General features: G+C 46.9%; 1 protein-coding gene across 4 annotated transcripts; it reads left to right on the forward strand.

Moving 5' to 3' along the window:
- Positions 1–18,063: 18,063 nt before the first annotated feature.
- Positions 18,064–37,219, forward strand: LOC135366481 (lysozyme-like). Of its 4 annotated transcripts, none has more exons than XM_064599193.1 (6): positions 18,064–18,091; positions 26,250–26,391; positions 33,049–33,140; positions 35,792–35,855; positions 35,956–36,031; positions 36,900–37,219. In XM_064599193.1, exons 2-6 carry the CDS (start codon positions 26,253–26,255, stop codon positions 36,964–36,966), a joined length of 438 nt encoding a protein of 145 aa, XP_064455263.1. In that variant the 5' UTR covers positions 18,064–18,091; positions 26,250–26,252; the 3' UTR covers positions 36,967–37,219. The 4 variants fall into 4 exon arrangements, with proteins under 4 accessions (XP_064455263.1, XP_064455262.1, XP_064455260.1 ...); XM_064599192.1 differs by lacking the exon at positions 18,064–18,091 and adding an exon at positions 19,034–19,121; XM_064599190.1 differs by lacking the exon at positions 18,064–18,091 and adding an exon at positions 19,198–19,330 and having other exon boundaries at positions 26,253–26,391.
- The last annotated feature ends 34,870 nt before the right edge of the window (positions 37,220–72,089 follow it).

Below are 72,089 nucleotides of genomic sequence, written 5' to 3' on the forward strand. Positions count from 1 at the left end.
CAGGGGTCTATGTTGTAGTTTCTCAACCTATCTTTACTACTTTCGCACTCTTCTAAGCAGTACGTCACTCGCTTCAAATCTTGCTGTTGCCATCTTGGAATATCTTCTTTTTTATTCGCTTTCAGGGTCGTGTACCACACGCTACTCAAGACGGCCAAGTCGTACATTCGATGCGTCAGTCGAATGAAGGAGTCCTGGGTTCCGAAGAGCATATACGAGATCAAAATACGCATCATGAAACAACATGAGGATGATGTTTCATCCCTAGAGGCCTTTATCAACAGTCGGGCAGGCTTGAGGACACAGGCAAGCACATGAATGTAAGGGAAGCTTTACACAATGCAAAGTTTTGTATTTTTAATACGTTTTAATAAAAGTACAAGATAAAATGCGAGACAAATATGATGCACCTTAGACACATGTGCGAATATTTCTTTTTTCGAAGGCGAAGGATCGGAAACGCATGCAGTGTTCGGATATAAAGATGTGTACACCATGTGATACGGTTCAGAATATGAAGTAGCACTCACTTTGTTTTATGTCCTCTCTTGTGCCGTTTTCGGTCCCAACTGGGCAGCATCGGAATTGTTCCAAGAGATTTTGTTTGGAACAAGCATCGATTGGATTTTAAATTCATATATAGGATCCGGTCCCGAATCGAATTGAGCTGTCGTCTGTGTTTCGTTTTTCTTCGTTACATAAGCTCTGCTCGTCCGTCAGTGTCGTTCTGTACAGAGGTGCCCATATGTCCGCCGAGCCTCCGCCTCGTAGTAGCAGGCCAGCCCTAGCTTGGCTAACATCTCTATAACCCATAAAGAAGAAGAAGAAGAAGTGACATAAGAGTTGAGGCTCCGTCCCGTGATGACGTCCATGTGATCAAGTGCCCTCCACACGCAGCACCTCTGTACAGAACGACCCAATTGGTCGCTTGAGTGTTTGAAAAATTCTTGATATATACGCATGTGTAACGCGCATACATTCCGTTCCTGCTATTTATTGTTGTATACACTTATGTCCCTTGCACTGGAGGGGGCTGAAGCTCCGCTGAGGCAGCGCTAGGCATGTTACGATGCACAGGGTTATCATATGCGTTAGCATTAGGAGTGTCAAAGTGTAAAAAGCTGTACATATGTGTGTGTGTGTGTGAAATGGTGAAGCCTCAACGAGACAGAGGTATAAGTGGAGATGTAATGGGGAGATAGGAGGGGAAATGTTAAGGGAAGGACCCGAACAGCATAATAAAGGTTAGCAGAGCGTTGTAATGGCAGACCGCAAAAAAAAAAGAAAAAAAAAGTAAAAATAAAAAGGGACTAATAAGTAGGAAAACAAAACAAGCAACTGCTGATTCAAAACTGAAGTGCTTGCTCGTACAACAAATTATTTTGGACGTCGTAACTGGGGTCTGACGTGTCTTTGCCAGGAACGCAGTTTCTTCTTACGGTCGCACTCACCCATTCTCCGTAACTGCCCTGTATGTTAACATGGACCACCTCTCACGCGAAACGTAAACTGCGAACGCTCTTGCGTATAACAATCATAAACGCATGGTGACTGGCCCAACGCACAAGGTGCTGCTGCCAATCTTATATGTACGATGTACGGCACATAGCGCGCGAGATTCACAGCTTTATATATCACCTTACGCTTCAGAGCACAGCCCATTTCTGAGTTTTCCTTTAGTCTCCTAAGTCTTAGCTCTACATGTACAGAGAACCTGCGACAATACAGAAAGATGTACGTGCCAAGAATCAGCAACAAGGACCACTCATATTGCACACAGCTGATCTACAAGAGGCGCTGTTCTGGGTACGGCAAGTGGCGCCCCTGGGGGCGCTCCGCGTGTAAATACTCCGCTTCCGCTCCTCGAGCTGCGGACGGAAGTCCAATAGGGGAACGGGCAAGTGTTACGGTTGTGTATTTTAGAGATGGTCGTGGTATCAAGCATCGGAAAGAGCTGCTATGTCAAAGACGTCTAAGACATCAAAGGAGAAGTACGTAGTTTTGACTCGTCACGTTGTGCGAGTTTTTGACGACTGTCATATTTGCATCTTCTATCTTCTCAAGCACCTGAGGGTTTTGTTGTGTTCGTCCCGCTATGTGTTCCAGCCTCAGGACAGTTTGGAAACGACGAAACATAGTTGTGTTTTGGGGCTTGAACACAAGCGGACAGACACAACACAAGTCTAACGATGCCCGGTATACAAGAACATGAAAGATTGAGTATTTCCATCTCTCAGAAGAGTTACTTTCTAAAGTTTCTATGATGAAGGATACGACCTCCAGTGTAGGCATCGTATCTGGTGATTGGCCCTTGCGAGTGCCTGGTTATCTTTCATGTGCCCAGGTATGACATGCCCTGGGGAGACTGTTCATAGAGGAGCACGGAAGGACTCGAGAACCAAACAAAAGAAAATGATGTCAGGAGCAGTGGAAATTGGGACTACAAACCGTGGGATATAGACAAGGGTCGTTCGAGGTCCACCCAGACTTTTGCTCAAGAAAAATTAGTGAGAGGTACTAGAATAATACTTTCGGAAGACGCAGTGCAATCCTTCTCAGGTCAGCGGCACGTGCGGCAGCTATCAATCATAGCGCCGAGCAGCATGTCTCTCGCTGCGGAACAGCGATGAATAATCAAGTTCCTTGTGAGGCGGAACGTCAAATCAGCTGAGATATTGCAAAGGTTATAGACACAGGATGGAGCACGAACGTTATCAAGGGAAGAGTGTACAAATGGTACAGACTGTTTGGCGAATGTCGGGTATGATATATGAATGAACTGTAAAGGTTGTTCTTTTCTCCTCTCTCTTGAATCCCTGTGTCTGGCCAGTTGTCGGTGATGATGACGGTTGAGTTGCAGGTACTCGACAGCAGACAATCTTCAATGATTGGTAACCGGTTTATTTACAGCAATGGATTTTGTTGCAAAATTTACATGTTACGGCAAAGTCACTCCGAGCCTCCGAGCAAGTCCGTTTGCTACGGAGTCCGCAGGCCATTTCGTCCCCCAGATGTCCTTCTTTCGCGCTATCCAAACGAACACTCAGCAAAAATATAATAAAACCAACATCCCTCGCCAAACCGTTAGCTCGATTGACCAAACCTCTTCAAACTCAAAATGTATGACCTGCTGTCGTCGGGTACGGACACAACAACAACTTTATTTTTGACCTTGGAGAGTGGGGAGTTTCATCGCCACAGGCGATACTCAACCCATTGCTGGTGGGAATGGGGGAATAAAATAACGAGCCCCTTTACAATAACGATCGAAGTCCGATGGTGTCCAGAAATGTCACAAGAGCTTTGAGCGTAGAGCGTTGCTGGGCTGGATTGGGCCAGGGACCAAGCAATTTCGATAGGGAGAAAGGGCGAGAGTCCAGGTGACGAAGAGACTCGGAGAGTGTGGTTCGGGAAGGTTGGTAGTGAGGGCAATGAAGAAGAATATGCTCCAGATCCTCAGAGCACCACAGTGGCAGCAGGCGGGAGAGTCAACTTGTCTCAAGCGGTAACGCCACTGAGCTGTAAAGGCCATATCGAGGCGCATTCGGTGGATTAATGCAGCATCTTGACGAGAGGTGTTTCGTGGCATGCGGAAAGCGAGCGTTGGATCAACTCTGCTCAACATAGAGGGGGAAGAATGTCGGTTGTCCGTTGGCGGGAAGCCAGGGGTGTCACTAGGCGTCGCAGAATTGAACGGCGGTCTCCTCTCAGAAGAACAATACGGGTCCGTTTCCGATACGAGAGTGCTGCTTCTGCGGCGCTGTCGGCCTGCTCTTTCCCCACGACACCACAATGGACTGGAACCCACTGGAGAACTAGCCTGTGGCCTGCTGCGTAGATAGTGTGGTAAGCCATTAACACATCTGTGACTAGGGGTGCGGATGGGCCTCGTATGCCGGAATTTTCAATTGCTTGAAGTGCAGATTTGGAGTCTGTAAAGGCTGCCCATTTCCGGGGTGTAAAGTCAGCGATGTGTTGTAGAAAGACAAGGATGGCATAGAGTTCCGCAGCTGTGGAGGAGGTTGGATGTGAAAGGCGTCTTCCGTGCACTACGCCTTCGGATGGTATCACGAATGCTGAGGCGGACTTGTTGTTTCGGGATGCGCCATCGGTATATGCTGCCGTAAACGTAGAAAACTTCTCGTCTACCAGAGAATGAAAATGGGCTCGGAGGACTTGAGGGGGGACCTGATCTCTTCTTTCCAGAAGGTTTGGGAGGCGTACAAAAGTGGGTGGTACCGGTAGAGGCCAGGGGGCTTCCGGCGGTATAGTGTCCTTAGTTATGAAGCCAGTGAGAGTCTAGCGTGTCCTCTGCGCTACACTGTAAACGCTTTCACACCTTTAAAGGTGCAATAATGTGCGTGGCGCACGCCCTTTTTGGTGTAATTTTGGTAACATCATAATGGAGTACGGTTTAGCACTAATTTTCTTTACTCGCATGCTGTCTGTCCTCCAAAAATTCAGTCTTTCAAGTCTCAACATTGTTGGACAGTATTGTAGACACTTGCACGTGCTCGATTGTCGCTAGCGATGCATATATGCATTAGCACGTATCTACTATATCCAAGACATAATGAGAGCAAGATTTGGACTGACACCTGATCTTTTGTAATGCTTTTTAAATTTAGTAAAATATCAACCTAGAGGTACAATGTTAGGCAACCAGGTTTAATGTGCGTGGCGCACACCTTTAAAGGTGTGAAAAAGTTTACAGTGTACTCGATAGAAGTCGCTTTCATGGCGGTATCGAATTTTCCTGAGGAGCGGGTGGCGGGGAATGTGAGCACGCGAACTGAGGTAGTGCCGAGCCGTTTCCCGTTCACGGAGAACCTCAATCGGGAGCTCACCAGCTTCAGCCAGTACTTGCCGTGTTTCAGCCATTCTTGGAACTCCGAGGCATCGACGAAGGCTTCGAGCAAACAAGGACCGAAGTGTATTTAATGAAGTTGTTGATATCCTGTGCAGAATAGGAAGGCTGTAAAGCACAGTCGCCCTCAACAATGAGGCGTGAACCTTGAGCAGGGAACGCTGATCACAGCCCCATCCTGAGCCAGAAAGATGGTGAATTGCGCGGAGCCATCGCTGCACTTTAGTTTCAAGGTGTTTAATGTGCCGAGCCCAGCGCAAGTCCGAGTCGATTACCACGGAACCGGTGAAAGCGTACCGGTTCGAGCTTTACCAAGCCAAAGAGGGAAATTGGCCATAGCTTTACGCGTGAAAGGGAGCTCGACACACTTTTCGGGTGAAAGGTCCATCCCAAGGTGCGTGAGGTACGTATGGATATTGTTTAAAGCGAGCTGCAGGCGGCGTTGGAGAGCTGGGCGTGATTTTCCTACTGTCCAAAGGGCGACGTCATCTGCATACACGGAAAACGACACTTTGCGAGGAATTACTGATTGTAGGCCGGCCATCACGACGTTAAAGAGTGTCGGACTGAGAATGCTTCATTGGGGGACTCCTTGAGGAACAGGATGCTGAGGGCTTTCGCCTTGGGACGTACGGACAGCGACAGTTCGGTCCGTAAGGAAGTCTTCGAGCCAGATGAAGAGCCGACCGGATACTCCAAACGAGCGCAAAGCGTGCAGCACACAAATGTGCGAGACGGTATCATATGCGCGCTTGATGTCGAGGAAAACCGATCGGACGACCCGTCGATGGGCACGAGCATGTTGAACTGTAGAGACTAGGTCGAGAACTGGATCCATGGAGCTTCGGTGGCGACGAAATCCAGCCATTTCGTGAGGGAACGCACGTTGTTTTTCGAGCCACCAGTCGAGGCGATGCAAAACCATTCTCTCCATCAGTTTCCCCATACAGCTTGTCAGGCTCACCAGGCGAAAGGAGGATAGGGCATTTGGGGGCTTGCCTGGTTTCAGGATGGGAACAACCAATGCCTCCTTCCATGTATGTGGTAAAAATCCTTGTTGCCAAGACGTATTATACACATGAAGGAGAGCTTGGAGTGACCGCCCGTCAAGGTTTCGTTGGGCGGCATAGGTGATTTTATCGGGTCCAGGGGACGAGCCCGCGTTCACAAGCTTCAACGCTGCCTTTAGCTCGATTAGTGTGAAGTCGCGGTCCATAACTTCCGGGGAACGGGGCCAGTCTTGGTGAAGTTCAGCCGTCAAACTGTGGACAAAACTGCGGTGTAGTGGCGTGGTCGAGGCAGCCGCCGGAGTCGTTAGTACCACACAGAGGTCCGTCGCTAGCGTGTTTTCGTCTACACCCTTAACGATAGCCAAGGCCGCGAGAGGATTCTTTTGAGGGGGGCGCCTCCTTCAGAGATCGGATTGTCCGCCAGATCTTCGTAGCCGGATCAAACGGTGAAAGGTGGTGGCAAAACTTACGCCAACGCTTCCTGTGCTCGTGTTACTTTAGCTTTCATCCGGCGGTATTCCACAATGTCCGTAAATTGCCCTGTCCGACGAGCCGTTCTTTCTGCTCGGCGACCTAATGCTCTAAGGTGGTTAATTGCTGGGGAATGACACAAAAGAAACAGAGAAGAGAGAGAGCCTCTGGGGACATACCGGTGTGCACAGATGTTCTGAGGCCCGCACGAAAAAGTCTCCAGTTTGTGAAAGAAATCAGTCCAGTAGTGGCTGAGAGTCGGCAGTCTGTCGTGCGAAATATATAGAGGGAAATGATCGCTACCTATAGTGTCGACGTCCGTAGCGCACGACAAGTGGCGAATTATGTCGGTTGAGCACCACGAGAGGTCCAATACATCAAGTGACGTTGGGGATCGCATGTAAGTGGGCTCGCGGTTGTTCAGCAGGCACATGTTATTATTCTCCATTGCGTCCAACATGGGAAAGTGGTACGGACACGTGCGACGCGCGGCTCACAGAAACCCGATCCTGCGTGTCCTGGACCCAGAATCTGGTGACTGCTTCCAGACCACGTGCGTGGAAGGAACGACAGCAAATTCTCAAAGTGGCCAGTCGTTTTCTGCGAAGTGCGGAGAGAAGTAAAAACAAAAAAATAACGAGACATATGTCGCACAGCAAGTTTCCACGTTACATGAACCCGATCGACACGTTCGCCCGACTGTAGTCACCCCAGCGAACATCAAAGGCGTCGAGCAAGCCGCCCTCAAGTACCGGCGAGGTAGTGGCGACAATCATTCACGTGCACTTTCTCTTCTGCAAACTCTGTGCAAGATGGGTTCCCCCGATACCTCACTTGTGACCGGAAGGCAGCGCATATGGCAGTCTCTGAGCAGCAGCTGAACCGGTTCCAATCGGAGGGGGATGAATTTTCCCAGCCAATCTTCACATGTGATGAAACCTGGATATCCCCAGTGTAAAAAAAAAAAAAGAACGCAGCATGGAATGAAAAGGTAAGGCTTTCCCGCCGAAGAAAAGCAAGATACAGCTGTATCCTGGGAAGCCAATGGGAACTACCTTCTGGGACATGCCTAGTACTATTTCATGTTGCGCGATTCGCAAGAAAAGGCCTGGGAGGTTGTCCGAAAGGGTCATTCTATGTGACAACGTCCGTCCTCACCCGGTGAGTTGGATAGTCCATGGCTGAAACGCGCTGGGAGGTTTTGTCCCGTGCCTCTTGCAGCCCAGGTTCAGCCTCGAGCGATCACCATCTGTTGGGGCCCCTCCAGGAGGAAAAGGGAGGAAAAAGGTTCCGCACAGAGGAAGACCTCCAGAAAGATGTCCTACATCGTGGCTACGACAGCAGCCCACTCCTTTCTACGCCAAGGGTATGAAAGAGTTGCGACAGCAGTGTCTAGATGCTCCCCCTGATTACTTTTGAAAAACTGACGTAGTTTGGTGCTTGCCGAATGCTTCGTTATATTTAAGGGAAATATAGCCCTCGGTCAACCTTGAACGACCCTTCGCACAACGGGTATGACAGCAGGGCGCAAGATGAGCTTTAAAGGTAAGTAAAGCAGCAGGCATACAATTTTATACTGCTGGCTTATTTGACAACCTGCGTGCTCAGTATATACAAACGCCACAAATAGTTCTCTCCCTTATTTGTAAACAAATGACGCCATAGTGTTCGACAGCGCCACCAATTTGGTAGAGTTGAACGTTGAACTACGCTCCAAGCAAGAGGCGAATAAGGTCGCGCTCGAATGCCACGGCTTTTATGGGATTACAATGGTCCCTGAAAGGGACGCGACCTTCTGTCCTACTTTTCTTTCAATAGGAGGCAGGGAACAATTGCCCATTCATGGAACCCAGCCCTCCCCTTCCGACTTGTTTCGGTCAAGGTTTCAGTCCGTCTACCAACCTCATGATGACGTTTCTCGGGTAGAGGTCTATTTCGTTCAAATTCACCTCGTAGTTTTTTTTTATATATAAAAAATTCAGATTTAATATTGCGGGCAATTTTGTGTCTAAGACCCGACACGAACTCCGCAGTTCACTCCATGTAGGGCGGCACATAAACATGCCAATAACAATGCGAGCGTGCAGCGACATCTGTGGACCGCTACCGTCACCACGTCGGCTCGCCGGACGTGGTGCATTTTCGCGTAGGTCACTCATGGTGATTCTGCTAGCAGTTCTGTTACTCATTTCCACGATGTGCCAATGTTCTTGCATTTTGAGAGATTTTATGTCAGGATCGAACTATCTCGTTTGAACAAACTTTTTCAACGAAGGTTCAAGAAGCCGGTTACTTATCCCATGACTTAGCCGATAGAGGGTTGGGGACGTGTAACAGGAGGTGTGTGTCTTTATTGAACCAGGTAACTTGGGAGCAACCCTCGGTGGGCGAAAAATCAGGGTTAGCGGAAATCACGTCACAGCCCCGTCGGCGAAAATTCAACACCCGTCACACGAGGGCTGCGGGGGTGTCTACTCCCGGCTACACTGCTTGGCGGGTGTGCTTAGAACTGACCCGGCCCGGGGACCCACTGAATTGAGCCCGGCATAGCATTTCCCGCTGTCACTTCCACGTTTCTAGCATCTATCAAATGCACTTTATGCACTTTTATAAGGAGAAAAAGCAAGGCCACAAACATGCAAGAGCTGGCGGTTTAACAGCACGAGACCAAATTGAATCCAGAACGCACGCGGGCAAGCGCGTTATCGTTACGCCATAAGTTTTTGTGGAAGTAAAGGATGTCGACGAACTCCTGCTCCCAATCCCTCTCAGCAGACTTTATGAACGTGGTTGTGAAGTATCTAAGGAGTCAGGAGCAATGTAAAGTCGCTTTGGCAAGGTTGTAGAGGGTCGAATCATACGTATATAGTGCAGTGTCCTCTGCTTGTTTTTGCAAATATATGCGCATGCGTGACCCGTGTTAGCGCGGGTTCTGACGTCATGCGCGCCAATTTTGGCGAGCAGACGACGAGCCATGCGTGGCTTCAGTTTTTCATTTGACAGGTAAGTCCCAGGCGATTAGTGGCTGCACTGTGAACTCAACCATGACAACCTACGAGGACTAAATTGAGGCTATCCGCACTGCGCACGTGTTAATTTCGGTCACAAAAACGAATGGGATGATTTTATTCGTTCACTTGCTTTTGATCGAAACAATAACAGTGAAGCTGTCTATGTTTCATATGTACAAGCTTTTGCTTTGTGGACCACGCTCCATCAGCTATACAGAACGAAATGGCGAACTCTCACAAAGTCAGTGTTGCCACACCCGTCGGAAGAAATGCTTTTTTTTATTTCCGTGTTAGCGCCGCGAAGCAACTGTGGCTATGAGTGGCGTACAGACGTGGACAGATGGAGAGAGGACAGCAGGAAGGAGTGGGGGGTTAGTATGCGTCCTGGGCCGACTTCAGGGGACACTGTGCCGACATTCGCCTGGAAAGTCCTCGGAGAACCCAGGGAACACCTCAGACAGCACAGCCGGGGACAGGATTCGAACCCGTGGCACCTCCCAGTCTCGGCGTGCAAAGCGATCATCTTAACAACTATGCCACGGGAGCTCGTGGGAGGAAAAGTATGGAGATCACTTAATAAAAAGTATGGACATTTCCACAAAAATTTGTAGATGGCAGTAAAAGACCGGGATTTTCTGCAGTAGCACACCACCGCCACCTGTTCGTGGTTGCCAATGCGCCGGCGACTGCGCGAGATTGCTGACTCCAATGGAGGCAGCAAGAATGAATAAAACAAAGAAAAAGAAGAAAAGAGACAAATATCATCATCAGACAAATCAATACATAAACGATGTAAGGACGATTAGTATCTTACATCACGTGATTACGAACAGGGTTTCGTGCCACAAGTGATACAAAATATCTAAGGTTATACTGAGAGTCATAGAGTGGCGCATCGTGCATCTAACACCGGCGACCAAAGCTTATTATTTCCGGTTAGATATCCATGGATGAGGGTAAGTTGAAACTGATTTCCGAGAGAAGTACATGCATTTGCAGCGTAATATCAGAGTAGTCCGTGAAAATTTTTTGTCACGAAATCTCCCCTTCACTGTGTTTGTTTTCGTCGCCATTTTGGGAGGCAGTGAGGTGTCATGGCGACCCCCTTGATAAAAAGCAAACCAATCAGTGGAGCGAAACCGTGATTGACAGGTCGTGCCTCTCTTTGTGGCTCCTCCCAATGGCCAGACTCCCTTTTAATATACGGCTCTGATTCCTTCTGCACCGTGACGCCCTCTGTCGTCCTGTATACGAACTTGGCTACGGCACTATAACGCTGGCTTCCTTACTGGGTCCCCTTCCTCGGCCGACCCAGTGGACCGTCACCACTGCGCTCCCCCGCTTTCTCCACGCTTCGAACCTTGTTAATGCCTTGTTATTGTACATTTGAAATGTACAATAGGGAATTTGGGAATAGCAAGTCGGCCTTGGCCTGTCTGACATTTCCCCATTTCTTTATCTGTAATAAACATATGCCCCCCCCCCTTGTTATTGTATGAGATAGTGACAATGTGTGGTTTTTTAGTTTTGTGTTTTTTTTCTTTTGTTATTCCTTTTTCTTTCATTTCCCCTTTTCTTCTCATGTTCTTTTCTTCCCCCTTTTTTGGAATAGCAAGCCGACCTCTGTCCTGGCTGACCTTTCCTTTCTTTTTTTTTATTAATAAACATACCCCCATAATAAAACACGACTGAGCATTGGGGACATACACAACAATCGTTGTGTATGTTCGTATATTTTTTGCGCTTGTTTCATCACGCTCAGGCTTGTTTCATCATGGGGCACATACAGGAGTCGCTGCGTATGTTCGTGATTTAGTGCAGCCCATGCTGATGAGCAGGCTTGTTTCATCACGGAGTGAAAAAATCTGTAGATTTCGGAATTAATCCGTAGATCCCCATAGAAATCTATATCTATAGACATGGCAACTGGCCACAGTGGTGTACATGGACACGAAAAAGAAGGAGAGAGATGACAAGAGAGATATTCTTCCTCCCATCTGTTCTGCTCTCTTATTGTGTGCTTAAACACTTTCCGTTCAAAAGAAAAACGAAAAGCGTCCCGCTCAACCTTTGCCTTGTTGTTCCGGGCGCTAACCATTGAATGAATCAGGTACCAGGCGTCACACTCGCTTCCCCGCAGACGGCAAAGCAGCGTTCCCCTTTCATACCCTGGTTTCTCGTAGGGGAGAGTAGCGACACCGAGCCACTCGGGCGACCGGGCCCGTCATCTTGGGTCCTGCGCGACTGTGTCGCCTAGCAATACGCTGTGCAAGTGCGTCTCTGCGCATGAGAGGAGGCAGTGAGAGGGAAGAGGGAGGGCGCCGCCGTAGCCAATGGGGCTTCCCGAGTGGAGTAACTGGGAGAGGAGTATATGCGCAGAACGCTCGGTTACTTGCAGAGCGTATGGGGGGGGGGGGAGACTCTTTTCGGCTGTAATTCGTGTCACACAGGCTCCGCCTCGTGGCATGCGTCATATGCCACGCGAGGAGGGAAAGATAGAGCGAGGGATGGGGCGGGAAGACCAAAGACTGGGAGGTCAGATTGGTATGTGCCCGGCGGCAGGACTATTTGCAAGTAGGGCAAATTATGGGATTTTTTTGGGAGTTCTAACTTCAAGAAAGGTACGTACCCAGCGCTGTCGCCGATCGGCTTCCCTATTTTTGGCAGGGGTATTGCCTGTGCAGTGTATTACGGCTCCGACCCGGGCGAAGCGGTGAAACTTCAGACACTTCCCAGTTTCGCCCGAGAGGAAGAACCACCTGAATGCACTCAGTGTAGCGAACCTCTATCGGTTTTACACAAACTCACCTCATGTCCATCCAGCAAGGCTATGCAGTACAACGCGTAAAACACATTTACTTATAGAACTACAAGTACATGTCCACATTCCCCATCTCTTCGCAGCTAGAAGCAGGGTGTCGAACCGAAACGTTTTTCGTTCCGGTTTTCGTTCCGGTTACATCATAAACGATCCGGTACCCGTTCTGCTCCGGAGCAAAAATATAACGGTTCATACCGGTTTTTAACCGGTTCCGCTTCTGCTGGGAATATTCATCCCCACAAAAAAAAAAAAAAAAAATCAATGTTACAAAATGTAAACCCGTTTATTCCGCATACATGGTATTTAATATTAATAGACAGCTGTGAAATTGGTAGCTCCTGGTTCCTGTAGGTTACTGTCTGTTCAAATGGGCTTTCTCCTTTCTTGAAGCACATGCTACAAACGGACTTGTTTGTCGTGATGTCATACGTAAAGTACTTTCTTGCTGGATTGGAGCGATCGCGTCTCATCCGAATGTCTGTTGCTACTGTCTAGCCAGCAAGCACCACCGCACGAGTAGGACGCAAATCCAGGAACACCTTCACTCACAAACGCGCTCGACGGCTCCGTTTTATTTTCTTCGTGTCCTGTCCACAAAAGAGTTGCCACTTCGCACGGGCTTCCCTCGCGTATACGTAAATGTATTCAACTTAGCTGCTCTCCAACAAGGGACGCGTTGCCCGACATTACCGATAAAGAAGCCGTTATGCAGCCCCCTTGGGTCGCTGTTTAGTTGAGGAGAGTTTGCGGGGATCAAATTAAAACGAACACTACGGCACATTGCTAGAGAGTCACATGTACCTCTAAGTCTGTGTGCGTGCGCGAACGATAAACCATTACAAAGGCAGCCTAAGGGTCATAGTATACCGACATACATTCCACCGTAACCGTAACCCTCGTATAGTATCCATGACATATGACTTCAGAGCACACGACGTCTGCTTCATTCGCCTATCCGTAGTCCAAACCGGCGAAGTTTTTTCTTGGAACGAAAACCGTTAAATATATTTTTCGGTTTCCCTCCTGAGCGAAAAAAACGTATACGGTTTCGATTCCGTTCCGGTTCGCACCAAAATAGCGGTTTTTTTCGGTTTTCGGTTCGCTCAGACATCCTAGCTAGAAGAATCCCCAGCGCCCAGCTCGCGGGAAGAAGCGACCTTCTCACGTGACATATATGACGTTCGACGAGAGGCGGAGCCCGTGTGACTCGAACTACAGCCGAAAAGAGTGTCCCTCCAACTTTTTTCCACTGGGCGGGCGTGCTAGCCTTCGCATTGCATTCTGGGATGCAGAAGTCACTAAATCGCTCAAAGAGGCAAGGGAGTCAAATGCATTTGCTCTCGCATTGTTCCTTGATGTAAAGCAGGCCTATGACTCTGTCACTCACGCAGCATGTTTGGCTGGGATACAAGGAGCTTGTATCGAGAGCCGCCTGCTGAGATACCTCTGGAACTTTCTCTCTGCCCGTACGTTCGATGTGTGCGTCAATGGGCGCATGAGCTCAAAGAAAAAGTTCAAACGTGGGGTCCTACAGGGCAGTGTTCTTTCTCCCACTCTATTCAACCTGATCATGGCCGGGGTCCACCGCAGGATTCGCCCATCTCTGTATACCCTTCAGCTTACCATCTACGCGGACGGTATCTGCCTCCGCGTTGTGGGAGACAACAAGGAGAAGCTTCGTGACACCGCCGGAATTGCATTGAACGGCCTGAGTGCGGCGCTTCTTGAAAGGGGGCTTGTTGTATCTCCAGAAAAGTCTCAATGCTTGGTTTGCATTCCCCGCCGAAAGTACGTGGGCAAGGGTTTCCCTAATCTTTCCATCAACAGCACCCCCATCCCAAGATGTGAGGTTTGCCGTTATCTTGGCGTACATTGACAGCTCTTTACGCTGGTCTAGGCTAGTAAATCAAACGGTGTGTAAAGGCCAGAAGACTCTTAATTTACTCCGAAGGATCGGTGGCAAGTCATGGGGCTGCAGTTCAAGTTCGCTGCTCACGCTACACAAAGCCCTCATTCTCTCGCGTATCCTGTACGTGTCACCGTACGTGGATCTGGGACCTTCACAATGGCAGGCTCTTGAGCGGCTCCATCGGGCAGGGATAAGAACGGCGCTTGGAATACCCAGCTTTTCTGGAATTACCAAGACCTACCTGGAAGCCAAGGAAAAGCCTGTCAGTATCCACTCCGAGTTTAAGGGGCTCCGCCACTTAGACAACTTGGCCACGTCCAGAAGCAAGCGCTCTCTTTTTTCTGCCCTCGTAAAAAGGTCACACACATCTCTCGGCCGCTTGGCCAGCGTATACGCTACTAGCGCCCTGGCCCACAGTGAGCGATCGCCTCAACATCCTGCTGGGTTACCTTCAGTGCCATGGCGAGAGTTTGTACCGGGTGTAACGCTCGACGTTCCGGGCATTCATAAAAAGAGGGAATGTAGCCCCCTGGTCGCTAGAACGGCGGCTGAGAACCTCATAACTGACGTCTACCACTCACATACTCTGGTATTCACTGATGGCTCTATTGACGATCGTACCAAAAGTGCCACGTGTGCCTTCCACATCCCGTCAGTGAACGTGACCTGGCAAGGGAGATCATCGCGTTACCCGATATCCTCCACGACTGCTGAGCTCCTGGCTCTCCTGCATGCAGCTGCTGCGGTCCAGGTACGAGGGTTTGCAGGAGCAGTCCTACTCACAGACTCGAGAAGCGCTCTATGGGACGTGATGAACCCCATGTGTGACAACGTCTTAGCGCGAAGCATCGGAAGATCGTGCGCCCAACATAAACAAGCTGGAGGCGATATCGCCTTCCGATGGATACCGTCCCACGTCGATGTCGGCGGCAACGAAAGGGCGGACCAGCTGGCGTCCTCGGCACACCTAGGCTGCAGCAATGTTTTGCCAACCCCGGACGACGCCGACAGGCAGATGTCTGTTCAGCTCCTTGTTGAACTGCGCCACCCTGGAATACGGGACATCATGCATCATAATCGCCCTCCTCTTCCCATGAAAAATCTTCCTCGAAGCATCCAGACCATGCTCCATAGGCTCCGCACTGGGTGTGCGTTCACCAATTCTCAGCTGTTCAAGATAGGCTCTAGGGGTGACGCCTGCTGTGGCCACTGTCAACAACCCGAAACAATCGAACACATCCTGCGAGACTGCCGAGCATACCATTCTGCGCGCGAAACACATCTCCCTCGCTCCACCTCGGGCTCGCTAGCAGACATCCTCTACCCCGCTGGTTCTTCTGCCGAACGTTCCGCCAAAGCAAGAAACCTCATTCTCTTCCTGCTGAAGACAGGCCTTGCTGATCGACCCATCTAATACTCTACTCTCCCCGATGAACTCGTGCACCTCACCGCATCCCCATCCTTCAACCTCCTCTATCCTCCATCCGTCCGTCCTTCCTTTGTGTTTTGTTTTGCTATGCGTTTTCTTTCTTTCTTTTTTTTTTGGCTATAGTCGTGACGACGCCCACTTCTGTGTGGCCAACAACGGCGAGCCTATCCTGCCATCACCCCCCCCCCCTCTGTTTTTAGAGTGTGGGTGGTGTTTTGGGGTGTAGGGTGAGGTCTGGATAGATCACTGCCCAGTTCGGCGTCGAAGTTTATTTTCCAGATATTGCGAACCTTTAGTCGGAACACAAAATAACAGGACTGTTCCCGGATGGACCAGCGGCATGGCCGACTGGTCGAAAGCATCCGCCCGTGCTGAAGACCATAAGAGGTGGTAGGTTCGAATCCTAAGCGCCGACTGTGCTCTCTGAGGTTTTCCCGCGTTTTGGGCGGCAAACGTTCCGGAAGACGCCGTCACTGTTCTCCTTGAAGTCGGCCCAGTACTCATACTAACTTAACTCCCTTGTCCCCCCACACCTTCCTGCTGTCCTCTCTCCATTTGCTTACATCTGTATGCCACCGATACCCATAGGTGCTTCGTGGCGCGCAGGGAATAAAGACGAAAACAAGTTCCTCGCACTTCACCACACAGCACCCTTTATTCGCTGCCAAACACTCTAAAAACTGAACTTCACCGCATAGCACGCTGGGCGCCAACCATTGCCAAGAATGATAGAGTTATCGCTTCTGATTCGAAGAGAAACGGAGGCGTACGCCTTTTTTGTCAATTACCATGTATCCAAATTGACACAAAAAGGCGTACGCACCCCTTCTCTCTTCGAATCAGAAGCGATAACTCTATCATTCTTGGCAATCGTTGGCGCCCAGCGTGCTATGCAGTGAAGTGCAGTTTTTAGAGTGAAGGCCGTTGCAGACGAAAACGGCGGTGGTCGGATCATGCATTCTTAAAAATGAACTCCACCGCATAGCACGCTCCTATACCCAACCATCATCTCGATTGATATCGTTATCTGCCCGGATTTGTTGAAAGCGGGAGGCGTACGCCTTGTTTGGGACAATTATTATTGTGAACAGCATAAGTGTCACAAAAAAGGCGTACGCCCCCCGTTCTGAACAAAGCAGGGCAGATAAAGATTATCATTCGAGATTATGGTTGTCTAAGAGCGTGATATGCGGCGAAGTTCATTTTTAAGAGTGTAGTTCTTCGTCGTTGTAGAACAAGGTATCTACGCACCACTCTGTTCACAATTCCCTTTTTTTAACAGGGAAATGTTTTCTTCTTCTTCTTCTCTTTTTTTTTTTCAATCACAACAATTGCCGATATGCGATTGGCTTCTTTTGTGTCCCTTGCCTTAAGACAAGAGGCACCGGGACTGGGAGGTACCCGGGTTCGAATCCCGGTGCCGGCTGTGCTGTCTGGGGTTTTTCCTGGGTTTTCCTCAGACGCTTTCAGACATATGTCGGCACAGTTCGCCTAGAAGTCGGCCCAGGACGCACATTTCCCCAGGGCGTGAGTCGTGACGTTGCCCACATACGTGAGGCCGACAACGGCAAGCCCTTTCACCACCACCACCACCACCACCTAAAGACAATAGAAAAGCACGTCGTTAAGAAGGTCGACAAAATGGCCTCCAAACCGCGGTTTTATTTCTTTGTTTTTATTCATTTATTTTATTTTATTTTTCGGGGCCACTTCGTCGCGCTACGTTATTGGCGGTATCCTTTTTCTGAAAACGGTAAGGGCGCCAGTCTACCAAAGAGGACAGGCCTTTTCACAGAACCGAATTTCTGTCTTTCGTAATTAAAAATTCCACGAGTGAAAATTAATTGGGCAACACACTGTCGCACTGCCCACACCTTCCTAGGGCCCCCAAGATCAGTCAGCGGCAGCCCTTGTTGCGAATCAATTGTACTTACTTGGGATATTGCCTGTTGTTACAGATCACATCGTCTATTGTTATCTGCAAGCAAACCAGTTGTCAACACGTGCATCATTCCTGCCTCGAACCACGCCGATACGCCATCTCTCGGCAAAACGTCCTGGCGCACTGCTTAAAAGACTTTGAACTCTCGTCCGGAGCATCAGTCAGCGACAGCCCTTGTTGCGAATCAATTGTACTTACTTGGGATATTGCCTGTTGTTACAGATCACATCGTCTATTGTTATCTGCAAGCAAACCAGTTGTCAACACGTGCATCATTCCTGCCTCGAACCACGCCGATACGCCATCTCTCGGCAAAACGTCCTGGCGCACTGCTTAAAAGACTTTGAACTCTCGTCCGGAGCATCAGTCAGCGGCAGCCCTTGTTGCGAATCAATTGTACTTACTTGGGATATTGCCTGTTGTTACAGATCACATCGTCTATTGTTATCTGCAAGCAAACCAGTTGTCAACACGTGCATCATTCCTGCCTCGAACCACGCCGATACGCCATCTCTCGGCAAAACGTCCTGGCGCACTGCTTAAAAGACTTTGAACTCTCGTCCGGAGCATCAGTCAGCGGCAGCCCTTGTTGCGAATCAATTCTACTTACTTGGGATATTGCCTGTTGTTACAGATCACATCGTCTATTGTTATCTGCAAGCAAACCAGTTGTCAACACGTGCATCATTCCTGCCTCGAACCACGCCGATACGCCATCTCTCGGCAAAACGTCCTGGCGCACTGCTTAAAAGACTTTGAACTCTCGTCCGGAGCATCAGTCAGCGACAGCCCTTGTTGCGAATCAATTGTACTTACTTGGGATATTGCCTGTTGTTACAGATCACATCGTCTATTGTTATCTGCAAGCAAACCAGTTGTCAACACGTGCATCATTCCTGCCTCGAACCACGCCGATACGCCATCTCTCGGCAAAACGTCCTGGCGCACTGCTTAAAAGACTTTGAACTCTCGTCCGGAGCATCAGTCAGCGACAGCCCTTGTTGCGAATCAATTGTACTTACTTGGGATATTGCCTGTTGTTACAGATCACATCGTCTATTGTTATCTGCAAGCAAACCAGTTGTCAACACGTGCATCATTCCTGCCTCGAACCACGCCGATACGCCATCTCTCGGCAAAACGTCCTGGCGCACTGCTTAAAAGACTTTGAACTCTCGTCCGGAGCATCAGTCAGCGACAGCCCTTGTTGCGAATCAATTGTACTTACTTGGGATATTGCCTGTTGTTACAGATCACATCGTCTATTGTTATCTGCAAGCAAACCAGTTGTCAACACGTGCATCATTCCTGCCTCGAACCACGCCGATACGCCATCTCTCGGCAAAACGTCCTGGCGCACTGCTTAAAAGACTTTGAACTCTCGTCCGGAGCATCAGTCAGCGGCAGCCCTTGTTGCGAATCAATTGTACTTACTTGGGATATTGCCTGTTGTTACAGATCACATCGTCTATTGTTATCTGCAAGCAAACCAGTTGTCAACACGTGCATCATTCCTGCCTCGAACCACGCCGATACGCCATCTCTCGGCAAAACGTCCTGGCGCACTGCTTAAAAGACTTTGAACTCTCGTCCGGAGCATCAGTCAGCGGCAGCCCTTGTTGCGAATCAATTGTACTTACTTGGGATATTGCCTGTTGTTACAGATCACATCGTCTATTGTTATCTGCAAGCAAACCAGTTGTCAACACGTGCATCATTCCTGCCTCGAACCACGCCGATACGCCATCTCTCGGCAAAACGTCCTGGCGCACTGCTTAAAAGACTTTGAACTCTCGTCCGGAGCATCAGTCAGCGGCGGCCCTTGTTGCGAATCAATTCTACTTACTTGGGATATTGCCTGTTGTTACAGGTGAGAGGCCAATTGAACTGAATTCTATTTTCTCCTCCTCATTCTCGCTGCCGCTGACCTGATCAATTTGTGGTATCTGCGCAATTTTGTACCGATCTTTTGCAAACATGAGCACGAAAATCGACAAACTACTCACAGAGATGTCGGCCAAACTCGACGCGCTGCCTGCCTTACGCAAGGATATGGACGACATCAAACTCTCAATTGAATTTATGAGTTCAGCTTTTGACAAATTTAAGAATGACCTATCAGAAATGGCGGTAACCGTTCACAAGGTTGCAGAAGAAAACAAAGATCTGAAAATGGAAGTAAAGAAAATGAAACGTGAACTGGATAGAAACCAGAATGAACTTTATGAGCTGCAGCAATACACCCGTAGTAATAACATTGAGATAAAAGGAGTTCCTCTTCGATCCAATGAATCAGTATTGTCGTTGATCCAAACAATGACCTCCTATCTTGAGGTACCTCTATCTTCTGATGATATTGATGTTGCCCATCGTGTGCCTTCGTCAGACCTGGAAAGGCCAAATATTGTTTGTAAATTTGTCAGTCGCACAAAAAGAGACAGTATCTTGTCGTCTGCCCGGCGGAAACGACCCACAACAAATGCGCTGGGGCTTGAAGTTAACTCTCCTATCTATGTGAACGAACATCTCTGCCCCTACTACAAAAAGTTGCTAGGGCAGGCGATACAAAGGAAAAAAACAATACAACTGGCGATACGTATGGGTTAAACGAGGCACTATCTTTGCACGCAAGTCAGATAATGCTAAGGCATTCATTATCAAAGGAGAAGGTGATCTGGCGTTGATAAACTGACTCTACGACGCCGAATCTCCGCGTGCTTGATTGCAATGACTGCCTCGCATATTAGACTATCTCATGTCAATATCAGAAGCCTACGGGCTAATATTGACTTGCTATCTTGTTTTTTGAGTTCGTATCCATGTGATATTCTTTGTGTGACTGAAACTTGGCTATACGAAAATGAACATTATGCACTTCCTATGGTTATTCCTTTGTTGGAGTGTCCCGGAAAACACGAGGTGGTGGAGTCGGGATTTAATAATAATAATTGGGTGTTTACGTCGCGAGACAACTGAGAGTCGGGATTTATGTGAAGAACACTCTTAGTTATTCAGTTTGTACAGAACTTAATTTCAACATCAATAACGGCTGTGAGGCTCTGTTTATACAATTACTGAACAAAATTGTAGTGGGAGTTATTTACAAGTCTCCCAGCCTAAATGTCAACCATTTCCTTGAACAAGTTGAGGAGCTATTTGGCCGGGTTCACCCCTAGCGGGAACCGCACGTACATTTGTGGTGACCTTAATATTGATTGGTTAGATGTGGGGTCTTGTAATGCATTCCGTTTATTATTAAGTTCATACGGGTACAGAAACTTAGTTGCAGCGCCCACTCGCGTAGTCTCAGGGTCTGCCACTTTAATTGACTATATTATATCTGACGATAATAATAGCGAGAACTACGCTGAAGTTGTGGAGGAATTAATTACCGATCACTTTCCTGTGAGCACTTTAATCCCTGTTACCATAACCGCACCTTCACGCGTTCCAGTAAAACCCTCTCGACGGATTAATTACTCTCTGTTACGAGAGAAAATTGTCGGATTTTTTAGCCATACTCAGCATGAGGGTAATGCTGATGACATATGCCAGTCTGTCGTCTGACTAATTCAAAAAGCAATAAATTAGGCTAGTGTTTACACACGCGCTGGTTATTACGATAGGCCGTTATGCCCGTGGATGACAGCTCCAATCTTGGAAATTTTGAGAGAAAAAAATTATTGGGCACCTAAGTTCAAACGCGATAATCAAAATCAGCACTTCAAAAATAAATTAAGTTATTATCGTAATATCTCGGTTAAGATGATCCGAGAACGTAAACGTGAATATTACTGTCCGTTAATACGGACAAGCAGTAATCCCCGTCTAGTATGACGGATTATAAATGAGGCTATGGGAAAGAAATTACCAAAGCAAGTACTGCCTACGACGACTGATGATCTGACCTTATTGTGCGAGCACTTTAATGGGTTCTTTCTTAACTTGGGCTCCTTCACCTGGAAACTACATTGGCTGTGTCCCAGGTCACACTCATAATGACAATGAGAATACGTTTGCACTGTTCGGTGTTACATGTGACGATATTGTCGAGGCTATAAATAAGTGCTCTGATAATACTTCGCCTGGCAGTGACAATATCACTATGAAGGTAATACGGCAGAATAGAGATATCCTATGTCCGGTGCTGGCTACAGTCTTTAATTCATCTATTGCTGAGGCTCGCTATCCAGCTATCTTGAAAAGTGCTAGAGTGGTACCAGTATATAAAAATGGCGACTATAATAATTTAACTAATTACCGCCCAATCTCCGTGTTAAGCGCTCTTAACATAATTTTCGAAAAAGTACTGTCCTCTAGATTGACAACTTTCTTTGAAAAACACGATATAATCAGCCCAAACCAACATGGGTTTCGCAGGTCGAGGTCCACAGCTACTGCTGTACTTTCAGCAACTGAAATTATCAACAGTACTATTAATAGAGGTGAATACTGTGTTGGCATTTTTTTAGACTTGAAGAAGGCCTTTGATACAGTTCAACACAATATCCTCCTCGCTAAATTGTCTAAATATGGTATGGTATGGTATGGTATGGTATGGTATAGAACACAAACTGCATCTATTGCCGGGCACCACTCTTCGTCACTCCCAATACATACTGGCGTCCCCCAGGGCTCGGCCCTGGGACCTTTGTTCTTTATTTTGTACGTAAATGACTTTCCTACTGGAACGTCTTCAAATTGCATTATGTATGCTGATGATACGGCGTTGTTTTTTACTAGCAAATGTATAGATACAATTCGAACCAACATTGATTCTTTTATGCCATTGCTTCTCGAATGGTTAGAAAACAATGCCCTTGAGTTAAATATATCGAAGACAAAATACATAGTATTTTGTTCGCATCGTAAAAGTGTTGACTTATCAAAATTTAATATTATCATCAAGGGCTTACCCATCGAACGCCTTAATAGTATTAAGTACCTGGGTGTTGTGCTAGACTTCCATCTTAACTGGAAGCCATGCACATATTTCACAAGTATGTTCTAAGTTATCTCAAGCGTGTGGCGCTTTGTACAGGGTGAGCAAAATCTTCCCTCTGGCTGTCTTAAGAATTCTGTATTTCTCATTAGTCCAATGTCACCTCTTATATTGCGTTGAATCATGGGAGCACACTTATAAAACTTACTTAAGACCCATTGAACTTCTTCAAAACCGTATAATTCGCACAATATTTAATGCACATCCTAGGCAATCATGTCTAGCTTTGTATGAAACACTGCGCATTCTGCCATTTAACACATTGTGTTTTGAAAGGACTGTATTGATGATAAGGAAATGTATTATTACTGAAGGGATAGCTCTAGATCTTCATTTTTCCTCTGTAACTCGCAGCAGCCGCTCCGTGTTAGGGCATCATCTCTTAGTACAACAACAAGCGAATGAGCATGGGATGCGTACTTTACAATACCAGGACGTAATTAAGTGGAATTCCTTACCACTATCTGTAATTTCATCTAGGATCTAGCTCGTTATTTTATTCCCCCCATTCCACCAAGCACTGGGGTAGAGTATCGCCTGTTGCGATGAAACTCCCCACTCTCCAAGGCCGAAAATAAAGTTGTTGTTGTTGTTTCATCTAGGAACTTTAAATCAGCATTACATAGGCACTTACTTCACAGTACTGGTCTTGAATCAACATAGATAACACTGTTTAGGATTTTTGTGACTCGCATATTTTTAGTGTAGCAGTATTGGGGGTTCAGTGTATACTGCTGTCATATATTTGTTTGACACGTTTCTACGGATCGCACTAGCTTCGGCTATATGATCCGAATGGCCTTTCAGCCTTAAATGTATCACTTTTATGTTGTCACTGAAATAAAATAAAAAATAAAAAAAAATGCCACGAAGGCAAAAACGCGCTAGAAAAGTTGTAGCAGCCCTTCCTCCCCCGAGACGAAAATCGTGGGAAAACCATTGGTGAGCATCTTACACTCCTAGAAATGGACTTCACCGCGTAGCACGCCCCTATAGCCGACCATCATATCAGATGATACAGTTATCTGCCCTGATTTGTTGAAAACGGGAGGCGTACACTTGATATGTGATCCTTATGCTGTTCATAATTGTCACAAAAAAGGGCGTTTTCAACAGATCAGGGCAGAACTTCATTTCTATGAGTGCACACTCTAAAAACAGAACTTCACCGCATAGCACGCTCTGTGCCAACCATTGCCAAGAATGACAGGGTTATCGAATCTGATTCGAAGGGAGAGGTGGGCGTACGCCTTTTTGTGACAATTTGGATATATGATAATTGCCATAAAAAGGCGTACGCGCACCTTTCTCTTCGGATCAGGAGCGATAACTCTATTATTCTTGGCAATGGGTGGCGCCCAGCGTGCTATGCGGTGAAGTTCTGTTTTTAGAGTGTAGGGTTGTCGCTTCTGACTCGAATAGAGAGGGAGGGCACACGCCTTTTTGTGTCAATTTGGATAAAAGATAACTGACACAATAAGGCCTACGCCTCTCGCTCTATCTTCAAATCAGAAGCGATAACCCTATCATTCGTGGCAATGGTTGGCGCAGAGTGTGCTATGCGGTGAAGTTCAGTTTTTAGAATGTATAGACGCTCACACGTTGAAAAATGCTTTATCCTCTTGTTTTCGAAATAACTACGCAGGATAACGTTGTGACAGATTTTCACCCTGATATGAGAGCCCCCTTTTTGACAAGTCGTCCGAGACGCGTTCCGGCGGAAATCCCTTTGTGTCGCTCGGCACGTGCAATGTCTGGTGTTTTCCACTTACGTCTGAGCTTCACTTCCTTCCCGCTGTTCGATAGTATATATGTACACACATAGGGGTCCGTTACATGAACGCGAACCACAGGTCTACGCGCATCACACAAGGTAATTGTCAACCTTCCTGTTATTGTTATTCTGCATGCGCACTTTTGTAATGTTAAGAAAGGCTAAGAGTGCTTTTACTGCGCGTTTTTGCTCATGAAATCTTGATACGACATCATTCTCGTTTCTCAATGATACAGTGCTGGACAAAAATTTACAGAACACACGCTCCGGCGCATTCCTTCCTCAGAGCAGCGCTCAGAGTGATGCGCTAGCAGCAAATGGGACCCTAACGGACTTGCAAACAGGTGACTCGGTTACCTATACTGTGTATTCACGCCGACGACATCCTTATGGAAGATTCTAGTGGAAGAAAGCGAGAACACTGCTCACAGAGACGAAGTTCCGTCCCGTGTTATGCTGAGCATTTACACGGTGTGGAATATCGGGAGTGGCGTAAAACTGCGCACTTAGCAGACGACACCGTCATCGTCTTTCCTGTCGTCTGCTACGGAATATCTTGTGGCTGTGTCGCAGGATATTCCCCACGGTTAGCAGTGTACGTGAGCAGTGTACGTTGAGCGCTCGCGCTCAGAAAGCTATGACGTTTTTCGCGTCTTTCGCTTCTGCGGGGAATGTCGCTCGTGTGAATACCCGGATAGGCACATGTCTGTAGGTCCGCCTCTGAGGAAGGAATGAAGCAGAGCGTGTTCCGTAAACTTTTGTCCAGCACTGTACTTGTTCGTAGAATAACAGAACGTCACCGCATGAGGCGCTCCACGCCGACCGTCATTCCCAATAACATCATACTCTCCCCTGATTTCGTTGAAAGACACTTGAGACGAAAGACGCGAGAAGAGCGCACTTTTTTTTTTCGGCATTGATGCACTCTAAATGCAGAACTTCACCACGTAGCACGCTGTGCGCCAGTCATTATTTGCCATGAATGATATAGTTGTCGCTTCTGAATAGAAGACGGATTGGGGGCGTACGGCTTTTTTGTGGCAATTACAATATATCCCATATCGCCACAAAAGGCGTACGCCCCCCCCCCCTCTCTCTCCGCCTTGTAATCAGAATAGAGCTGTAACCCTATCATTCGTGGCTATGGTTGGCGCACATTGTGCTTTGCGATGAAGTTCCGTTTTAAGAGTGTGTGCTTACGTTAATTGTCACTAAAAGTCGAACGTCCCACACTCTAAAAACACAACTTCACCGCATAGCACGTTGTGCGCCAACCATTGCGAGGAATGATAGGCTTTTATCGCTTCTGATTCGAAGGGAGAGAGGTGGCCGTACGCCTTTTTGTGGCAATTTTCATATATCCAACTTGCCACAAAAAGGCGTACGCCCACCTCTCTCTTCGAATCAAAAGCGATAATTTTATCATTCTTCGCAGTGGTCGGCACACGGCGTGCTATGCGGTGAAGTTGTGTTTTTTAGAGTGCACGCTTTCCACAGATCAGGAGGGTAACATTAGCCGCGGTTACATGAACCAGACAGAAACGGGTCGATTTGACTTATCGCAGCTTCTCACATCAATCCTCTCTACACTCTCAGAAATGAACTTCACCGCAGAGCACGCTCGTGCAATCTTAAACATGAGTTTCATCACATAGCACGCTCCTAGCCAACCATCATTCTGAATGACAACGTTCTCGCCCCTGATTTGTTGAAAACGTCGACGCCTCCCGTTTTCAACAGATGAAGTCAGGTAACGAGCTGATGGCTGGCCAGGAGCGTGCTATGCGGTGAAGTTAATTTTTAAGTGTGTAGATCGAAGATCGGATGTCGCGTCCTGATGGGAAAGGAGTTGCTGCGATAAACCAGCTCGACCCGTCTCTGCCGTGTTCGTGTGACCGCGGCTAGTATCATCACCGTGGTAACATTCTGTGAAACGATTCACCTTCACCCTGCCGCGTTGTGAAGTTCTGTTCCAAGAGTGCATGTGTGTCACCAATACGTGGCTTTCTTGCTCAGATGTCCGCAAACCGGCCCGTCGCATGCCTCGTAGTCCTCTTGGTGGCAGTTAGCATCGTGGAAGCAAAAGTCTACAAGAGATGCGCGCTTGCGCAAGAACTGAAAAGCAGAGGAATTCCAAGAAACCAGATAGCCAACTGTAAGTGCACCTTATCGTACATACAATCAAATCCCAATCGGATTCATAAAATTGAAAACGTCATATTTCGCTATTTCGCCTCTAGTTGCGTTGAATAAAGGACGCGTCAAAGGTCTTGTCTCTTCTTGAGCTCGTCTCTTCGCACTAGCGAGAAGTTTGGATAAATGGGTGTATCCCGTTTGAAACCATTAAAAATATTTCAAAAATAAACGCGTAAGTATCCACTGTTAAAAAATATATCTCCCAGGATATACGCTTAAAAATCAACGCACAAAAATAATTCTCGAAATATCCTCGTTTAAATAAAAGCGCTGAGGAATCCAAGGTTAAAAATAAATCGTTTCAGAATCCCCCCAAATCCATCCTACAGTTGCTAGTTGCTAGAGTCATGTGGTATGGCCCCAATCAAGGCGAACTGCAAGCAAGGGGCTTAAACTAACTTCACAGGACCAAATTAGCCTAAACTATCCCAAACTAACCGAAACCAAAAGTAAACTAACATAACATGATCTAACCCGGCGCAAATTGCAATCAATCCGCCTCCGTGCTAGATGGTGAAGGACGTTTGAAAGTTTATTTTTAATGGTGGATTATTAAACGGTGATCTCTAAGCGGGGATAGTAAGCGGTTTATTTTAGGAGATATATTTTAACCGTGTATTTTTAAACGGTTTATTCTTGAAGTTTTTATTCTTAAGCGGGAACCCCCCGTTCGCTCAGCTCGCGACCTTCTGAGTGCAATAGCTTCGTTACGCGTGATCGCAGACATATAGCGTTTTGATGTGCATGTTTAGCAGGCATAAATGAATATCAATCAGCCAACCGTTTTCTGTTACAACGTTATTTCTTCAAAGGTTTGGAAATGGTTTCACAACTCCTTTAAATGATCGAATCATGTCTTGCGGCCCCATCGTCACATACGCAACACCATTTCGAGTTCATGTGACCTTGGCGCTGGCCGACGTTTCCTGGTTGGGATAAAATCATTCGCTGAACGTATTTTGTTGGTGCAAGCACAGCCGTAGCGAGGCAAGTTTGCGCCCACGGCTCCCACTGCCGTCAGGAGCTCTGTAAACAAAGAAATGGAAACACTTATTTGCACTGCCGAGATAGTAAATTCAAAGTTTCTTCGTTCCCGCTTTATCCTGTCCAACAGACCTGCCAGGGTCTGCCATTCGACGCCCTCTCTGGCGAGGGCGCCCGGGGCTGCTGTCAACCTGATAACTGGTTTATTCAGTGTCACGACATTAACTACTTAGTGGAACCAATCCACTGCTACAGAAAAGACGCCGCACTTGCGTCTTAATGAGTCGGCGCCCAGAACTCGACTGACTCAGCAAGGGTTCCCGCGTTATGATATAACAAGAACACACGAACCAAAAAGGACAAGACTAAACAAATCGGCAGGTGCTTTCGGCAACGGGCACCCTCGTGATCTATCAGGTGAGGTTCTATGTCAAAACCGCGAGTCAAAAATCGCGACACGTCAAAATCGCGACACGTCAAAATCGCGACACGTCAAAATCGCGACACGTCAAAATCGCGAGATGTCAAAATCGCGATACGTGAATATCGCATCCTGGGCCATCAATGGGATTTAATTACCTCTTTGTTCTCCGTCATGCAGCCTGTGAGACGTAAAAGGCTGTCCTGGCCTAACCTTGGTCAGTCTCGACGGGTGCATACTCTACATGAACTGACCCACTCCCCAACGTGTGAGATACATAAAAGGCTCTCCTGACCTAACCTTGGTCAGTCTCGGCGGGTGCATACTCTACATGAACTGACCCACTCCCCAACGTGTGAGATACATAAAAGGCTCTCCTGACCTAACCTTGGTCAGTCTCGGCGGGTGCATACTCTACATGAACTGACCCACTCCCCAACGTGTGAGATACATAAAAGGCTCTCCTGACCTAACCTTGGTCAGTCTCGGCGGGTGCATACTCTACATGAACTGACCCACTCCCCAACGTGTGAGATACATAAAAGGCTCTCCTGACCTAACCTTGGTCAGTCTCGGCGGGTGCATACTCTACATGAACTGACCCACTCCCCAACGTGTGAGATACATAAAAGGCTCTCCTGACCTAACCTTGGTCAGTCTCGGCGGGTGCATACTCTACATGAACTGACCCACTCCCCAACGTGTGAGATACATAAAAGGCTCTCCTGACCTAACCTTGGTCAGTCTCGGCGGGTGCATACTCTACATGAACTGACCCACTCCCCAACGTGTGAGATACATAAAAGGCTCTCCTGACCTAACCTTGGTCAGTCTCGGCGGGTGCATACTCTACATGAACTGACCCACTCCCCAACGTGTGAGATACATAAAAGGCTCTCCTGACCTAACCTTGGTCAGTCTCGGCGGGTGCATACTCTACATGAACTGACCCACTCCCCAACGTGTGAGATACATAAAAGGCTCTCCTGACCTAACCTTGGTCAGTCTCGGCGGGTGCATACTCTACATGAACTGACCCACTCCCCAACGTGTGAGATACATAAAAGGCTCTCCTGACCTAACCTTGGTCAGTCTCGGCGGGTGCATACTCTACATGAACTGACCCACTCCCCAACGTGTGAGATACATAAAAGGCTCTCCTGACCTAACCTTGGTCAGTCTCGGCGGGTGCATACTCTACATGAACTGACCCACTCCCCAACGTGTGAGATACATAAAAGGCTCTCCTGACCTAACCTTGGTCAGTCTCGGCGGGTGCATACTCTACATGAACTGACCCACTCCCCAACGTGTGAGATACATAAAAGGCTCTCCTGACCTAACCTTGGTCAGTCTCGGCGGGTGCATACTCTACATGAACTGACCCACTCCCCAACGTGTGAGATACATAAAAGGCTCTCCTGACCTAACCTTGGTCAGTCTCGGCGGGTGCATACTCTACATGAACTGACCCACTCCCCAACGTGTGAGATACATAAAAGGCTCTCCTGACCTAACCTTGGTCAGTCTCGGCGGGTGCATACTCTACATGAACTGACCCACTCCCCAACGTGTGAGATACATAAAAGGCTCTCCTGACCTAACCTTGGTCAGTCTCGGCGGGTGCATACTCTACATGAACTGACCCACTCCCCAACGTGTGAGATACATAAAAGGCTCTCCTGACCTAACCTTGGTCAGTCTCGGCGGGTGCATACTCTACATGAACTGACCCACTCCCCAACGTGTGAGATACATAAAAGGCTCTCCTGACCTAACCTTGGTCAGTCTCGGCGGGTGCATACTCTACATGAACTGACCCACTCCCCAACGTGTGAGATACATAAAAGGCTCTCCTGACCTAACCTTGGTCAGTCTCGGCGGGTGCATACTCTACATGAACTGACCCACTCCCCAACGTGTGAGATACATAAAAGGCTCTCCTGACCTAACCTTGGTCAGTCTCGGCGGGTGCATACTCTACATGAACTGACCCACTCCCCAACGTGTGAGATACATAAAAGGCTCTCCTGACCTAACCTTGGTCAGTCTCGGCGGGTGCATACTCTACATGAACTGACCCACTCCCCAACGTGTGAGATACATAAAAGGCTCTCCTGACCTAACCTTGGTCAGTCTCGGCGGGTGCATACTCTACATGAACTGACCCACTCCCCAACGTGTGAGATACATAAAAGGCTCTCCTGACCTAACCTTGGTCAGTCTCGGCGGGTGCATACTCTACATGAACTGACCCACTCCCCAACGTGTGAGATACATAAAAGGCTCTCCTGACCTAACCTTGGTCAGTCTCGGCGGGTGCATACTCTACATGAACTGACCCACTCCCCAACGTGTGAGATACATAAAAGGCTCTCCTGACCTAACCTTGGTCAGTCTCGGCGGGTGCATACTCTACATGAACTGACCCACTCCCCAACGTGTGAGATACATAAAAGGCTCTCCTGACCTAACCTTGGTCAGTCTCGGCGGGTGCATACTCTACATGAACTGACCCACTCCCCAACGTGTGAGATACATAAAAGGCTCTCCTGACCTAACCTTGGTCAGTCTCGGCGGGTGCATACTCTACATGAACTGACCCACTCCCCAACGTGTGAGATACATAAAAGGCTCTCCTGACCTAACCTTGGTCAGTCTCGGCGGGTGCATACTCTACATGAACTGACCCACTCCCCAACGTGTGAGATACATAAAAGGCTCTCCTGACCTAACCTTGGTCAGTCTCGGCGGGTGCATACTCTACATGAACTGACCCACTCCCCAACGTGTGAGATACATAAAAGGCTCTCCTGACCTAACCTTGGTCAGTCTCGGCGGGTGCATACTCTACATGAACTGACCCACTCCCCAACGTGTGAGATACATAAAAGGCTCTCCTGACCTAACCTTGGTCAGTCTCGGCGGGTGCATACTCTACATGAACTGACCCACTCCCCAACGTGTGAGATACATAAAAGGCTCTCCTGACCTAACCTTGGTCAGTCTCGGCGGGTGCATACTCTACATGAACTGACCCACTCCCCAACGTGTGAGATACATAAAAGGCTCTCCTGACCTAACCTTGGTCAGTCTCGGCGGGTGCATACTCTACATGAACTGACCCACTCCCCAACGTGTGAAATACGGCCCAGGATGCACTAGAAAAACAAGAAAAAGTAAAGAAAACACAAGAAAAAAACTCTAAAATGTCCGAGATGTCCGTACACCGCCGCGTGTCGCGATATTCACGTATCGCGATTTTGACATCTCGCGATTTTGACGTGTCGCGATTTTGACGTGTCGCGATTTTGACGTGTCGCGATTTTGACGTGTCGCGATTTTGACGTGTCGCGATTTTGACGTGTCGCGATTTTGACGTGTCGCGATTTTGACGCGTCGAGATTTTGACTTGTCGCGATTTTTGACTCGCGGTTTTGACGGTCGCGATTTTTGACTCGCGAATTTGACGGGACACCATCAGGTGACGTGAAGCACGTGATGCGGTATCGGGTAACCCTGGCAGTAAGTGTAAACCGAAAGTGGAGAAGCAGTCTTCCTGCAGCCCAGGTGCGCAATAGGTCAATGTCCCTTTATACGCTCTGGTCTATTGCCTACGGCTGTGACATTCGTTCATAATTTTCTTGGAGGGGCTTCCGACATTATTATCGTCGTTGTTGTTGTTGGTTTCTTCTTTTTATCACTCTTCTGCATCTGTTTTCTCTCGTTAGCGTAGACAAAATACAGAAGCCGACACTGAAGATTTTTGTTTAAGTTTAATTTGTACAAGCTTTCGCGTGGAGGTCCACGCTTCCTCAGGTACAAAGTGAAGTGGTGACACACATAAGTATATATAGTATAGACATATACACTGCTGCACAAAGAAAGGGAAAAGGAAAGGAGATATGGTGCCACATGTCTGTGTACAATGAATAGCTGGGCAGACGGATAGGTGACCTCTAACCATTTAAGAACAGTAAAAGGTGTTGTTGTGAACAAAAAGGCTCGCCAACCCAGTTTCGCGGAAGGGGGGTCAGGAGTATGGGAAACGAGTTGCCCAGAATGGACAAAAGGGAAGGTTACGGATTATCTAACGGAGTACCAGACGATGACTGAAAGTGGGGATTCAAGAATTGTGCACAAATAAATATAGATATATAGCTACTAAATTTACATAAGCGGATATAACGAGCCAGGACTAAGATTCAGACCATTTGGTGTGAGACACTTAAATTGCGAAATTAAGTAGGACTCTCTATTCTTACGTTTAATGTCGGTGCGGAACCCAGATTCTAGCAATATATTGCTATTCTAGCAATATTGCTAGCAATATATTGCTATAATATATTATAATATATTGCTAGCAATATATTGCTATTCTAGCAATATTGCTAGAATCTGGGTTCCGCACCGACATATATTGCTATTCTAGCAATATTGCTAGCAATATATTGCTATAATATATTATAATATATTGCTAGCAATATATTGCTATTCTAGCAATATTGCTAGAATCTGGGTTCCGCACCGACATTAAACGTAAGAATAGAGAGTCCTACTTAATTTCGCAATTTAAGTGTCTCACACCAAATGGTCTGAATCTTAGTCCTGGCTCGTTATATCCGCTTATGTAAATTTAGTAGCTATATATCTATATTTATTTGTGCACAATTCTTGAATCCCCACTTTCTGTCATCGTCTGGTACTCCGTTAGATAATCCGTAACCTTCCCTTTTGTCCATTCTGGGCAACTCGTTTCCCATACTCCTGACCCCCCTTCCGCGAAACTGGGTTGGCGAGCCTTTTTGTTCACAACAACACCTTTTACTGTTCTTAAACGGTTAGAGGTCACCTATCCGTCTGCCCAGCTATTCATTGTACACAGACATGTGGCACCATATCTCCTTTCCTTTTCCCTTTCTTTGTACAGCAGTGTATATGTCTATACTATATATACTTATGTGTGTCACCACTTCACTTTGTACCTGAGGAAGCGTGGACCTCCACGCGAAAGCTTGTACAAATTAAACTTAAACAAAAATCTTCAGTGTCGGCTTCTGTATTTTGTTTATGTGATCTACAGGACTTGACTCCCCTCTTCGTATACGCATCGTTAGCGTAGTGAAAGAATCTACGAATTCGATGGTTTCGCTGAACACAGGACATGGTGACAGTATGATAAGTTTACAGATTAGTATTCAACTTCGACAGGGGTTTGCATCGCCCGCCACGAGAGCAACTACAACACCCGAGCACTGGGACGTCCGAATAGAGATGGCAGTAGGGACCACGGACTCTTTCAGGTATGGGCGTCGCCATTATGGTGCAAAATGTGAAGGAGAACATACATTTTCCAAGAAGAACTTTTCTAGTAGACCTTTTAGAAATTTCAAGAACTTTTTTCGTTCGCTTCCAGTTCTACAATACCAGAGCATAATAATACGTGGCTTTACTTCGCGAGCCAACTGTGACCATGATCAGCTATGGCACAGTGGTTGGATTTACGGGTGGATTTAGCCCACCTGAAGGTTCCTTAACGCGTCCCGAGAGCTCGGCACACGGCAAGCCGTATTTGTTGTCGCTCGCAGAAGGCGGCGTGTCTATAAGTAGGGAATGAATTTTTCAGGTTAAGCCCGGTTCTGCTCGGTTATTCCCCCCGAACTGACCTCCGTCCAATTCGGGTTAAAACCGATTTCTCCCCGAATTACAGTCACTATGGAATCCTCAAGTGACATTTCCACTGAAGACGAACAAAGGTCGCCACTCGTAGCACATGTAAGAATGGGTTACTTACGTTCCCAGCAATAGACCCACGTGTGTCAACACTGTCTATGCCTTCGGGGATTACCGCTGGAAGCTCGCGATTCTGCAAAAAAAGAAGAAGAAAAAAGAAAAGAAGAGAGAGGAGGAGAGGAGAAACAAAAACACCCGATAACACCCGAAGGCAACAATTATCGTCTGATTTCACCCTGAATTACAGATTTCAAAATAGCGCCCGATTTTTACCCCCCGAATCTGAGAGAGGCATTTAACCCGAAAAAGTCACTCCCTACAAATAGACTACCAAAGGCATTGGGCCACTGCTGTCATCACCAGTGTTTTCTGTCAACTGAGCACAGATTTGTCAAGTTCCTCGCGTACTTGAGGGCCATTAGGGCCCACTTGCACGAACGTTGAGGAGGTTCCTCAGTGGTGTCCTCAGTAGCGCCCGTAGCGCTTCTTGAACGTGCTACACTGTCCTCAATGCTGCTCGTACGTAAAGCACTGCCAAAGCTACTGAAGACGCCTACTGAGGAAGGCCCTCAACACTCGAGCAAGCGAAATAAACTGCTTCTGACAGTGTTCCCATCCGCTGATTGGTGGTGTTTAGCTAAGGTCGCGCTGAAGGGTGTGAGGTGTTCGGTTCGAATCCTTTAACCGGCTGTGTGCTCTCTGAAGTTTTGCGACAGACTTTCCAGACGAATGTCGGCACAGTTCTAGCTGAAGTCGGCCCTTTCGTTCCTTTACGCAGAATTGTCTCGAAAAGCGCTGCACTCCTAAAAATGAACTTCACCTCATAGCACGCTCTTAGCCAACCATTATCTGGAATGATATCGTTGTCTGGCCTGATTTGTTGAAAACGAGAGGCGTACGCCTTTTTGTGACACTTATGCTGTTCATAATTGTCACAAAAAAGGCGTACGCCTCCCGTTTTCAACAAATCAGGCCAGATAACGATATCATTCCAGATTATGGTTGGCTAAGAGCGTGCTATGCGGTGAAGTTCATTTTTAAGAGTGTGGTAGGGGTACTGTATGTGTTAGGGGGGGGGGGGGTAACCGCACCACCGCGGTGAAACAGTCCACCTTATCGTCATGATCTATTGCTGTTGTTGCAACACCCGTCCGGAGTTGATGTTGACAGAGAAACAACATCTTATCAACTCCGAACGGGTGTTCTGAAGGGCGTTATCTTTCATGATTAGCGGTATCGTCTTTGTTTGGCGGTTGAAGCAGTATGCGGCGCTCAGGTTTGGAAGAAGAGGGGGAGGGTATGGATGAGAGGCTTGTATTTTGCTCTCATTCTAGTAAAAGTGGTTGAAAGTTGCGACCTGGTCTTTCCTATTCTGTGTCTAACCGAGTGTCCCTATTTCTCGTCGCTAAAAAATGAAGACGTACTTGTAAGCCAAGGTTGTGAGGGGATTGCGATGCTCCCTGAAAGGGACGCGACCTTCGGTTCTACTAGAAGCGAAGATTCATGGGGGGGGGGGGACCCATCCCTTCCCTTTCCTTTCGATCTGTTTCGGTTTCAGTCGATCTACCGACGCCGATTTATGGAATCCAGCCCTCCCCGTCAGGTTTGTTTCGGTTTCGGTCTGTCTGATGACGTTTCTCGGGTAGAGGTTTATTCAGGACGGATAGATATTTCAACGCAGAATTTCAGGTTTCAGAATTTTTTAAACGTGGAATGGCTTTCGACGAGGACTGTCTCTCCATGTGCTACCTCGCTTTTGCCCGAATTTCCCTAATTAGAGACTTAATTAATGAATTTCTGGTAATAAGTCATCTTGTGGTTACATACTCTCTTCCAGAGGATGAGCGGCTGGCAGTAGAAGTCAGCTGCAAAATCAGCATCGATGCTGCTTGTTTTTTTTTTAAATAAAAATGGTATAAAGGCTAAAAAAAAACAGCATATATATACGGCTTCAACCACATGTCAAATCAGAGATGGAAACCGTATTATTTCAGCGCTTGTATGCGTAATTTTCTCCATTTTCTCTTTTCGTTTTAGAATTCGTAAGTGTGTATGTGTGGGTTCTATCAGTGTGTACGAACATTCGTGTATATTATTTTCATTGCTTATAACATTGCATATTTTAGTTAGTAAATGCTGTGAAACATCTCGAAGCAACGCGACACAGATGACGACGGTGTAGAAGAAATTTGCTCGAAATAAATCCTGTTCCACATTGCAGATCAACGACCGCTACTGGTGCAGCCCTCCTGGACCACATAATGACTGCGGAGTGAGGTGTTCTGGTAGGAATAATTTAAAATTTTCTAGGGTAAATTACTTCGTCGATTATTCAGTCCTCCCTTCTGATACTCACTGTGAAATATTCTTTGTATGTCGACGCAGCTCTGAGGGATGACAAAATCGCTGACGACGTCAAGTGCATTCGGAAGATATACGCCAGGCATGGATTCTCGGCATGGTGGGCTAATATTCGGTTTCATTTTGTAACACGGCGTGCTTGTCTTGCTCCCCTGTCTTCAATGGACATTGAGACTAATTGTCATTGAGCCAGAGCCGTTTATAAGGCGAGTTGGGCCATTCTTTGATCTTTTGTCGCCCGGAGGTGGGGGTCGACGTGACGTCAGCCATGTCATCGCTCCGCCCACTTGGCCAAAATGAAAGTAGAACCGCGGCCGGGGATGTCTCAAGGCTGTCCCCCCGATCTAAAATGGCGGTACCGACATTGGCACCGCCCATCGTGTGACGTAAATGACGCGCTTTGAAACAGGCTCACGCCAGTGGCGAAACTCTTCCAATACAGGCCTTTGCATTGAACCAGAGCCGTTTATTAGGAGAGTTTGGCCATTGGGAGGAGCCTATCCCAAAGCGCGCCATTTGACGGCACAGGGTGGGCGGCGCCAAGCCCAGTGGCACCATTTTGGAGCAGAGCATTCACCTTGAAATCTTCCTTTCCGCCATTTTGGAGTAGAGGCACAGCCTTGAAATTCCCCCGTGCCGCCGCGGGTCGCCTTTCATCCCGGTCAAGTGGGCGGAGCGATGACGTCTGTGACGTCACGGCGGCTCCCCCATCCCCGGGCGGCAAGAGATCACAGAATGGCCAAGCTCTCCCTATAAACGGCTCTGTATTGAACATGCGCGTGGCGCCATCAAGTGTATAGTGTGTTAACCTGTCAGGAAGCTTTGCATTCAATGCTCTTTCGGAAGTTGACACGTTAGACGCTAGGTGGCGCTAGGTGCACGTTCAATGACCATTCCTTTCCATGGCCATTGAAGACTGGTGCGACAGGATGAATGACATGTACGAATCACATGATTTCATACAACAGGGTTGCTTGGAAAAACCGTTGCCGAGGAAGGAATCTTAGCGGGTACGTCGCTGGATGCAAGATATAAAAGAAAACTGCAATCCTCGTACGCGCGAATAAGAGACCTTCATCAGTGCCTATAGAGAGGGCCTTGTATAGGACCACGTGCACAACAGCTATGACTTGTTCTGCACTCTATCCTATACCAAGACAAGTTGTTGACAACATGAGAACAAGATGTTCAGTTTCAGCATGTTTATTCAGATGAACAATTTCAGCATGATTCGCTCAGCTTGAGGGAATTAAGAGGCGGAAATAAAGCTATAACATCCATAAGCAGACGCCTGAATTTAGACTGTTTCGTGTTCATGCAACTTGGCATTTGTACAAGGGCAGTTCAAGCTTCACCGATCGAGTCTTTTGCTGGAGAAACATCAGTGAGTATAAATGTAACTGGATAAACCTTTCGGAGGGCGAAGTGCTGTGACCCCTCCCGGCTTTGGAGAGGGTGGAGCACAAAGGGATGGGAGACACTAACGTGGACACCCGCAGAGGAAGAGAGACTCCGCACAAAAGAAACGACAAACGTTTAATATGGCAAACGCAATAGCATATATAATCTACTAAAACTATAGGGATGTGCCAATCCGCGAATCCTCGAATCCTAGGCGGGGATTCGAGATTCGCGAATCCGAATCTCATCGCCCAAGCCTGCGAATCGAATCTTTCGAATCCACCAACCAACCATGTTTGTTTGTTTGTTTGTTTTTAAAATCGGCGCCTCCAAGCCGCCGGGGCACGACAAGAGACATGATGACGATGATATGGGGATGACTTCCGCTCACTGAGTAGAATGCGACAAAACCACAACATAAAGCTTCGGTGAAGTTGAAAAGTAACACGGTTTTGCTTTAAGTGTTTCTTACTTTTATGGAGGGAATTCAGACTGTTCTAAAAACAGAACTTCACCACATAGCACGCTGTGGGCCAACCGTTGCCACGATTGATAGGGTTATCGCTTCTGATTCGAGGAGAGAGGAGGGCGTACGTCTTTTACACTGCAATAAGGAGAGTACTCTCGTGTGGTGAAACGCGCGGCTTTATTCTGTACGTGTTCCAGCTTGTCGATTAGGTATATCACTGTTGAGGATTCCAAAATTCCAAACAATACTGGCGTACTCTAGTTGCGGCCTCACAAGGGCGGAGTACTCCAGATACTTAACTTCGGGTGAGGCAAGACGGAGGTGACGGCGCAGAAATCCTAACGACTGGTAGGATTTTAGGGTTATGTTTTCAATATGATTCTTCCACACGCTTAAAAATGAACTTCATCCCATAGCACGCTCCTAGCAAACCATCATCCCGAATGATATCGTTATCTGCCCTGATTTGTTGAAAACAGGAGGCGTACGCCTTTTCTGTGAGAATTATGAACAGCATAAGTGTCACAAAAAAGGCGTACGCCCACCGTTTTCAACAAATCAGGGCAGATAACGATATCATTCGAGATTATGGTTGGCTAGGAGCGTGCTATGCGGTGAAGTTCATTTTTAAGAGTGTAGGTATTTAAAAGAAGAGACTTTTTCCAATGGGATTGCCGATGTCCGGTGGACGAACGATATAGGAGATTGTAGAGTTGTAAAAGACATACCTTTAGTTTTTTCGGTGTTGATCTCCATCTGCCAGTCGGTACACCATTGACAAAGAACTCCTAAGTCTCTTATTGGCAGCGACAGTCAGATGAGCTTTGGATTGTGCGATATAGAACGCAGTCGTCCGCGTATAATCTGACGGAAGATGAAATTGACTTCTGTAGATCATTGATGTAAATTAATAAAAGAACTGGGCCCGAGACAGATCCTTGGGGGACACCAGACTTAACTGGAACGGGAGGGGAGATGGTAGAGTCAATAACGACTGACTTGAGTCCGGTCACTTAGAAAAGCGCGTGTCCATTTAAGGATCGACAACTCGAAGTTGAGCTCAGCTAATCTGTGCATAAGGCGAACGTGAGGGACCTTGTCAAACGCCTTTTTAAAATCAATGAACACTGTGCCTGTTTGGCCGAGAGAGTGAGTTGTGTCATGGAGGTCTGTGAGAAGCTCAAAGAGTTGAGTCTCGCGCAGGACCGATTTTTTCTAAAACCGTGCTGGTTGATTAAAAGGATATATACATATACATATAAAGGAAAGGACATTGCTGCAATGTTGTACGTTTTGCATGCAGCATTTCCGAGGCACTTGCTCCGAGTGCTGCAGCAACACAATGTTTGCACAGTCTGGTTCTATCTGTAATTCCCACCAATAAACAATGAATGAAATCTTCGGAACTTCCCGTGACGTTCGCCCGTCATTTATCAGTTTGTTTTTGAGGACGTCCCAAGCAAGCAATGGCCGATAGCCGACGTTTGGCAAAAGGTCGGATGACAACGGCCAACGGCTCTTTCGGCCGTCCAACGCTGGCGTAATGTTGCATGGTGATTGGCAAAGCGAGGTTTGGAAAGCCGTCGGCCAGGGTACACTGTTAAAACAGAACTTCACCACATAGCACGCTGCTAGCCAACCATCATTCCGAATAATATTATTCTGTGTACTTATTTGTTCAAAACAGAGGGGAGGCGCCTATCTGAGACAAGATAATCTGTCCCAAATAGGCGCCTCCTCCCATTCTCAACAAATCAATGCACAGAATGATATCATTCGGAATGATGATTGGCTATGAGCGTGCTATGTGGCGAAGCGCTGTTTTAACAGCGTACAGATTCGTACCTAAGAAACGAGCTCCTTGGCCAAGCACTTGCCAAAGCTGAGACCAATCTCGAGTGGGGGAGAGGGTAACGCGGACTGGTGTAACAATGCGTAAACTCTACTTTCGAAGGACCAAGTGAATGTCTCAAACCAAAAGCAGTAAGAAACAGAAGCAGTATCTTCATTGGGATTTAATAAGACGATAGAGGTTATCGCTTTTGATTCGAGGAGAGAGGGAGGGGTACGCCTTTTTGCGGCAATTACCATATACCCGAATTGCCACAAAAAGGCGTACGCCCCTCTCTTTCTCGAATCAGAAGCGGTAACCCTATCACTCGTGGCCATGGTTAGCGCACAGCGTGCTATGCGGTGAAGCTTTGTTTTTAGAGCGTAGGAGCGTGCTATGTGGTGAAGTTCTATTTTAAAAGTGTGTTTTTCTGGGTCTTCGGTCTGATCCGATACGGGGGTAAGGCCGAGGTACGCCGGTAAAAAACTGCGCACCTCGGATTCATCCGAAAAACTCCGCTTTCATTGGGTTAATGTCTGAGTTATCGGCAACAAAGTTGTGCTTTGAAGAGATACAGTATTTACAGTATTTCGTGCGTTTCGTGTTCCGCCCGGGTGCCTGGAATCGCGCATCATCTCAAAACTTTCACAGTCACGTGGCATTTTCCTTGTATGAAGACACCTGTTCTTTCCGTGGCTGTCACTGTCACATCACAGCACCAATTTCTTCCTACTGATTTCAGAGACAAACCGATGTAAAATAAATATAAAAACCGAAGAACTCCGACGCATCCGAAAAAATCGTAACCTCACGAAAAACGCTCTCCGGTAATGACTAAAAATAAGCTTCGAAAACCCTGAACCCTATAACGCTGGCGTACGGTGCATTGATTGCTGTCGTCTGCTCACATTTGTGCACCACATTGTGCTGACGTTCACTAACTCCAATCTGCTACGTAAATTACTGAAAACAATATTTATTTCAAGCGGCAAGCGTGCGAACTCGCGCCCTTTAGCCCAAAGAGAAAAGCCAGGGCGCCGCCAGAACGGGCCCTTGAACTCCCAACTGTTTATGCGAACCTCCGCATCTAAGTATATCATATATCATGTACTACATCCTCGAAAGAGGACAGGCAGTCGAGAAATAAAGATGGAGGAGTGTCGTTGGGAGGAACCCGAGAGGTCTGCCTGCCTGATTAGGCGGCATGTTTCTCGGGAAGGGAAAGGTGGTGGAGAGGAGGAGAGGAAAGGGTGAAGTGGAAGACCGAGCGGAATCCGCTCGGGGGGGGGGGGGGGGATAGCTGCGTCCATGGGCCGACTTCAGGGGAACTGTGCCGGCATACGCCTATTACACATCTGAGGGAAACCCAGGAAAAACCCCAGACGGCACAGCCGGCTTCGAACTGCGGACCTCCCAGTCTCCAAGCGCACGCGTTACCGCTGCGCCACCGGAGCTGATCCCGAGCGGTCGTGCGTTTTGAGATAGACCAGAGAGAGAGAGAGAGAGAGAGAGAGAGAGTTGCCTACCAATATATAACAAAAACGAACTTCAACTTGTAACCTACACTCTTAAAAATGAACTTCACCGCATAGCACGCTCATAGCCAACCATCATCTCGAAATATATCGTTATATGCCCTTATTTGTTGAAAACGGGGGGCGTACGCCATTTTTGTGACAATTATGAACAGCATAAGTGTCACAGAAAAGGCGTACGCTCCCGTTTTCAACAAATTAGTGGGCTTAATCGCTTCATCGTCGTTATGGTCGTTACGAGCTAACGAGTGGCAGGGTTCTTCAAAAGGTGGGCACGTGACACATTGCACGTGGCGTGTACCACGGCATTCAGGTATCGCGCGAAGAGCGCCGTGCACGTATTTTATCACGTGCCCGCCTTTTTAAATTTCCCGCCCGCTTTTTTGAATTTCCCGCCACTCGTTAGCTTGTAACGACGATGAAGCGATTAAGCCCCCAGGGCTGTTAACGATGTCATTCGAGATGATGGTTGGCTAAAAGCGTGCTATGCGGTGAAGTTCATTTTTAAGAGTGTACTCCAAGTTACAAAGTTAACGTGGTCCTCATGAGGTTACTGGAACTCAAAAGTAACGAGTTAAGATAAAAGCTTCCAAAAAAGCTTCTCCAGGCTATGACCGGCTCCCCTTTGCCTGCTTTGTGTATTGTCAGCAAGCAAGGGAACTACCTATTGATCCCCTTTGCCTCCGTTCGCGCCGTTTGCACCGGTTCGCGAATTAATTAGCCCGAGGATTGAACTGATACACCCTGCACTCTAAAAACAGAACTTCACCGCACAGCACGCTGTGCGCCAACCATTGCCGAGAGTGATAGGGTTATCGCTTTTGACTCGAAGAGAGAGGTGGGCGTACGCCTTTTCGTGGCAATTTGGATACACGAAAATTGCCACAAAAAGGCGTACGCCCACCTCAAGCCATCACTCTCGGCAATGGTTGGCGCACAGCGTGCCACGTGGTGAAGTTTCGTTTTTAGAGTGTGTTTATATTAAATAGAAGAAGCGTAGTTCTTATGGTGAATTGTAAGTTGCAAGCGTTCCTAACATTCGTGAAAACCACGCTCATGAAAAAAAGAAAAAGAAAAGATGTGTGTCGAGTACACGTGTCCCTAAAGTCTCGAAAACAGATTTCAGATTTGTGTACGCAGAGGTTAAGCTTTGTCACGGTCCCAAAAGTTACTAAAAAAAGATAAAGAAGGAAAGCAACAAAGGGCGTGAATCGGTACCGAAAACCAAAATGGAAACGTACCGGCAGGAAACGAAAACAATAATGGTGGCAACCGAAACTGAAACGGAGACAAATATAACGGAAATAAAGGAAACGAAAAAAAAAAAATCCGTTTCCTTTTCCTGATTTTCATGCAGTAGAAGGAGTTACTTGTGAACAGTTGCCCCCTAACCCGCTGACAGCCACCGATCACTAATGAATAATAATAATAATATTAATAACAATAATAATAATATTTTTTATTAGTGCCCAAGAACGGCCGCTAAGGCCATGGTGTTGGCGCACACAATACACATAACTCACAGTGGATACAATACAGACATAAACGCACAAATAATTATGTACAGACACGTATATAATACATATACAGTGGGATACTAACAGAGGTACATTACAAACATAACAGGCATACGTACTTACATATTTACAGACGAATATACCACGCAGTACACGCGATGAAACATCAGCAACAAAACTACAATACATAGATTACATAAGTTGGAATTTTACTAAGAAGGTTGGAAGAAAGTTGGAAGTTTACTAAGATGGAATGAGACGATATACGGTACAAAACAAAGGAAAGAATCACGATTGAAAATTCACTGATGAAGGAAAGAAAAAACGACGCGATGCGCTGGAGGCGTGGAAAATATCACATGTGGGGGAAAGCGAGTTCAGAAGCATTTGGCATCGGGTAATTGGATCGCTGGGGCAGAAGCGTTTAACGTAGAAGACTGGTGGATTACGAAAAGCCGCGCGATAGGGATACAAAAGTTTAGGAGGCTCAGCAGGAGTGGCGAATCAACACGGGCATGGACACATTTGTACAGAAATCCAGAATCCACAGAATGCATTACGAAGAAGGAGAACGAAACACGAGGAGCAAAAAGGATGCCGTTCGTAGTTCAGTGGTTGTCTTCCTTGTTCAAAGTCTTTATTTTTTTTTCTTTGTGGATGCGTGCCACTAGACCGCTTGCGTTCTTGTATCCTTTCCCGAGTCGGCGCTCCCATTGAGGTGCATATTATCTTTGTTGCAGCCCTGTACGAGGTCACGTTACCCGGGAAAGCCAATAGACTCTGCACACGCCACCGCGCCTCCTCACGCTAGGATCACACCGCTCCATGAATTCCGAAACTATACGCAATGCAAGCAACTGTATAACATCGAAACTGGAAAGCTATCGCGTATGTCACGTGACTTCGCTTCTCGGGGCAAGTTATATGTTCTTTTTAACACCAAGAAATATTACATTCTTAGTTATATGCACTGTTATGTTCCGATATGTAAATACGGTATTGCTATCCGGAATTTCGGAATATTCATCTTTCGCAGCGACGTCCGCAACGTACGTTGGGCGCTGCAATCGCAGCGGGCACGAGCGGGAGGCATTGTTTAAAAACGAAACTGGCGAGCGGATTGTCGGGCTCAAACGGCTCAAACGTGACGGCAGTGATGCTCGACAGCGAGTACTAAAATACTATATTCTATACTTGGTCCTACGCTCCAGGGAGTACTCAACCATATTTCGACAGCATTGACAGCGAAGGTGAGTGATTTAATTCGCTTACGGGTAAAGTATGAAGAACAAGAAAAGCGCCAGTATAAGTTCCTCTCGAGTTGCAGCTGTGGATTATACGCGGAAAGATTAATGATTCGTGGGTGTTTCATCGTTTTGAGTCGCTTTCACCGTACAATAAAGTGATCGGTTTAATCGTATACTCTTCGAGCGCGTTCTCGTTTTGAGCAAAGTTCGGTCCCGCAGCAGCGATCGTAAAAGGGATTATCGACTAAATATTGTTAACATGAGGGTATATATTGCGAATTTTAAAGGTGGCACAAAAGTTTACTGATCCCGAAAACTCGCTTCTGTCAAAGTTGGTACACACGTCACGGGTGGAAGTGCTTGAGGAAGGCTGTTATGCAACCTCCACAGATAAATCTATTACACGATATATCTTGGACGGCTGCCAACGGTATAGTGCAGTGTGACAGTCGATTCGAGACCGACTGCATGGGTCACAGTTGTTTGATAGTGGCGTTGCACAGACGAGATATTATGGTCATTGTGAAGTATATAAGATAAGGGTAAGCACACCATATAGTGCGTGAAGGTATCTATACCTAATCATCGTTGAAACTGAGGAGAGAAGTTGGACTGCACAGGGCGTGGCTCAGAACCAGTAAAAAGAACTTTATGTTCAGTGAGCAGGATGGGAATATATCGAGAAGGTACAAACCGAAGGGGAGACATCATTACATCACTATATAAGCTTTCAGAATTGGCATATCCCTCCTTCTCCGTACCCATGGGCGCCGCCAGGATCGTTCGCGGAGGGGGCGGGGGGGGGGGGGGGCAGAATGTTTGACATCAATTATGTGCGTCAACTGCGCCCGCAACTACATTGTCTTGGCTCAGAAAGTGTACGTTTCTGGTACGTAGAGCGCAAAAAGGAACCGTAATTTGCGACCGTGTTGCAGCGGCAATGTTTATTTGCTGAAGCCGTAACGGTGACCATGTCTGCACCATCCTTTCCTTTATCCAATACATTCCCCTCTGTTCACTTATCTTTACTGGTATCTGATTCGTGTTTGTGTAGTCCGAGTTATAGTTCCTCAGTCTCAAGAATTATTGGCTATATGTATATTGATATGACAATATTGATCGCAGAGATGGTTGCGACTAGTACATAACTTGAATACTCGTCTCAAGTTGCTGTGTCTTAAATACGAGTACTTTTAGGAGTAACTTGGTTTCTTAGAAATACTTTTAAAACGCAGTATTTATAGTAACGTAACTTAAATACCTTTTATCAGTAACTTGTAGTCATTCCCTTAGTTACTCCTAAGACACTCCCTTCGGTTTATTTTTTGTTTGTTTTTTTCGGAAAAAGGAAAGGTAAAAAAAAGATCACTATCGTCTGTGTCGTTTCATTTCGTCTCAAATATTCCAGGGTCCCCCTGTGATTATGCGGCGTAACCTGGAAGGGAGTTAGATTTCTTGTCCGGTACTCAGTAACTTCATTCAACTACTTTTCTTTTCTTAACGGAACGGTACATGAATGAATGAACGAATCTTTAAACAAGCTTGGTGGATTGTACGACATTCATATCTGCCGTGGAGCTGAAGAAAGATATGACGGGAAAAATTGACGTTCAAAGAGAAAGCGCGCCAGCCCTCGGGCGATGGCCAATGAACCAGACATCGCCTCGCGTCTTCCACGTAAAATCCAATCAAAACAACGCACCTGGACGAAGTTTTAACACATGATTAGAAATGTCAGTTGTAAGAGTTAGCGAATGTATGGCGTATTGTGCGTCTGGCATCGCGCCAGGGAGTTTCCGGCCCAAGAAAAACACCACGTCTGCGCGCTCGTCCACGGTCTGACATGTAGACTACGGAATGATCCGGTCGTCATCCATGTTCTGTCGTCTGCGAGCAATGTGCTGCCGTCTGAGCCTCTGAAGTTAACCATCGCCGTGTGTGTACTCGTAATCCTTTTCGTTTGCTTGCTTGCTTTTTTTTTTCTTTCGAAGCGTACAGACGGTTGTCAGCGGCCATGCCATTATTATGGGACATCTTTTCAGAGGGACGTCGGAACGTTTTGAAATATTGGAGAGGGGGGGGGGGGCAGAAATAATCCCGCGTGGCTTGTGGTTAAAATTGTTAGAATACGCAAATCAAAATGAAAATTTGCTTCGAAAGTTATGCGCTGTATTTAAAATTACAGCGCGGAGAGGGGCATATTATGATAATACAGGGTGTTCAAAATTAAGCTTTCACTAGCACTTTCTAAATAGGCGAACAAAAGAAAAACTGGTGCTATTTCTGTGTTGCTTGAGTAAGAAACAGGTGCTACATAATTAGCAGCACCTGTTTCTTACACAAGTAGCGTAAAGTTATCATCCCGTTTCTTGTGCTGTCATCGCTGTGTTGGCGTAGCGCTCGTGAAAACTTAATTTTGAACACCCTGTATATTATGCAGCCGGCCGAGCTCACCTATACACTCTAAAAACAGAACTTCACCGCATAGCACGCTCTGCGCCAACCATTGCCGCGAATGATAGGGTTATCGCTTCTGATTCGAGGAGAGAGGAAGGCGTACGCATTTTTGTGACGATTATGATATGTCCAAATTGTCACAAAAAGACGTATGCTGCCCACAACTTCCCTCGAATCAGAAGCGACAACCCTATCATTCGTGGCTGTCACAAATCCGTGATTCCGGCGCATTTCGGGAACTTTTTCGAACATGGACTATGTAGCCAAAAGTACGGTAGCCGAGAGCTGCATTTGTTTTTTTTTACATCATGTACTTTGTCTAGACGTCGAAATGGCCTTTTCCCTGCGAAAAGCAGTTAGTGTTTATGTCTGGGGACCGAACATTGGGAAGGGCAGCGAACCCCTGGCCGTGTGGTCGCAGGTGTCAAGTGACACCACCGAGTGTGTGTGCGTCTGGAAGTCTGGAATTCCTCCTTCCCGGGACTTGAGAAAAAGAACATAACAAGCAAAACGAACATTGAACCAGACCAGGAGCGAGACCAAGAAACGTCAGTCGTGGTTTGGAAACAAGCGTGTGCGGCAGCGTCAGTCCTCGAGGGGAGACGTCGGCGAGTTCCTTTGTGTGGGTGCGTCGTGCAAGAAACTGCAGAGACCACAGACCGAAAAGGACCCCCGCCGCGCGACCCGACTCATCACAGCACCTTTCTGACAACGGACATTCGGACCTTCTGTGCAAAACAGCTAAGACTTCGAAATTCTCTGTCACCGTGTTGAAACTGTGTTAAGGCTATTTCCACGTAGATAATGTTTTCTTAATGAGCTTTGCACCTTGTATTATTTAGTTATAATTAATATCTGTGTCGGAGCATTCACCGGTTGTTTCTTTTAAATTTTGTAAGATTGTAGTAAAACGTTGTGTTGGATTGTTATCGTTGTACCCTGAGTCACTCCTTTGACGATTACGCCATCGTGCTCTAACGAGTGCTAATCACCCTGGGTCGAACTAAGTATTGTCGAGGGAATCGTGGGTTGGCTAGAGTGGATTTGTCCGTCAGTAACCGCCGAGTGTAGACCGGCGAGTGCATAAGCGTCTCAGTCTTCGGGACCGAGCGCTTAACGGAGTAACGTGGTGTACAACCACATCGCAATCAGCATCCCCACCGATTTTGGGAATCATCTCAAAACGCGAATTCAAGTCCATTCCTTTTCGACAATATATTCTAACAGTGGCAATGGTTGGTGCAGAGCGTGCTTTGCAGTGAAGTTCTGTTCTTAGAGTGTATACTACATTCTTAAAAATGAGTTTCACCACATATAGCACGCTCCTAGCCAACCATCTTCACGAATGACAACGTTCTCGCCCCTGATTTATTGAAAACGGGAGGCGGAGCCTATTTTGTGACGCTTATGCAGTTCATAATTGTCACAAAAATGGCACAAAAATGGCGTACATCTCATCGAAGCAGCATAACATCTTTCCTCAATATTGGCAGTTCTGGCCATTTGCCAAATATTACCAATGCTGGCCATTATAACGGTGGTAACGTATATGTATGATACGATACGATAATGTTCGTCACCGCTTCAGAGGCAATTTGGCCACAATTTTTGTTCCGAAAGCAGCTTACGTGTTAAACAAACGAGCTTTAGAGGTTCGCATTCTATCTGCAGCCAACACGATGATGACGTAAGCCAGGCACACGAATGGGAGCGCAGCGCAGACGATTGTCTCCGAGGTCGTCTGCTTGGCGTTTGCATCGCGATATACTAAGTGAAAGGTCTTCGGTAAATACGCTGACGGTAAATAGCTGGGAGCTGGGAGTCCCTCAAGTCACGCTATAGTGACTTTTTTTCACAGCTTATACCACAATTTTTCTTTGTGGGAATAAATTCACGTTAGATTACTTTCGCTTACCAGTGCGAGTCCTAACGTAACCATGTTGCGTGAAACACGGTGTTACATTGGTGGCTGTACATTCGACGCTAACCAGAAACAACATTCCGCGAGCCGATCACAGAGAAGACGCGGTCCCCAAGCATTCCGGCTCGCCCGTTACCAGCTCCCGTGGTTCAGTGGTTCAGTGGTTAGCGTGCTGGCCATGTCATGTCGAGACTGGGAGGTACCCGGATTCGAAACCGGGTGCTGGCTGTGCTGTCTTGGGTTTTTCCTGGGTTATCTTCAAACGCTTTCCTAGGACGTACATTCCCCCCGATTTTTTTCCAGTTAATTACTACTACTACTACTTGCCAAGTTTTATAATAAACTGCACAGGAACAACGCCACTGTGGCGGCCCGTGGGCGACGATGAAGACGTGCCTCTGCTGGCGCGCGGCACTGCGCCTGCCAGCCAGTCCTACCGGCACCGTCCTAGCATGCGGTCACGCACATCGCACGCTGGGGCATTTCATCATCACCGGTCAGGATTCGTGCAGAAGAACACCACCTCCTCTACATTTGGAGACCCGAACAACGAACACCACGTTCGGCGTAATTCGGCCATGCATCATCCTAAATTTTTCGGCAAATCAGCAGCGAACCAGCCTCTAGCAGGCAAGGCGCCCCGGGACCACTGTTCAGGCGGTGTTCCACCGGGGACCCGCAGGGAGTCCACAGTAAGCTGAGTTTCCGACCTCCACCTGCTTCACGATGGTCCTCCCTGGCACTTCTCTGGCGACAAACAACATCCACGCTTACGTACCGGTCGCGGTAGCGTACTGTCGCCCACTCAGCAACAATGAACACTCGGCAGCAATCATTCAACAAGCACTCAGCGCACTCAACATGGGCTCAACGAACGGAGCATCCACATCTCATCACTGGAACCCGCCCGGAATGCAGCGCTCTTGTTCCCGCCATCCCGCTGCTGCTGCATCAACAGCGAGAATCATAAGTAAATATGTGTCGAGTCTTCCACCATCCACGAGTCGTCCTCATTCTCCTCGTCATAGCATCGACGCGGACCTCAACCGCATGCATCGCTTCGCGTCTGAGGGGGGGGGGGGTGATGTGGCGGCCAGTGGACGACGATAAAGACGTTCCTCTGCTGGCATGCAGTACTGCGCCTGCCAGCCAGTTCTAGACGCCACCGAACTAGAGTGGGGCCGCTCACATCTGCCCGCTGGGACATTCCATCATCGCCGGTCAGGTTCGTGCAGAGGAACACCACCTCCCCTACACCACAAATTCGAGTCGGGTTTTCGGCGTTATTATCACTGATGAACGCGGAGTAAAACGGAACTACAGTTTCGGAATCGACCGGGACGGATGTGATAGTCCCTTTATGTTCTTGTTGAAGTGAAGTTCGCAGACGTGAGTGGTACTAAGAATGTATGGGGCCGGTTAGTACATGGCTAGGAGCGAGGCGACTGCACAGGACGAGACAACACACACATCGACATTGCCCACGTCCCGTGGCACAACGTGGTACCCACGCACATGAGTCAAGTCCATGAAGGCGGTACAACACTTAAAGATGGCACTGGGGCTTCAGTGTCAATCTTCGGTGCCTGTTTCTGCGTCATTTTTTAATGTTGCTAAGTTAATTTTGTTCAGGACGAGACCCGCCGATATTTCGAACATAGACTGTTCGCTGCTCTACGTAGATAAAGAATATTGCCCCATCTTCACGCCTTAATCCCTGTCGTGATCTATTCCTTCAAATGTACTGCTCGCGTCACGGTTGTCTGAAATCAGCACCCCGTGGTTTATCCCATGACGGTAGCATACCCTGAGCTTGAGGGAACGAGAGGACTGACCAACTTGGATGCCAACCTATTGCAATTTATCCAATCTCAAATCTCGAGGTATTGCAAGATCATTTACTTCGGATAAGAAACACGTGCAGCATATGGCCCACCTTATAAATATAATATCGAAACAACATTTTCGATTACGATCAAGAATATAGACCCTTTCGCGACGCCAGGGTGCGCAAACACGCGATAGCTGGATGTGCGTCACGTTGATCTTCCGGTTACAAGAGAGTTGTTTGCAAAGACCCTTTTGACAGCTCAACGCCGCCAAGGAGCGCTAGGGCAGGTAAACCCGTTTTGTTCCCCGTAGGTCTTCCGGTTTCCGCCGTTTGTTCGGAAACAGCGAAATGGTCTATATGGGCTGCAGAACTACTGCAGGAGATTTCAGACAGCCGAGCAGCATGTGTACTTTGTTATTGTATATATTAAAGAACGGAGTACAGAGTCCAACGCAGACAATTCCCAGCAAAGGCGCGCGCGCTTCAGAGGCGCGTGTTGCTGGTTTAGGAGATCCTGAACTTGTAAACCGTCCTTTGCCTCTCCACGTCTTTTTTCTTCTTTTCTTTGTTCTCATAACGACGATCTGGAGTAGAGATGGGACAAATCCAATTTTTTTTCGAATCCAAATCCGAATCGAAGGAAGGTTCTACGAAACCACGAAACTTTCGAATCCTTTCTTTAAAAAGAGTTTAACGAGCCAGGAAAAAAAAAAAAAAAAAAAGAACACTTCTAGTGAAAAGTGTTTTGAAGCAGAATATGATGCCTTTGTTTTGTGGAGGCTTGGTGGATACTGCAAGCATTTCACCAGGTTAAAAAGATGTTGTCGGAGGCTACGCTGCTCGCCCATTTTATTCCGAACGCACCGACGTACCTCGTGATGGACGCCTCAAGTGGGGCAGTAGGCGCAGCCCTACATCAGCTCGACGATCAAGTGACCTCCGGAATCGGCAGTCCGGGCAGCCGACGCCACAGCACGCTGCAGCCGGCGTCTCGGCAGTCAACGCGGCTAACGCAGCCTCACTTCCTGGGGCCGTGCGAGCTCTCGCTCCCGTGATGGTTGCGGCACCCGAGACGACTCTAGCGCCCGTCCACGACTTGAGCGAATTCGCCCCTCATCGACCTCTTCCTGCCACGTGTGCTGTGCCGTGCCATGGACATGTCCAGCAGTGCGAGTCATCCACGGTCGCTCTTGCGTCTCCCTCCTGGGGCCCTATTCCGAGTCGCTGTCGAGCGCCAGCGACGGTGTCGATAGAGGAGTATGGGTGGTTTTCAAGTTGAGAAGTGGCGCTACGCATGCTGGGTCTCCGAACTTCCGGTCCGAAATTGCGCTCAATTGGAGCAAAGCAAAACTTTATACTATCTGGCTTAAACGACAATCAAGATGAGTTCGTCTGGAAATGCCTGCCACCCCAAAGAAGTAAGGTACTGTAACAAATACTTCGCACGCACTTTTCTTATGACAAAGATAATATTTCATGACACACCGTGCATGTTTCGGTTTCGTTCGGCGCGCGCTTAAAAATCGCAATGTTTTGCTGTGGGAAATGTTCTGTTACAATGCGGTCAATTTGACGCTTCAAATAACAAAGATAACAGGCAACATTTCAGATATGGCGCAAAAAAAAATGTACAGGCAGTATTTTACGCTGTAACCTTCTGCACTCTGACATTCGTACGCATGTAATCGTTTTCTTTTTGTCTGGGAAGAGGCTCTGACTTTAGTGATATTCTATTCACATTATGAGTCGATAATCTTATCGCAGCCACGCACAATTCAACGTGATAAGTACACAGCACGGCATTTGATGACAAGTGCCCACATCCCTTAGTTCAATTTTCGTTTATGTTGACAGCATTTTTCCAAAGGCGCAGGATCCAAGGGTATGCGATACATTTTATGTCCCTTTTCCGCAGAATTAGTGCATTTAAGCCCAGAACATCCGCTTATTTTTATGTTGAAAAATCACGCTTACTCTATACGACTCCAGCAGAACTTCGGACCGGAAGCGTAAATCCACGTGACATTGCAACTTCCCTTACGTCATTTTCACAGGAAGTTGCAAACCACCCATTGGTAGAAGGCGATAACGAGCGCGTCTGACATAATAGCTGCATGATAACATATGAAGCTAGAACAATTTATCGCCGGACCGGCGTGTAGCACAAGACGCGCCGATGACAAGGTGGGTGACATTCCACCATAAGCGAAAAAAAAAAAAAAAGATACCGCCTCTTTTTTCCCGCCCTTTTTTTGTTTTTGACCTTTTATCCTTCATGGGGCCCGGAGCATGTCCTGCTCTCCGCGCATCTTTGTGACTGATTTGGTGCACCGTTGAATACCCGAAACTTTGAAGCCTCGATTTCGGGACTCTCTTGGGGCAGTTCCATTTGCAATATCGAGCGGATTTCTTGATGATCGGACTAACTTCGCTATGGGCTCTATAATTCTGTAAAAAAAAAAAAAAAGAACCTTAGGTGGACTTGGGAAATTTTGGTCCGAATGACACGTGTTTTGCTCTGGCTATACACTCTGTATATAGGCTCTGTATATACACTATCCTTTGGGCTGTTATGTAAAACAGATCGGGAGTTTTCTATACATTGCCCAATGTAGGAATATCGAGATTTAGTTTAGGAAATGGCCGGGGAAGTGGAAGTCCTTTTTTGGGCCACTAAGCAAACGTACTTAGAATTCTCCTCATTTTTTTTCTTCTTTTGTCAAGGGTGTGTTGCGGACCCCGTTTTCACATATCTACGTGCAGTATACGCGCGTATATTCACGGAGATATCTGCAAACGATTTTGTTCTGATGTGTAAGGTTTTCCTTAGCGGTTCTATAACTTAGGCAAGTTTACCCTACATGGTTACGAACCTTTCGCAATCACGCAGCTGAACAAGAAGGGACCTCGGTGCATGGTCTCAAAGATGGTTACTTATTTTGTTTCGTCTAACAAAACAGTGCCAGTCGAAGGCTCAATACCTGAAATATAGCGCTACAAGTTAATCTTTCGTATTTCTGCATCTTTTCCAGACCACTTTAGTTAAAATGCCGTCTGATTTAACCCAGGTACCATCCAATTTAATCCGTGTGCCATCCGATTTAATGCAGAGTGTTTTTCGGCACTCTTAATATAATAAATGCAAAGAGTGATATTAAACGGTAGGAACAACTTATTTATTTACACATGGTAAACAAGACTTTCGTGCACGAGTCTGCACTTCTTCAGGTTACAAAAATATAAACATGGTACAGGCACATATATACAGTTGAAGGGGGAGTTCTGGCATGAGAGGGTAACAGGTTGATGGAAAGGATGCAAACACAGATAAAAATCAAAAGAACATAAATACAAAAGCAGGGGTATCAGAAGCGAAACATAACGCGAGCCCAAGGGCTTATACACAGGAAACGAGAACACTTGTTGGTGACGTTCGAGGAATTAAGGATAAAAGGGGGCGTTATGGCGACGGAATGAGGACACAGGTGCGGAGTACAAAGGTGACCAGTGAACCGTGAGAAAGTGAAGACGGAGGTGGTCTCAGGAGAGAGACAAACGAAGAAAATGTGGAAATTGGAGAGTTGTGTGTGTGTGTGTGTTTATCATTATCTTTTTTTATTTGAAAAATTATATTTACGGGTTCAATAATTGTAGTGGGCCTGCGTGGATGTTCAAACCATGAGGCTTCAGAGACTGGAATTTTGCAATTAAAAAGGATTCGCGATTTTTGCGCTTCATGTCACTGTTATAACCCGATTCAAGGATAACGATTTTGAGGTCTGTACCTAAAGCGTGTCCAGGAAGGTTAAAATGTGTAGAAACGGGTGTAGGATGGTTATTAACAATATCTGATTTATGGCCGTAAAACCTTTCCCTCATGGTGTTCGAGGTTTCTCCAATATATTGAATACAACATTTAGTGCACATAATGAGGTAACATACGTTAAAAGAGTTGCAGTGCAATCCCTGTCGGATTTCGAAAATAAAAGAGTTTGAGGTGCTCGAGATAAATGTACATGGGCTAATGAAATGACATGTTTGGCAGCGTTTGTTACCACAAGGGGAACACCCAGGATTTGGTCGGGATAGACGGGATGAAACTAGTAAGTTACGAATGTTACGTGATCGACGGAATGTGATATTGGGGGGAGTAGGAAAAATTATTTTAAGTTTTTCGTCGCTGTGAAGTATGTTGAGATGGCGGGTGAAGATGGACCCTGCGCCACTCAGTGCTTTGTTATAGGCGGTAACGAAGGATAAAGGGTTTTGTTGCTGCCGCGGTTCATGTGAAAGTAATTTATCCCGATCTAGAGATTTGCACGCGGAGAGAGCATTGCTTATAAGGTTGGGAGGGTAGTTTCGTTTTTTAAAATCGTTGGACATTTCTTCAGCGCATGCCTCAAAGTCTTCTGGGTTAGAGCATATGCGTTTTAGACGTGTGAATTGACCAAAGGGGATGTTCCTTTTCTGAGTATTAGGATGGTAGCTGTTAAAATGAAGGTACTGGCGTTTGTCAGTGGGTTTCTTGTATAGACTCGTGACCAGCTTACCAGACTGTATAGAGACAGTCACGTCTAGAAAATTCAATGATGCGTGGGAAAGATTACACGTGAACTTGATGGCCTGATGTACGGAGTTAAAATGCTCGAAAAACGCAATTAGGGATGGTTCATCACCCGACCACACGATGAAAATGTCGTCAATGTACCTTAAGAAGACTAAAGGTTTGATCGGGAAGGATGCTAATGTCTTTTCTTCGAATTGCCCCATAAAAAGATTCGCATAGTTGGGAGACACGCGTGACCCCATTGCTGCACCTTGAATTTGGACAAAATGTTTTTCGTTAAATATAAAGTTGTTGTACATGAGCACAAGCTCAAGGAGCGAGAGGACAGCTGATGTCTGGAGAACTTCAGACGGGAAAGATTCAAGAGAAACTTTCACCGCATCGAGACCCTCATCGTGTGGTATGTTTGTATAAAGGGATGTAACATCCATAGTAGCCAAGATGACGTTGCTCAAATCCATGTTCTGCTTATTAATCGAATCGACTTTGAGGAGAAAGTCATTGGTGTCTTTTACGTAAGAGGGCAGAAGCGGAGGAACGTGTTTGATACAATGGTCTAAAAGGAGAGAAATGTTTTCGGTGGGTGTGTTTATTCCTGATATTATAGGCCTGCCGGGGTTATTTTTCTTGTGTACCTTAATCAATAGGTAAAATGAACCTGGAGTAGCATTTTTGGGTCTAATGAACTCCGCAATGTTACGTGGAATAGAGTCGTTAGTGATTAGCGCGCTGATCTTTTGGTTAATTGTGCGACAAAATAGTGAGGTGGGGTCAGAGTCAAGAGGCTTGTAGAACCTAGCATCACTGAGGTGCTCATTTGCTTTGCTGACGTAGTCTGAAGTATTCATCACGACAATTCCTCCGCCTTTATCAGCGGGCCTGATTATGATATCATCACGAGACTTGAGATTCCGTAGTGCTATCCTTTCTTGCTTAGATAAATTAAATGATCCCCGGTTGTCAGAAATGTTAAGAAGGCCTTTGATGTCATTGGATACTGCTTTAATATAATTGTCGATCATAGGGCTAGTTTTTGAAGGGTCAGGGGTCCAGACGGAAGGTTTCTTAAATGGCATTACATCAGTGCGTGCACTGCCGTGAAAAAATGTTTGCAAGTGCATTCGTCTACCTAAATTTTGGAGATCATTTAGAATTTCAAATTCATCAACACCATGGGGAGTGGGGACAAAGCTCAGTCCTTTGGATAAAACGCTGGTTTCAGCTTTGCCTAACGTAACGCCTGATAGGTTAAAAACAACATTTAGCGGTGGACCTACAGAAGTCCGTGGGTGGTCTAATAAAACAGTACAAAGATTAAGGCTGGTGATGTCTGTAAGGTGGATATTATCACGACGAGCTTTCTTACACTTCGTACGCTGTAATTGGGCGAGCTTATCCGAAGAAAAACGATTGAGTGTGAGCAATTCTTCTGGCGTTAGAGCGTGAGCTAGTTGACGGAGCTGGTTGTCTATGTCTTTGATTACGTAAGAACTTTCTGTTCGCAAAATTCTGATCAGTTCTATAGAAGCATGCGTTAATATGTTACGCCATCTCTTGGAACTACGCGGTGAGTGGAAATTGAATGTTGGGTGAACGTCAACCATTAAACCTTTGGGTACAACATTCTGTGCTATACAATCAGAGTAGAAATGGAAGTGAGAAACAAATCTAGTTTTTCTGTCTAATAACTTACGTGCCCTAAGGAATGTTGTAGAGTTTACATTGTCCGCACATAGTCAGTGAGAGCTCCTTGTGTTGTACCTCCGTGTCCCACGTTGTTGCTTCTTAGGCTGGCGTGTCCGCACCGAGGGAGTCGTGGCGGCGATAGGGGTGTCAGTCCGAACGGTGACGTCCGCGCTGCCAGGTGAACACGGTGGGCTTCTGTTTGGGGCTACTCTGGGCGTATGGGGATGAGGGCTGTGCACAGGGCTGGCACAGGACGTGGACTGGGTAGCACAATGATCACGGGGAGCATTTCGCCGGGTAGGTGACCGTGATGGCGAAGGTGGCAAATTAGGACGGTTCCCGATGGAGGGGGATTCTTCGAGGTGGAAGCCGCTGGAGCTGTTGAAGTTGCGGTGTGGGCTTGCTGAGTTTGGGCGGTTCCTCGTACTCGTTGCACTGTTACCCTCTGGGGATGGTTGACTGGGGTTGGAGCTCCCATTTGGTGCAGCAGGGGCAGCAGACGGCTGACTGATGGGAGGGAAATCTTCGAGACGGAGGTGAAAGCCGCCGGAGTTGTTGAAGTTGCGGTTTGGGCTTGCTGAGGTGTCAGCGGTGGGAGGAAAATGCAGCCTGATTACGCTCCTATAGTGGGAAGCTAGGACTTTCGCGCCTCGAGAATTCAGATGGTGGCCATCCAACGCAAGTAGATCCCATGGGGACTGATCCAAGGTGTAGTGCCGGATGAAGCCTACATGGTTGTTAACAATCGACAGGTACCAAAAATGTTGGTTCAGGAGTTGGATTTTGTAGTTGGTCTCATGGATAAAGGCACGTTGGTCCTGGTGGACGTACCAAGATGGGAGTCGAGGAGGGACGCTTGACAATACCACGAAAAGGTGTGGTCGGGAAGATTGGATGTGTGAAAGTAACAGGTCAAGATGCTCCACACAAGAGAACACTGATGCTTCACCAACATCGATGGAACCAGCTTGAAGAATAATTACGTCCAAATCTTGGGGAAGGCTATCCACGACGGCGATGAAATCCAGAATCTTTCTTCCCGGGAAGGCTTTGATCATGACGTCTTGCGAGCTGAAGAACTTGGGTACCAGCTTGATTAGGGAGTTACCGATTATGGCGATTCGGGGAAGAAGTTCCACTCCGTTTTTCGGTTTGAACATCCACGCAGGCCCACTACAATTATTGAACCCGTAAATATAATTTTTCAAATAAAAAAAGATAATGATAAACACACACACACACACAACTCTCCAATTTCCACATTTTCTTCGTTTGTCTCTCTCCTGAGACCACCTCCGTCTTCACTTTCTCACGGTTCACTGGTCACCTTTGTACTCCGCACCTGTGTCCTCATTCCGTCGCCATAACGCCCCCTTTTATCCTTAATTCCTCGAACGTCACCAACAAGTGTTCTCGTTTCCTGTGTATAAGCCCTTGGGCTCGCGTTATGTTTCGCTTCTGATACCCCTGCTTTTGTATTTATGTTCTTTTGATTTTTATCTGTGTTTGCATCCTTTCCATCAACCTGTTACCCTCTCATGCCAGAACTCCCCCTTCAACTGTATATATGTGCCTGTACCATGTTTATATTTTTGTAACCTGAAGAAGTGCAGACTCGTGCACGAAAGTCTTGTTTACCATGTGTAAATAAATAAGTTGTTCCTACCGTTTAATATCACTCTTTGATTTACTCACCACCGGCAACTTGACATCGCCTATTTTTTCTGCCTTCGTATCTTCTTGTTCACCATGTCAAGCCCGAACGGAGTGGAACTTCTTCCCCGAATCGCCATAATCGGTAACTCCCTAATCAAGCTGGTACCCAAGTTCTTCAGCTCGCAAGACGTCATGATCAAAGCCTTCCCGGGAAGAAAGATTCTGGATTTCATCGCCGTCGTGGATAGCCTTCCCCAAGATTTGGACGTAATTATTCTTCAAGCTGGTTCCATCGATGTTGGTGAAGCATCAGTGTTCTCTTGTGTGGAGCATCTTGACCTGTTACTTTCACACATCCAATCTTCCCGACCACACCTTTTCGTGGTATTGTCAAGCGTCCCTCCTCGACTCCCATCTTGGTACGTCCACCAGGACCAACGTGCCTTTATCCATGAGACCAACTACAAAATCCAACTCCTGAACCAACATTTTTGGTACCTGTCGATTGTTAACAACCATGTAGGCTTCATCCGGCACTACACCTTGGATCAGTCCCCATGGGATCTACTTGCGTTGGATGGCCACCATCTGAATTCTCGAGGCGCGAAAGTCCTAGCTTCCCACTATAGGAGCGTAATCAGGCTGCATTTTCCTCCCACCGCTGACACCTCAGCAAGCCCAAACCGCAACTTCAACAACTCCGGCGGCTTTCACCTCCGTCTCGAAGATTTCCCTCCCATCAGTCAGCCGTCTGCTGCCCCTGCTGCACCAAATGGGAGCTCCAACCCCAGTCAACCATCCCCAGAGGGTAACAGTGCAACGAGTACGAGGAACCGCCCAAACTCAGCAAGCCCACACCGCAACTTCAACAGCTCCAGCGGCTTCCACCTCGAAGAATCCCCCTCCATCGGGAACCGTCCTAATTTGCCACCTTCGCCATCACGGTCACCTACCCGGCGAAATGCTCCCCGTGATCATTGTGCTACCCAGTCCACGTCCTGTGCCAGCCCTGTGCACAGCCCTCATCCCCATACGCCCAGAGTAGCCCCAAACAGAAGCCCACCGTGTTCACCTGGCAGCGCGGACGTCACCGTTCGGACTGACACCCCTATCGCCGCCACGACTCCCTCGGTGCGGACACGCCAGCCTAAGAAGCAACAACGTGGGACACGGAGGTACAACACAAGGAGCTCTCACTGACTATGTGCGGACAATGTAAACTCTACAACATTCCTTAGGGCACGTAAGTTATTAGACAGAAAAACTAGATTTGTTTCTCACTTCCATTTCTACTCTGATTGTATAGCACAGAATGTTGTACCCAAAGGTTTAATGGTTGACGTTCACCCAACATTCAATTTCCACTCACCGCGTAGTTCCAAGAGATGGCGTAACATATTAACGCATGCTTCTATAGAACTGATCAGAATTTTGCGAACAGAAAGTTCTTACGTAATCAAAGACATAGACAACCAGCTCCGTCAACTAGCTCACGCTCTAACGCCAGAAGAATTGCTCACACTCAATCGTTTTTCTTCGGATAAGCTCGCCCAATTACAGCGTACGAAGTGTAAGAAAGCTCGTCGTGATAATATCCACCTTACAGACATCACCAGCCTTAATCTTTGTACTGTTTTATTAGACCACCCACGGACTTCTGTAGGTCCACCGCTAAATGTTGTTTTTAACCTATCAGGCGTTACGTTAGGCAAAGCTGAAACCAGCGTTTTATCCAAAGGACTGAGCTTTGTCCCCACTCCCCATGGTGTTGATGAATTTGAAATTCTAAATGATCTCCAAAATTTAGGTAGACGAATGCACTTGCAAACATTTTTTCACGGCAGTGCACGCACTGATGTAATGCCATTTAAGAAACCTTCCGTCTGGACCCCTGACCCTTCAAAAACTAGCCCTATGATCGACAATTATATTAAAGCAGTATCCAATGACATCAAAGGCCTTCTTAACATTTCTGACAACCGGGGATCATTTAATTTATCTAAGCAAGAAAGGATAGCACTACGGAATCTCAAGTCTCGTGATGATATCATAATCAGGCCCGCTGATAAAGGCGGAGGAATTGTCGTGATGAATACTTCAGACTACGTCAGCAAAGCAAATGAGCACCTCAGTGATGCTAGGTTCTACAAGCCTCTTGACTCTGACCCCACCTCACTATTTTGTCGCACAATTAACCAAAAGATCAGCGCGCTAATCACTAACGACTCTATTCCACGTAACATTGCGGAGTTCATTAGACCCAAAAATGCTACTCCAGGTTCATTTTACCTATTGATTAAGGTACACAAGAAAAATAACCCCGGCAGGCCTATAATATCAGGAATAAACACACCCACCGAAAACATTTCTCTCCTTTTAGACCATTGTATCAAACACGTTCCTCCGCTTCTGCCCTCTTACGTAAAAGACACCAATGACTTTCTCCTCAAAGTCGATTCGATTAATAAGCAGAACATGGATTTGAGCAACGTCATCTTGGCTACTATGGATGTTACATCCCTTTATACAAACATACCACACGATGAGGGTCTCGATGCGGTGAAAGTTTCTCTTGAATCTTTCCCGTCTGAAGTTCTCCAGACATCAGCTGTCCTCTCGCTCCTTGAGCTTGTGCTCATGTACAACAACTTTATATTTAACGAAAAACATTTTGTCCAAATTCAAGGTGCAGCAATGGGGTCACGCGTGTCTCCCAACTATGCGAATCTTTTTATGGGGCAATTCGAAGAAAAGACATTAGCATCCTTCCCGATCAAACCTTTAGTCTTCTTAAGGTACATTGACGACATTTTCATCGTGTGGTCGGGTGATGAACCATCCCTAATTGCGTTTTTCGAGCATTTTAACTCCGTACATCAGGCCATCAAGTTCACGTGTAATCTTTCCCACGCATCATTGAATTTTCTAGACGTGACTGTCTCTATACAGTCTGGTAAGCTGGTCACGAGTCTATACAAGAAACCCACTGACAAACGCCAGTACCTTCATTTTAACAGCTACCATCCTAATACTCAGAAAAGGAACATCCCCTTTGGTCAATTCACACGTCTAAAACGCATATGCTCTAACCCAGAAGACTTTGAGGCATGCGCTGAAGAAATGTCCAACGATTTTAAAAAACGAAACTACCCTCCCAACCTTATAAGCAATGCTCTCTCCGCGTGCAAATCTCTAGATCGGGATAAATTACTTTCACATGAACCGCGGCAGCAACAAAACCCTTTATCCTTCGTTACCGCCTATAACAAAGCACTGAGTGGCGCAGGGTCCATCTTCACCCGCCATCTCAACATACTTCACAGCGACGAAAAACTTAAAATAATTTTTCCTACTCCCCCCAATATCACATTCCGTCGATCACGTAACATTCGTAACTTACTAGTTTCATCCCGTCTATCCCGACCAAATCCTGGGTGTTCCCCTTGTGGTAACAAACGCTGCCAAACATGTCATTTCATTAGCCCATGTACATTTATCTCGAGCACCTCAAACTCTTTTATTTTCGAAATCCGACAGGGATTGCACTGCAACTCTTTTAACGTATGTTACCTCATTATGTGCACTAAATGTTGTATTCAATATATTGGAGAAACCTCGAACACCATGAGGGAAAGGTTTTACGGCCATAAATCAGATATTGTTAATAACCATCCTACACCCGTTTCTACACATTTTAACCTTCCTGGACACGCTTTAGGTACAGACCTCAAAATCGTTATCCTTGAATCGGGTTATAACAGTGACATGAAGCGCAAAAATCGCGAATCCTTTTTAATTGCAAAATTCCAGTCTCTGAAGCCTCATGGTTTGAACATCCACGCAGGCCCACTACAATTATTGAACCCGTAAATATAATTTTTCAAATAAAAAAAGATAATGATAAACACACACACACACACAACTCTCCAATTTCCACATTTTCTTCGTTTGTCTCTCTCCTGAGACCACCTCCGTCTTCACTTTCTCACGGTTCACTGGTCACCTTTGTACTCCGCACCTGTGTCCTCATTCCGTCGCCATAACGCCCCCTTTTATCCTTAATTCCTCGAACGTCACCAACAAGTGTTCTCGTTTCCTGTGTATAAGCCCTTGGGCTCGCGTTATGTTTCGCTTCTGATACCCCTGCTTTTGTATTTATGTTCTTTTGATTTTTATCTGTGTTTGCATCCTTTCCATCAACCTGTTACCCTCTCATGCCAGAACTCCCCCTTCAACTGTATATATGTGCCTGTACCATGTTTATATTTTTGTAACCTGAAGAAGTGCAGACTCGTGCACGAAAGTCTTGTTTACCATGTGTAAATAAATAAGTTGTTCCTACCGTTTAATATCACTCTTTGATTTACTCACCACCGGCAACTTGACATCGCCTATTTTTTCTGCCTTCGTATCTTATAATAAATGCCTCAACAAATCGCTCATAAGGTGCCGTTCATGAGGATTCGCTCAGATGGGCTCGCAAAAACGCCTGATCAAGGCTGGATTACTGCAGTGATAATTCCTGATAATAGCTATAGCTTGCTCATAATGGTACTGGCTGATAATGGCCGGAATGCTGTCAAGGTCTGTGTCGGTGTTGACTGATCAGTTCCCAAGCAGCACAATGTACTGAAGGTCAAGTGCAATAGGGGTGTACGGGTAGGTGGAAGGCCTTGAACAGCGTCGTGGAGCTAAGGAACATTGATAAGACGCATACCGTCCACCCCTATTGCACTCGACTTTCAGTACATTGTGCTGCTCGGGTTTTTTCTGGTTACTGATAAGCAGCTATAAACCGATAAATGTCGATAATTCGCCATAATGGCAACCAAAAAGCCCATTCCGGCTTAGTCTCCCGCTAAAAACAGACAGTTATAGATGAGATAATGGGGACGCGTCTACTTTTGAGGAGTCGTGATAAGGGCTCGCAACCAATGCCGAACTGATAAAGTAACTTCGTAGCAGCTGCTCTGGTCTGGCGAATGGGGCCTAACATGGTTTGTTGAGTGATCACAACTGATAAAGGCTGGCTGACCGAGGACTTTGCCTATACTGATAAAGAAATGATGAGCAATGTCCCATTGGGATCGATTGGAAATGGAAGTGATTGGTCCGAGCTTCCGAAGTCACAAGGTACAGCGCCCTTATGCTTCAAATTGTTGCTTGCATAGTGATTATGTCGCGAAAACACCCATAAGAGACGATGCAGTTGCGGCACATTTACCGTAATTTCACGCGTATAGGCCGCACCGCAGATAAGCCGCAGGACGCGTTTTTTGGGACGTTTTGAAAATTTTCTGGCAGATAAGCCGCACCCGCAGATAAGCCGCGGGCAATACGAGACGACTGATTTGTGCGACAAAGGAGACCATAGAGAAGGCCATAAACCCTGTGGTCCATACTCCGGGATCGGCACAGTGTACAACAGAGGAGGTCAGTTCTGGAGTTCTACCAAGATCGGATTGTGCCCTTGTCGGGTGTTTTTCGTCGACTGATGGGTCAGTGATCTTCCAGAAGACGTGAATCACTGTCACCACTTTCCTTAAATCTGCTTGGGGGAATGCACCAGGAAGATCAATCTACTCGAATGTGGACCCGTCCCTGTTACGCACTGTTCGTGCATCGGCAGGGCAGTGCTGTTCCAGAGACACTTTCGGCCCTTTCGTTAAAATCGGCGTATGGGGAAAATACCAGGAAAAAATAGTCATCAGATAAGCCGCACCGGTGGATAAGCCGCAGGGCGCCCGTGAGAAAAAAAATCGCGCATAAGCCGCGGCTAATACGCGTGAAAATACGGTACTACCTGGAAGGTCAAAGGAGCACAAAGGAGCAGTGAATTAGGGGAAAAGTGCGGTCAGCCTGCTCTGAAGTGTCGGCTTGGTGCACAGGGGAGGAAAAAGAGGGGAAGGGGAGAGAGGGGGGAGAGATGATGGTGGCACAGGAGAGGGAGCGGGCGTGCTAACCCTCTTGCTCTGGGATTTGCGTAGTCCAAGGGGACTACCCACCGCAGAAAACATGCGAGCTTCCCTCAGTAGTCTTCATTGGGAAGGTCCCAGCGCCACGGTAACCGCCAGGATTATTGGCGAAGTTATCCCATCGCCTCAGTCGCGGTCATTTTTGCAAACAAAGCCGTTTACCTGACTGCTAAAACACACCATATGCGAAGTAATGGACCTGTACCCGAGAAACGTCATCATGACATCGATAGACAGACTGAAACCGAAACAAATCTGAAGGAGAGGGCTGGGTTCCACGAATGGGCACTTGTTCGCTGCCTCCTATTGAAAAAGAAGTAGGACCGAAGGTCGCATCGCAGGGACCATCGTGATGCCCTCAAGACCGTGGCTTTCGTGCGCCACCTTGTTCGCTCCTATAGCTTCGAGCGTAGTTCAACTCTACCAAATTGGCGGCGCTGTCGAACACTATGACGTCATTTGTTTAGAAACAGGGAGAGGTCTATTCACTCGACAGATGCGTGCATATCGCGGCATTCAATTTTGAAAATCGCGATCGCGCGCAACGGTGGCGAAGCCTCCAACTATAGCCGCCAGAGTCGCTTTGACGTCATCGCAGTGCAACCCGCTAAGTGGTTTGCTTGTTTGGTGCACCAGCATCTGCTATACAGAGGGATAACAGGGAGCAGAAAGGAAAAAGAAAATAAAGTGCGGAAAGGGTGCCGACCCCGATTTGAGCATGGCCTCTCTTGTAACCACGATGACATCACAGTCTTCCTCCTCCACCTCGTTTCGGCCCGCTGAGCGAGTCGAGCGGGAACGCGCGCGTCGATGTTCGGGGGGCGTTTTATTCCAAGGAAAGTACACCGTAAATATAGCTAATTTGTTTTTGTTAGTTGTCACATCAAATTATGTCCCTTCGTAATTCTCAAGAAACAGAAAATCTTTTGGATGGCTTTCTGGGCTCCTTCAGCGCACAGTGGCTGCAGTTTGGGAAACTCCAGGCAGCTCAAAATCAAGGAGACGTATCCGTTGAATTGTATCACATACACCAGCTCGCTTGCTTCCTCTTTCTATGCCCCATAGTAAACACACTTCTCTCTTTCTCCATGACAGAGGCAAGTCTCAGACATGGCGGGATCGGAGTACTGTAAGTATGCATCTTAAGGCGGACTCACTTCTTGTGAAAGTCTATGTGGAATTTTCGTTCGCAGGGTTCTCGAAAACCTAACTAAATTGCTACACGAAGCAGGTACAGGCGTGTTACCCTCGAGGTTACCTAGGGAATGACACATTTGTGGGCCTGACGCGGTCCTCTGAGTTTTGACGAATGAAAGTTTGTTAGATTTTCAATACATGGGAGTCTATGGGAGATGCAACAAAACTGCTTCTCTCGGCACGCTCTCCCGCCATATTTGGGCCAAAATGATGTCATTCCCTACAGTAACAGTGGGGAAGTTGATTGCAATCAACAAATTTGACGAGCTTTCTGCAGTTTTCCAGATTCCTGCGAATGAAAATAATGGCTTTGTCGTTTGCTAGCATGTACTGCACGTTGGCGTAGATTACGTTACTTCCTTAAAGTGCGGAAGAAAAGCAAAACGAATAAAACAATTTTGCGATGTGCACCCAACTCACTCCGGAAGCGAAAGTTAACTAGACCGCATGAGCCCGCCTTAAAAAGGGCGTACACTGTAAACTGAAAAACACACTTATGGGTGTAAATGGCTTGTCCTATAACTGACACCTCTTTTTACACCATATGGTCTGGAACACCATTTTTAGAGGGTGTATTCTCTGTAAAACACCCTTAGAAAGGGTGCTTTTTCTTGAAAATGCCGTCTTTTGCACCCTTTATACACCCTTTTAGGAGGGTGTTTAGCAGTTTTACACCCTCTTAAAAGGGTGTTTAAAGGGTGCAAAGAAAGCACTTTCAAGGAAAAGCACCCTTTCAAATGGTGTTGTGTGTTCCAGACCATATGGTGTAAAAAGAGGTGTCAGTTATAGGACAAGCCATTTACACCCATAAGGGTGTTTTCCAGTTTGTAGCGTAGGAGAAGTGTCGTGATATCTCATCAGCGTGCGAAAGAATACCATGGTTTCACAGGGAAACAGTTCGAAGCCATGCTGCGTGGCATGGAGGCTCACGCCATACAAGATGTGAGAGAACCGGTTCTTGATGAGGAGCCTACGGTCTACGTGTCAAGGTACAGCAGGAGTGAGATCAAGAAGCAGAGAGAAGCGCTGCCTATTTTTCCATACAAAGACAGAATCGTCAAGGTCAGTGTTTACACTTCAATGCATGAGACACAAATGTGACACACACGAGACACAAGGACGGCTTCATGCATCCTATTAGGCGTGAACTCGTACCATTGGTATAGTGCACGCGGAGAAGGAAGAACAGGGCTGAAAAACGCCTCCGTATACGGTCGACCCGCGTATATCCGGACAGCTCCGTTTCCGGTGAAAATGTCCGGATAGCGGGGGAACCGGATAAGTGAAACACGAAAATCCAGAGTGATCCTAAAATTACATCATTACTGACAATTACACAGAAAACTATCCATTGTCATCTGTTTCATTCTAATACACGCATTCACTTCTTGCAAAAATTTGCTAATGGCATTAACTTGCGAAATATTGTTCTGTTTTTCGAAAGATACTCGCGCCGTTCATATAGTGCCGCCCGTGCATTTTCTACCGTCACAGCTGGTGCCCCCATCCCCGCTTTCATCATCACATTCTTCTTGAACACTATCGGAAGCGACGATACTGGCGATGTCATCGTCAGTGATTGCAGTGCAAGGGTTCTTGTTGCAGACCTCCTCAGTCTGAAATAACCAGGCTGCTCTGTGGATTACTTTTGTGTAACGTGCAAAGTCGGAAAGGGAGAAAATTCTTCCTAGCAACGCCCTCTTTGTGTCAGTAAAAAGGAGGCCACGAACAGGGTTCTCGACCTCGCTTGACTAGGTGTCGGCCGAGTGTCCTCCCTGGACAATGACCGGATAATTGAACACGATCGTTGGGTATTAATCACTTCCGTTCCCTGGAATTCCTGTCCGAGTCCAGAAGCTGAAGTCCGGATAAACGAGGGCGAAATACATGGGGAGAAATTCGTCCCCATGCTTTTTTCTCCGGATAGCGCAGGATCCGGATAAATGAAGTCCGGATAAACGCGGGTCGACTGTATATAGATTTCCCACAGAAATGTTCCCATGCAGGGTATTTTTTCTGGCCATGTTGTTCGTGATGAGTGCGCAGGAAAATTGCTTCAGTGTAACCAATGGATGGATTACGTTGTGCGACTCTAATACCCTTGCCGTTCGCTGCTGTTACACGGCGTGTATATTCACAGTTTGGTGTGGTCACGTGGTTTCAATCCCGCGGATTATTATTTATTAAATTGAGTACTTAGAAATAAAATTAAAATTTACAGCTACGTATAATATGATTGAATAATATATTCCTAACATACTTTTCCTGTATCGACCTTCTTTTTAAACTACATGGCAAAGTATCGCTGCCATTTTCTCGGTTTGGCAGCCTAAACCGGGGTTGCCTAGCTCTCCGTTTGCTCTAATCGCTGTTAGCGGCGTAACCACAGGTAGTTCGGCCGTGTAACTGTGGCGAGCGGCGATTATCAGTAACCGCGGTTTGTATAACCACGGTTAAGGATGACCCTGTAACAAGGGTATAAGTGAGGTTCTTGCAACACAGATAGTGCGGGAGAACCAGACCGTGGTGCTGACAGGCGAGACAGGGTCAGGCAAGTCGACTCAGATCGTGCAATACCTGCATGAAGCGGGCATTGCAAAGGGAGGTACGATTGGCTGCACTGAGCCTCGGAGGGTGGCTGCCATGTCTCTGGCTCGCAGGGTTGCTGATGAAGTCGATTGCCAATTGGGCACAAAGGTAAGCCCTTTTCAATGTCATATTCCCTCTTCCCAACTCTCGAAATATTTTCTATATGAGGTCCTTCACAGAATGCAACGCGGTCAACTACACGCAATAAGGACCGACAGCTGTCGAAATGTTGAATTGGTCAAACCATGCATTAGGCTATTGACACCGACGGTGCAGGTCAACCGACCTCCCTCTGATAAAGGGTGTAAAACAGTGGTAAAAGCACTTATCATATATCCAAATTGCTGCAAAAAGGCGTACGCCCCCTCGCTCACCGAACCAGAAGTGGTAACCCTATCATTTGTGACAGAGTGAGGTAGCGGGTAGAACTTTGCAACCTTTTAGGCACAACATATGCGACAAATATTACCTCCCAAAAAAGGTATAACTGCCCCACCCTTTCTTCTGAGAGTGTGGTGTTTATGCGATTCTTGGACATTCGTTTGGCACTGTTGTCAGTTACAGTTATTTTATTTCGTGACCAACATTCACTATTCACAATGTCTCCATCCAACAGCAAACGTAAGTCACTAGAGGCTGCAAAGCATGTGTCATACTGTCAGTACAGCCGTATAGGAGAGTCCACTGGGTCATTTGCTTCAATGAACAGGTCGGCTATTGCATCCGGTTTGAAGACTGCACGGCGCCAGAAACAGTCATCAAGTACATGACTGATGGAATGCTTCTAAGCGAGGCAGCCAGGGACAATCTACTGGAACACTACTCGATCATTGTCCTGGACGAAGCCCACGAACGGTCCATACATACCGATGTCCTCTTCGGTGTTCTCAAAGGGGTATGCCTCAGGATATGCCATAAGCACCGCATGGAGGTTTCCTAAATAGGCATACATACAGAGTGTTTCACGTAATGCGTAAAAAATTGTTTCGAAAAATGTACCTGTTAGAAAATTACGGGGTCAGAGGTATTTCCAACTCTGCGGAACCCTTGCCACGACTTGCGGCCGTTCGGGTCAATTTTCTGTCACAGCAAAATTGTTGATCTCCGAAGTTCGCCAGGTGGATGTAACTTTCTTTCTTTTTTTTTTTTTTTTTGCCAGAAACAGAAAGACCATGTTGGATTTACCCAATTATGTTACGAAAATGAAGCAACACCGAGAAGGAAACGTGAATATATCTGGCTCACCGTTTCTTTTTCCGCACCTTGCGCTTGTAATTTGAGAGAGAACTGACAGGCGCCCGACAATTTGCGCACCTCGGAAGGAGAGGTTTTCTCTCCCCGCAGCTATGTTCCCGTCGTAGAACACCAAGTGTATTTTCATTTTGTAACGGTATGGTGTAATTCCGTACTCGTTATGCACATTCTCTCTCTGGACAAAATGTAGGCTCCCGTAGATATACGAAGAAGAGAAGGAGGACAATAAAATTCATTCTGGGGTTCACTGGCACGGCACTGAAGGTGCCTTACATTGGTGCAGTCAAATTTCCGGACAGTGTGCGTTGAATCCCACTTAAAAGGCACCCCTCATACCCCACGGATGACCAGCTGCTCTGCTGAAGGTGAGCGAATCGCTTTGTTTATGCCCAAGAGCCAGTATGACCTCTTTCAACATCAACTGGCCAAGACAGATGCAGGCAACGTAGGAAACCTTCATAAAAAAAAAGTCATTATGATAAACATGAAGAGAGAGGACTTCCGTCCACACATCGTAACAATAGGCGACAAAACCTAACGTTCACTTGGCGAATTTGGCGGTTCAATTCAGAAAGTTCAATTTGCTGCGGAAGAAAATTGGTGCTCGTAAGCCGCAGAACATAGACGCCATTGACGTCACAATTTTTCATCCTCTTCTTCTTCTTTTTTACACGTCAGGTGAAACACCCCGTATGCCCGACACAAAAGCAAGAAAAGAAACAGAAAAAACGGAAATGTATTTTTCAGATTGCCAAACGAAGGTCGGACCTGAAGATCATTGTCACATCAGCGACCATAGATGTCTCCAAGTTCTCGAAATACTTCCTGAACGCTGTAAGTCGAACCTATAGACCTTCATGTGTTGCACCAGGCTTGAAAACTCGCAACAAAAAGCTGTAATGCAGTTATTCGCTGCCTTCGTTCGTTACCTGCCACATTAGCGCATTCTACATGGCCCCAGTAGAAACGGGATGATTTTATGAAGTTCGCCAGCCCGAGTCCCCTACGATGATATTGACCTGGAGGAGTCGTCCATGATCTCCTCCCAATCGTCGTTCCCGTGTCCGGTTGATACCGGGCCTGTTACCTCTCTCCATTGCACTGGAGCCGACACTGAAGTTCCCGTGATTTACTTGCAGCTTATATTTACAGGAGTCAACTATAACACATAACTGAGGAAAGTCGAGTAATTCGACTTTCCGACGACCTGTCCAGCTTAGATTGTCTTTGTCAGCATCTGCCTCCCCCACCCCTTCCCTTAAAAGGGTGACAACTTCAGCCACAACCCTAACTTGGAATCACCAATCGGGCAGGCCTGCACTCTAAGAAAAAAAGGTAGAATTTCCTACCCAATGTGGTAGAACGACCTCTACCAGTACCTCTACCATTTCGTGCCAATTCACACGCGACTTCTTCCCCGCGGGTATAAGCAACGGCGTCTCTTTCCCTTTCTCCTCTCTCTCTCGCGTTTGCTCCAAGAAAGAATGGCAGAATTTCCGACCCAAGCTGGTAGAACAAAAGTTTATACACTGTAGTATGCTCCTGCTCTGCAGTCATACCCAAAAGGCAAAATTGGTTCGGGTAGAAATGTGGTTGCAATGCAGCTCAACTGAGATGGGTAGAAAATTATACATTTTTTTTTCTATTAGAGTGTGGTTCAAACTGCATCAGCCCCTGGTTGGACTGGTTTAAATTTCGACAGCAGCAGTTCCTCTGAATTCTCCGCCCTTCACTCGAGACTTATGAGTAACGGTCCCGGCTGTCAAGCCGTGCACATCGTAGTCTCGACCATTGCAAGACGCGGGAGCCTCTTCCCTGATTTAGTGCCGGGGAAAACAACTGTCCACTGTCGTCCACACTGAGCTGTCTAACGACCTCTACAGCCTACAGCCCCAAAAGCTTTCGTGCAGACCGCAATCCGCTACGACAAACGGCTGCAGTGCACATCCCTCCATCCTGGCAATCGCGCGCTACGATCAGCTTCACCCCAGAGGATTCTTACGGGTTGTGCCAAACGCATATAGACATGCATGTATTGCAGTAGGCGTGAAACCTCACAAGGAAAAGTTTTTTTGTGCCGTTTGTTCACGTACTTCCCGCACTGGCGCTCTCTACGTGTATTTGAACAAGCTTTTAGTAGGCGGACTGCGGTCTGCTACGTCAAATAGTTACAGTGCATGTCCTTCCACTCTGGCAGTTGCGTACTACAGCTTCTCTCCAAGGTGGTTTCTAGCATTGTGTGCCCCACTTGTATGCAATTCGTCCACGCTTTGCCTTCGAGTAATCGTGTAATGTATCGGAATTCGAGACAGAATGCTAATTTGGAGTAAACACTATACCTGTCGGCTGGAATATTCTGCGATAGCAGACGATCATAGCATACGACACAAAGAGGTCTTAGCACACTTTTTCTATTATATGCATGTATGGACACTGCGTATGCTACCACACTCTAAAAAGAGTGCTTCACCACATAGCATGCTGTGCGCCAACCATTGACACGAATTATAGGGTTACCGGTCGCCTCTGATCCGAGGAGAGGGGGGGGGCGTACGCCTTTTTGTGGCAGTTTGGACATATGGTAGTTTCCACAATAAGGCGTACACCTGCCTCTCTCCTCGAATCAAATGCGATAACTCTATCATTCGCGGTAATGCTATGCGGTGAAGTTCTGTTTTTAGAGTGCAGTTGTTGCTTGAATTGAACCCTCCAAAATGCGCACTATAAACAGCTACACTCTAAAAAAGGAACTTCACCGCATAGCACGCTCCTAGCCAACCATCATCTCGAATGTTATCGTTATCAGCCCCGATTTGTTGAAAACGGGAGGCGTACGCCTTTTTTATGACACTTATGCTGGTCATAATTGTCACAAAAAAGGCGTACGCCCCCCGTTTTCAACAAATCGGGGAAGATAACGATATCATTCGAGATGATAGTTGGCTAGGAGCGTACTATGCGGTGAAGTTCATTTTTAAGAGTGTATTTCGTTATTCTTAGGCACATTTTACACTTATCGCGATCC

The sequence above is a fragment of the Ornithodoros turicata genome, chromosome 8 (assembly GCF_037126465.1).
Source record: "Ornithodoros turicata isolate Travis chromosome 8, ASM3712646v1, whole genome shotgun sequence".
NCBI classification, from domain to species: Eukaryota; Metazoa; Arthropoda; class Arachnida; order Ixodida; family Argasidae; genus Ornithodoros; species Ornithodoros turicata.

Bases quoted from the DNA above. Each gene is read 5' to 3' on its own strand.
- LOC135366481 (XM_064599193.1), top strand. From the start codon at position 26,253: ATGTCCGCAAACCGGCCCGTCGCATGCCTCGTAGTCCTCTTGGTGGCA. The intron at 33,141-35,791 runs GTATGGGCGTCG...TCCACATTGCAG, and splicing joins GGGACCACGGACTCTTTCAG to ATCAACGACCGCTACTGGTG. The intron at 36,032-36,899 runs GTGGGCTAATAT...TTCATACAACAG, and splicing joins AGGCATGGATTCTCGGCATG to GGTTGCTTGGAAAAACCGTT.